Source organism: Gorilla gorilla, chromosome 19 (genome assembly GCF_029281585.2).
Source record: "Gorilla gorilla gorilla isolate KB3781 chromosome 19, NHGRI_mGorGor1-v2.1_pri, whole genome shotgun sequence".
Classification (NCBI taxonomy): Eukaryota; Metazoa; Chordata; class Mammalia; order Primates; family Hominidae; genus Gorilla; species Gorilla gorilla.
Genome location: NC_073243.2, coordinates 47155593 through 47227681, shown reverse-complemented (window position 1 = coordinate 47227681; position 72089 = coordinate 47155593).

The following is a 72089-nucleotide window of genomic DNA, read 5'->3' as shown; positions in this document are numbered from 1 at the left end:
AACTGGAGGCAAATATTTAAATCTGATTTCTCTAACTAATGATGGTCTTTAAACCATTATTCTAAATATTTATCTTACCAATCATGAATACAATTAAGGAAATAGATTAAGGTTTGCATTCAGTAAATCAAGGGAGGAAAAACTATACAATTATCTATATGTTATGTCTTATTGAGCTTGTTATTGTTCTGGTTAGAAATGAAATACAGCTGCTGAGGGAAACCACCTTTGTGTACAGCACTTTTGCCATTGTGGACCTGTAGGAAAAAGAGAGCCCAAACAATTCTAAGCATTTCCGCAATTCTACCCTTAACAAATTAAAAGTACCAATCCCAAAGGAATGGATAGCAGCTACTTAAAGCAGAAAGTGTCTTTGTATGTGGGAGCCAGCATACTTCCTGTGCTCAGCAGGCATGTGGTGCTGGTGTGGGGAACTTGTCAATGAGTGCGTGTCGAGTGCCATCGTGCACTTCACACATGGAGGAAATCTGCTGCCAGGTTCTGTGTGCTGCCAGTAAACAGGTTGCTAAACCTATATTACTCTGAAAATAATCAGAATATGAAAATATGTTTCCTCTCTCCACTTTCTAACAGAATGCCGATAACGTGGTCTCTAATGAGCTATGTGTCAGTCACATCTTCTAAGTTGAGAGAAAGGAAAAAACAGGACATACTATTTTAGAATCTGGTGGTGTTTTGTGTTCCTCAGAAGCCACTTTGGCCAAAGAGAACTTGATGTCAGCGTGGGTGAAATTATTAGATTTCTCCCTGGGGAAAGAGATATTGCTATGGGAAACAGATGGAAGTAATTGCGTGAAGTATAGGCCATCACAGAGGCACTACTGATGAGCATGGACACTAATAATGTGACAGATTCTTTTTTAGCGGTGGGCTCATGGTAAAGGGAGCAACTGAAGAGAGGTTTATTTATAGGAATACCTTGCGTTGTGGAGCACGGAAACTCAGCTTTCCAAATAGTTACTTGGTTTCACTGCGTCTATTAGCTACCTGCAGCCAATATCTTTTATCTGCTAGATGTGACTAAGAATGTGACTCTAATTATGACAAATGACAAACACACTGAAAGCTGGAGTCCAAGGCCAAGTGCTTGAAGTCCTGGTAGTTATTAATGTTATTTGCTGGTTCTCAGATGAATTAATTTAAAGCCTATTTATCCTCTGGCCATTTTTCCTCTTTTAAAAATATTAAGAAAATGACCCCTTTTATTATGGTAATTTTCTCCTGCACTTTATAAATTTTAGACATATTACATGTTTTGATTAGGAAGAATATGACATGAGTCAATGTAGCTTCCATTCCAAGTACTTGCTGCTATTTGGCAACAGTATAGAAAAATAGTTAAAAAATATAATATTTAGAAGAATGCAGACCTGAGCCTGAATGATGGCCAGGGTTAATAACAATGTCTGCCCAAAGATTTTCGTGAAAATTGAATTTTCAGGGACTCTCAGTATTCACTGTCCTTCAGAATCTCTTGGGGAAATGTAAAAAATACGGACATCTAAGTCCTACCCTTAAAAAATCTAAAACAATTGATCTGTAGCAGACCTGGGCAGCTGTATTTTTACAAGCTCTTGATGTTCTAAGGTGCAGCTAGAACTGAGGGCAATTTACTTTAGATCATGCATGTGCAAGCAGTGTGTTAAAAGGGCAATGCCTGCTATAAGTTGTTATTTAGTCAAAGGTAGTGATGATGATGGTGAAGGAAGAGAAGGACTTTCTTTGTTCATCTAGGCAGATAATGGGCACAAGGAACTCTCAGTTAATTTTCACCTCAGAACAAATCACATTCTGATTTCTGAAATCGTAACACTCGGAAAAGAGTTTTGGAAAAATGAGGAAATAGCCTGTGACTTCCCCTTCCCATTCAAGTTTGAAGGGTCATCACCCAGTAAAATTAGCCTAATTAATGATGGGAGTCTCCAGGAAAGTGTCTGTTTAAAAACAACATAACGAAATCACCTTATTCAGGGAGGAGGGTGGAGAAGATTTCCTCTCTCTGTGCATTTCAGTAAAGTCCAAATAAGTTTATCTCTAAGAAGTTCCTTTTTCCAATTTCAAATATGGTGCATTGCTGATACTGCTGCACAAGTCATCAAAATGCTTTTCATCACTTGTAATGGGGAAAGTTAGAAAGTTTGTGCGTGCAAGGTGTTAAAGACACTGAAAAATAAAACAAGCCAACTGAACTGCTGAATCAGGTTTTTTTCCCGCCTCTCTGAGACGGAGTTGCATTCTGTCCCCCAGGCTGGAGTGCAAGTGGTGTGATCTCAGCTCACTGCAACCTCTGCCTCCCGGGTTCAAGCGATTCTCCTACCTCAGCCTCCTGAGTTGCTGGTATTACAGGTGCGTGCCACCATGTCCAGCTGATTCTTATATTTTTAGTAGAGGTAGGGTTTTGCCACATTGGCCAGGTGGTCTTGAACTCCTGACCTCAAGTGATCCACCTGCCTCAGCCTCACAAAGTGCTGGGATTACAGGCATGAGCCACCATGCCTGGCCTGAATCAGGTTCTTAAAGGACAACTTGAGGAAAAAAATACTATACATTATACCTAGAGATTGAATTATATATTAGCTCATCAGATCAAAAAAGTTCATTTTTCTGATATGAAAAAATAAATTGCATTTCAAATCTTGAAAGGTCTAATAATTTAGTTGTACTTTTTTGTATAAAATAATTTTCTTTCTCTTTTGTCTTGCAGATCATTGTGATCTCAACAGGATGTTAAATTTCTCAGAAGTTAGCATAGTATCTGTGAAAGATATCTTATAAAACGAATTTTAATGAACCGTTTGATCTTTTTTTCTGGAGTAATCCCTTTTTACAAGTGTTCTTGTGTTTTGTATATTATACTATTAGAAAGACAGTAGCCTTTGGCCTTTCTCCTTCTGAACTTTATAGACTCACAAAATAAAGATATCTGTTTCTTTAGCAGTAGATAACTAGTTTATGGTTACTTATTCTATCTCTGATAGCACAAAGAAACCAGAGAGATTATGGATGTATTTCTTTATATCCAAAGAATATATATATTAATATATGTATTCTTATATATAATATATACACCCAAATAATATATATTTATACAATATATATAAAATATGTGTGTGTGTGTGTGTGTGTGTGTGTGTGTGTGTGTGTATATGTATGTATATACACACAATTTTTTTAGAGATGGGGTCTTTCTCAGTCACCCAGGCTGGAGTAGAGTGGCACCATCATAGCTCATTACAGGCTTCAACTCTTGGACTCAAGCAAACCTCCCTCCTCAGCCTCCCCACTAGACTATAGGCATGTGCCATCATGCTCACCTAATGTTTTTTTTTCCATTTTTTTAGACACAAGGTCTCACTATGTTGCCCAGGCTGGTTTCAAACTCCTGGACTCCAGTGATCCTCCCTCCACAGCCTACCAAGTAGCTGGGATTACAGATGAGAGCCACTGTGCCTGACTCTTTGGACATACTAAATTTCTAGACATAATCTTATATATTTATTGTTGAGCAATTTTACCCCTACTGCAAATATAAAATCAGAATACCTAATGAACAATGTCAGAGCGCATGCACATTAAATTTTTGCTGACTCCAAAAGTTTTTGCTGACTCCAAAAGTTTTTGCTGACTCTACCATCTCCATGTTTTTACTCTAGGAGAGTATTGAAATATGAGACTTAACTATTTCACTTAAGATTTTCATTATGAGTAGGACAATGATTGAGGAAAGCAAAAAAGAGAAAAGATTGCATCTGTAAATTTTCTGCAAGTTACCTATTGTGAGAGTATCTTTATTTGCTTTGAGGTCTATTTAGAGATAACTGGAGGAGGAACTTGAGCTCAAAGAATGTTTCCTCAGACAGAGTTGTTTAAACTCAGCTTATCAGAGATGAAAACAGTTTCTGACATTATCATCTGCATAGGTATTTGCCTGATTTTCAAACTATAAATAGACATTTCAAATTAGAAAAGAAAGGGTTCTTTATTTTTAAAGAAATTCTAGAAGAACATGGCAATATTTCTGTAAAGGACTGAGTATTTGTTAATTTGTTAATATCTGTTTGTTCAGCAGACAGACCAGTTTGCTCAACAAACCAGTTGCTGCTGATATTCCACAGGATTAAATGTATCAGCAGGAGAAATATCAGCAGCAACTGATTTGTTGAGAAGACTCTGTACTTAGTTGAGTCACAAACATGAAATGCATTCATTTTTAAATCAACTGTATTTTGTGGATCCTCCTTTTCCTATGGCTTGGTAATATTTTGGGCTGGTTTCCAAACTTTGTGGTCATGCTGCAATATGGATGAAACTTGAATTACAGTAAGTGAAAAAGGACAGTTACAAAAAGAAAAATATTTTAGGATTACACTTATATTAGGTACCTAGAGTAATCAAATTTATAGAGACAGAAAGTAAAATTGTGGTTTCCAGGGCAGTGGCGAAGGAGGAATGGGGAATTATTGTTTAATGGGTACAAATTTTCAGTTTTACTAGACGAAAAGAATTCTGGAGACGGATGGTGGTGATGGTTTCACAACAATGTGAATTTACTTAATGCTACTGAACTATACATTCAAAAATGGTTAAAATGATACATTTTATGTTGTGTGTATTTTAGTACAATTAAAAATGGTATTGTAATGTTTTTGTTCTTGGGTTGGATAGTGGCCTCATGGATATTTGTTACATTATCAAGCTTTATTACTAACATCTTACTTACGTATTGCATAGATGAACAAGGTATTGAAAAAGATAATAAGTGAAAGGTCCATTAAAAGGTCCACATCTCCATCTCATGCCCACTTTACTGCTTATCTACTTCTTTCTCTGCCCTCTGGACTAGACTAAGGGACCGGATGTGTAGACGGGCATCATCTGTCCTCTCTCTCCTTCTCTCACCCATCTTCGGGCTCCCTTTTTCTCCTGGAGCGTTGCCTTGCAGAGGAAGATGATGGAAAGAAAAGCATCTCTTACTTAACTGCGGATTTGGTTTATCTTGGCTGTCTTTGTCTCCTGCTAAGACGGATTGGCTGACATTGTGGTATGCAAAGGCTTCTCCATGGGTGGCCTGGGCTCTCCCTTGACACAATCTTCTGAAGGCAGAGACAGCCTCAGACCCCACCTCTTTCTGACTTCCATCAACTACTGCCTCTTGTTCAAGACATCTTCCGAGTTCACTGGCCCCTGAGAGTCTCAAGGTTCCCAGCCCTACCAGGCTCCTACTACTCCCTGCTGGGTCTTCTCTTACCATTTCTTTCCTCATCTTCCTCAGATAGGCAGAAAGAGCACACCAGAAAATGTAACATGTAACTAGGGAATGAGAAAGCAGCCTCCTCTTCTTGCAATATTTTTTGTTAAATGTAACTACTTATTTTTTGGAACAGGTAATGCATTCACATAATTCAAAATGTAAAATATACAAAAGAGTAGAGTGTGAAAAGTCTCCTTCTACCCATCTCCAGCTTCCCACAGGTAACCTGTGTTATTGTGTTCTTATGAATCTTTCTGGAGAGTACAATCAAACATTTATATTCTTTCCTCTCTTGTTGACAAAATGGAAACATACTATACACACTATGCTGTATCTTGTTTTACCACTTAACTTATATTGAGGTTGTTTTGTCTCAGTAGATAAAAAATTGTTTTACTGCATTCTTAACAGTTACAGAATATTCTTTTATGTATTCAACCAATTCCCTATTAGTGACATTTGGTTTGTTTTGAATCTATTGCTATCTGAAATAATATTAAAATATATAACTTTGTATGTAGGTCATTTTGCATAAATGTATATGTAGAATATGTATGTATTTATATGTAGAATGTGTGCATTTATATGTAAAATAGGTTCCTAAAATTGGAATTGTGGGGCAAAAGGGCACGTACATTTGTCATTTTTATAGATGTTGCTGAAACCCATCATAGATCTGTCCACCAACTAGCAAGATGCAAGTGTTCCTGTAACCTCTAACATATAATCTGGATAGCATAAATATTATCAATCATTTTATCATTGCAACTCTAATATGTAAAATATATCAGTAGTTTAAATTTCATTTATCTTATGAAAAAATTTTTATATTGTCTTAAAGAGTTGCTGATATTTTCTTATTGATGGCTAGTGCCTATTATGTAATAATAAAAGCAGGTATGCTTGTGTGTGTGTGTGTGTGTGGGTGTGTGTGCATGTGTTGTGAAATTGCTTTTGATTGTGGATTTTTCCCCCTACCTTTTTGGTAATCATGTATTTTGACTTTTCTGTGGTGGAGTTCGCTATGAACAAATATTTAAAATTTTAGCAGAACTTACAGGTTTTGTGTCATGGTGAAAAAGCCTATACCACTGAAAGATTAGAGAAGATGTCTCCCAGGGCTCTATTCAGTACCTTTACAGTTTTACTTTTTATTTTAAATTTTTGATTTAATTTGAATTTATTATGTTATAAAATTTTAGGTAGTTGTCCAACTTTATTATTTTTCCGGGTGGTTACATTTTCTCCCAATATCATATTTTGAAAGATAAAAATCTAGCATCACCTTACTAATGTAAGATCATTTTTAGTATTTACAGAACTACCACATAGATTTGAGTTTATTTCTACTCTTTTTATTCTCTTCTATTGGTTTGAAATTTTGTTCATGCAAAATCACCACACTGCTTTAGTTATTTTGTCTTAAAGAGGATTTGATATTAATACATAAAGAGAATGTAGAATACCGCTTTTTTTTTTTTTTGATAGAGTCTCGCTCTGTTGCCCAGGCTGGAGTGCCCAGTGGTGCGATCTCAGCTAACTGCAAGCTCCACCTTCCGGGTTCACACCATTCTCCTTCCTCAGCCTCTCGAGTAGCTGGGACTACAGGTGCCTGCCACCATGCCTGGCTAATTTTTTTGTATTTTTAGTAGAGATGGGGTTTCACTGTGTTAGCCAGGATGGTCTCAATCTCCTGACCTTGTGACCTGTCCCCCTCAACCTCCCAAAGTGCTGGGATTATAGGCGCAAGCCACTATGCCCAGCCATCTCTTTTATTACTCTTTTTTTCATAGATTTTTTCTGGTTATTAATGCTTTCTGTTATATATATATATATAAAACAGTTTGTGCAATTAAAAATCCTGTTTTACTGGGATTGTGTTATATTTGTAGTTTAACTTATAGAGATTTAATTTTATGATACTAAATATTCTTATCTAAGAAAATGATATACCTTGAACCCTTTATAGCTTCAAGTTGAATTTTAAACCTTTGTTTACCTATGTGGTTTTCCATAATAGCGGTTTTTAAAAATAGACTTTAGTTTGATAGAAGTTTTGGGTTCACAGTAAAATTGAGTGAAAAATAGAGTTCCCACATATCCCTTCCCTGCCTGTCCCCCACCATCTCCCCCACTCTCAATATCCCATACCAGAGTGGTACATTTGTTACAATTGATAAACATATATTGACACATTATTGTCACCCAAAGTCCATTGCTTGTCTTCTTATTCTCTTGACACTGTCTTTTATAGAGCACAAGTGTTAAATTTTAATGAATTTCAGTGTGTCAGTTATTATTTTCTAGGAACATGCCTTTATGTCATATCTAAAAAGTCATTGCCTTCAAAAAGCCAGAATGTCCTCTTACTTCCAAAGAAGCCCACTAGTACCCCAGAAATAGTTAAATGAATCAGAAATGACTGAAATGACAGATATAGAATTCAGAATCTGGATGACAAGGAAGCTCACGAAGTTTCAGGAGAAAGTTGAAAGCCAATCCAGGCAATTCAAGGAATCCAGCAAAATGATCCAAGAGCTGAAAAATGGAATAGTCAAGAAAGAAGAAAACCAAACATCTAGAGCTAAAATTTCACTACCAGAGTTTCATAATACAGTCAGAAGTATTAACACCCCAATAGACAAAGCTAAGGAAGGAATTTCTGAGCTCAAAGACTGGTCCTTTGAATCAACTTAGTCAGACAAAAATAAAGAAAAAAGAATTTTAAAAATGAACAAAACCTTTGAGAAATATGGAATTATGTAAAGAGACCAAATCTGTGACTCATTGGCATTCCTGAGAGAGAATGAAAGAGAATAAACAACTCCAAAAATATATTTGAGGATATAGTCCATAAAAACTTCCCTAATCTTGCTAGAAAGGTTGAAGGTTTACATGCAAATCCAAAAACCCTGGCTAGATACTATAGAATATGACTTTCCCCAAGGCACATAGTTATTAGATTCACAAAGATCAATGCAAAAGAAAAGTTCTTAAGGGCCACTAGAGAGAAGGGTCAAGTCATATAGAGAAGGAACCCCATCAGGCTATCAGCAGGCCTCTCAGCAGAAACCTTAAAAACCAGAAGACTTGGGGCCTATTTTCAGCATCTTTAAAGAAAAGAAATTCCAACCAAGAATTTCATATCTTGCAAAATTAAGCTTATAAGTGAAGGAGAAATAAGATCCTTCTCAGACAAGCAAACACTGAGGGAATTCATCTCAACTAGGCCAGCCTTACCAGTCCTTTAGGGAATGCTAAACATGAAACCAAAAAATGACACCAGTTACCACAAAAACATGCTTAGTCACACAGCTCATAGGCGCTATAAAGCAATCATATAATCAAGTCTACATAATAACTAGCTAACAACATGATGATAGGATCAAAATCTCACATATCAATACCAATCCTTAATATAAATTGGCTAAATGCCCCACTTAAGAGTCATATAATGGCAAGCTGGATAAAAAGAATACCCAACCATCTGCTGTCTTCAACAGATCCATTTCACAAGTGATGACACCCACAGGCTAAAAGTAAAGTGATAGAGTAAGATCTACCATACAAACACAAAACAAGAAACAACAGGAGTCACTATTCTTATATCAGATAAAATAGATTTTAAACCAGTAAAAATTAAGACGGACAAAGGAGGGCATTACATAATAATAGGGGGTACAACCCAACAAGAAGACTTAACTATCCTAAATTTATACATACCCAACACTGGAGGGCCCAGATAATTAAAACACGTTATTCTTGGCCTATGAAAAGACTTAAAATACCACACAATAATAGTGGGAGACTTCAACACTCCACTGACAGCATTAGACAGATCATCAAGGCAGAATACTAACAAAAAACCTCTGGATTTAAACTCAATGCTTGATCAATTGAACATAACAGACATTCCAGAACACTCCACCCAGCAACCACAGAATATACATTCTTCTCATCTCCACATGAAACATATTCTAAGATTGATCACATCTTGGTTATAAAGCAAATCTCAATAAATTAAAAAAATTAAACCAGACCTTGCACACTCTCAGACCATAGTGCAATAAAAACAGAAATTAATATCAAGAAGATCTCTCAAAACTACACAAATTCATGGAAATTAAACAATTTGCTCCTGAATAACTCCTGGGTGAACACCAAAATTAAAACAGAAATAAAAAATGTTTTTGAAATTAATGAAAATAAGGACACAGCTTACCAAAACCTTTGGGATGCAGCTAAACCAATGTTTAGAGGAAAGGTTATAGCACTAAATGTCTTCATTGAGAAGTTAGAATAATATCAAATTAATAATCTAATTTTGCACCCAAAGGAACTAGAGAAAAACCCAAACCAACCCCAAGGGTGGCAGAAAAAAAATAACAAACCAAAGAAGAATTGAACAAAATTGAGTTGTAAAAATCCATATAAAAGAGCAATGAAACCAAGGATTGGTTTTTTGAAAAAAGTAAACAAGATTGATATGATTCTAGCTAGATTAACAAAGATAAAAGTGAAGATCCAAATAAATACAATCAGAAATGACCAAGATGACATTACAACCAATCCCACAGAAATACGAAAGATTCTCAGAGAGTACTATGAAAATCCTATGTACACAAATTAGAAAATCTAGAGGAAATGGATAAATTCCTGGAAACACACAATGTCCCAGGATTGGATCAGGAAGATACTGAAACCCTGAATAGACCAATATCAAGCACTAATTAGGAATAAAAAACCTACCAACCAAAAAAAGTCTGGGACCAGATGGACTCAGAGCTGAATTCTATCAGATGTGCAAAGAAGAAATAGTACCAATCCTACTGAAACTATTCAAAAATATCAAGGAACCGGGGCTGCTCCCTAACTCATTCTATGATGCCAACATTAGCCTAATGCCAAAATCTGGCAAAGACACAATGAAAACAGAAAACTTCAGGCCAATATCCATGATAAACATAGATGCAAAAATCATTTACAAAATACTAGCAAACCGAATCCAGCAGCACTTTACAAAGTTAATACACCATGATCAAGTAGACTTCATTCCTGGAATGCAAGGCTGGCTTAACAAATGTAAATACATAAATATGATTTACTACATAAAAGAATTAAGAGCAAAAAACCGTATGATCATCTCAATAGACACAGAAAAAGCTTTTAACAAATTACAACATCTTTTCATGATAAAAACCTTCAACAGACTATGAGTCAAATAAACACGTTTTAAAATAATAAAAGCCATCTATGATAAATCCACATCCAACATGATACTGAATGTGCAAAAGTTGGAACCATTCCCCGTTAGAACTGGAATAATACAAGTTTGCCCACTCTTATTACTCCTATCCAACATAGTGCTGGGAGACCTAGCCAGAGCAATCAGGCAAGATAAAGAAATAAAAGCATCCAAATAAGAAAAGAAAAAGTCAAACTCTTTCTTTTCACTGAAAATATGATTCTATACCTAGAAAACCCTAAATACTTTGCCAAAAGGCTCCTAGAATGGATAAACAATTTTAGTAAGGTTAAGGATACAAAATCAATGTACAAAACCAGCAGCATTTCTATACACCAGTAATATCCAGGCTAAGAGTCAAATCAAGAACACAATATATTTACAATAGTCATGAAGAAAATATAATACCTATGAATACAGCTAACCAAGGCAGTGAAAGATATCTACAAGGAAAACTACAAAACAATGATGAAAGAAATCAGAGACAACACAAATAAATGAAAAAAAATTCCATGCTCCTGGATAGGAAGAATCAATATCATTAAAATGGCCAATGAACTGCCCAAAACAATGTACAGATTCAATACTATCTTTATCAAACTACCAATGTCATTCTTCACAGAATTAGAAAAAAAAGAAACTATTTTAAAATTCATGTGGAACCAAAAAAGAGCCTAAATAACAAAGACAATCTTAAGCAAAAAGAATAAAGTCAGAGGAATGACACCACCTGACTTCAAGCTATACTATAAAGTTAAAGTAACCCAAACAGTATAGTACTGGTACAAAAACAGACACATAGACCAGCGGAACAGAATGGAAAACTCAGAAATAAAGCTGCATACTTAGAGCCATCTTCTCTTTAACAAGGCCCACAAAAGCAATCAATGGGGAAAGGACTCTCTATTCAACAAATGGTGCTGGGATAACTGGCTAGCCATGTGTGGAAGAATGAAACTGGACCCTTACCTTTTACCATATATAAAAATTAACTCAAGATGAATTAAAGATTTAAATGTCAGACCTCAAACCTTAAAAATCCTAGAAGAGAACCCAGGATATACCCTCTAAAGCATAAGCCTTGGCAAAGAATTTTTGTCTAAGTCCTCAAAAGTAATTGCAACAAAAATAAAAATTGACAAGTGGAACCTAATTAAGGAGTTCTGCACAGCAAAAGAAACTATTAATAGAGTAAACAGACAACCTGTAGGATGAGAGAAAATATTCACAAACTATGCATCTGACAAAGATGTAATATCTAGAATCTATAAGAAACATAAACAAAGCAACAAGCAAAAACCAAATTACCCCATTAAAAAATGGGCAAAGTGTGTGAAAAGACACTTTTCTGAAGAAGACAAGTGGCCTGCAAACATGAAAAAATACTCATCATCACCAATCATCAGAGAAATGCAAGTCAAAACCCACAATGAGATACTATCTCATACCAGTCAGAATGGCTATTATTAAAAAGTCAAAAAACAACAAATGTTGGTGAAGCTGCAGAGAAAAAGGAACACTTATTCACTTTTGGTGGAAATGCAAATTAGTTCAGCTCTTACGGAGAGCAGTTTGGAGATTTCTTGAAGAACTTAAAACAGAACTACCATTTGACCCAACAATCCCCTTACTGAGTATATAACCTGTTGTTCACATTGAACAACTTCAATGTGAGTTGTTCTCACATTGCTATAAAGAATGACCTGAGACTGAGTAATTTATAAACAAAAGAGGTTTAATCAGCTCATGGTTCTGCAGGCTGTAACAGGAAGCATGGCTGAGGAGGCCTCAGGAAACTTACAATCATGGCAGGAGGCAAAGAGGAAAGAGGTACGTCTTACATGACTGGAGAAGGGGGAAGAGAGCACAGGGTGAGGTGCTACATACTTTAAAAAAATACAGATCTCATGAGAGCTCACTCAGTATCTCACTGTCATGAGAACAACAAGGGGGAAGTTTGCCCCCATGATCCAATCACCTCCCACCAGGCCCCTTTTCCAACATTGAGGATTGCAATTCAACATGAGATTTGGGCAGGGACACAAATTCAAATCACATCATAACCCAAAGAAAAATAGATCATTATACGGAAAAGATACAGGCAATTGTATGTTCATTACCACACTATTCACAATGGCAAAGAAATGAAGTCAACCTAGGTACCCACAAATGATGGATTAGATAAAGAAAGTGTGATATTTATACAGCATGGAATACAACACAGCCATAAAAAGAATGAAATCATGCCCTTTGCAGCAACATGGATGAACCTGGAAGCCATAATCCTAAGTGAATTGATACAGGAACAGAAAATCAAATACCACAGATTCTCACTTATAAGTAGGAGCTAATCATTGAGCACACACATGGACACAAACATGGGAACAACAGACACTGTGGACTACTAGAAGGGGGAGGGTTGGAAACTACCTATTGGGTACACTGTGGACTACTGGTGGGGGAGGGTTTGAAAAACTTCCTAATGGGTACTATGCTTACTACCTGGATGCAATATTTAACAATATGTAACAAACCTGCAAATGTAACCCCTGTATCTGAAATATAAATTGAATTAAAAAAAATAAAAGTCATTGCCATACCCAAGGTTATCTAGATTTTTCTCTTATATTATCTCATGGTAGTTTTGTAGTTTTGCATTTTACATTTAGGTCTGTAATGTATATTGAGTTAATTTTTGTGAAGGGTATAAGGTTTTTGTCTGGCTTGTTTTTCTTGTTTTTTAATATTGATGTTCAGCTGTTCTATCATAGCACCATTTGTTGAAAAGACTATCTTTTCTTCAATTTATTGCCTTTTCTACTTTGTCAAAGGCCAGTTGACTATATTTATATATGTCTAGTTTTGTTTCCTATTCTGTTTCCTTGATCTATTTACCTATTCTCTAACCAATATCGCACTGTTTTGGTTACTGTAGCTTTATGGTAAGTCTATAAGTCAGATTGTGACAGTTCTCTGACTTTGTTCTTTTTCTTCAATCTTGTTTGGTTATTTTGGGTGTTTTGAATCTCAAAAGAAACTTTAGAACTAGTTTGACAATATCTACAAAATAATTTTTTAGAATTTTGATTACGATTGCATTGAATCTATAGATCAAGTTGGGGAGAATGAACATTTTGACAATATTGAGTTTTCTATCCATGAGCATGACATATCTCTCTATTTATTTAGTTCTTTGATTTCTTCCATTAGAGTTTTGTAGTTTTCTTTATACAGATTCTGTACATATTTTGTTATGTTTATGCCTAAGTGTTTCACTTTTGGGGATGCCAATGCAAATAATAGTATGTTTTAAATTTCAAATTCCACTTGTTCATTGCTGATATGTTAGAAAGCAATTAACTTTTGTATGTTAACCTTGCATCCCATAACCTGGCTGTAATTGCTTATTAGTTCCCAGAGATTTTTTTTTTCTGATGAATTCTTTAGGATTTTCTACATATACAATCATGTCACTGGTAAACCGAGACAGTTTTATGTTTTCCTTCCCAATTAGCATAACATTTTTTCCTTTTCTTGTCTTACTGAATTAGCTAGGACTTCCAGTATAATGTTTTAAAGGAGTAGTAAGAGGAAATCTCCCTGTGTTGTTTCTGATCTTTTTGGGAAAACTTCTCCTTTTCCGTATTAAGTATTAATATGGTGTTAGCTGTACATTTTTTGTAGGTGTTCTTTATCCAATTGAAGAATTTCTCTTTATTCCTACTTTGCTGAGGGTTTTTATCATCAATGAGTGTTCAATTTTGTCAAATGCTATTTATATGTTTATTAAAATGATGATGTGATTTTCTCCTTGAGGCTATTGATGTGATAGATTACATTAATTAATTATTGAATGTTGAACTAGCCTTGCATTCCTAGAATAAATTCCACTTGGTTATGGTATATAATTCTTTTCATAAATTGTTGGATTCAATTTGCTATTTACTTTGAGGATCTTTGCATCTTTATGAGGATATTAGTATGTGGTTTTCTTGTGATATCTTTGGTTTTAATATCAGAGTAATGCTGACCTCATAACATGAGTTAGGAATTATTCCCTCTGCTTCTATATTCTGGCAGTTATTGAATTGATATAATTTCTCTTAAATGTTTGTTAGAATTTGCTAACAAATCCATCTGGGCAAGAGACTTTCTGTTTGGGATGGTTACTAGTTATTGATTCAATTTCTTTAATTGATACAGGCCCATTCAGGCTGTCTGTTTTTTCCTGTGAGAATTTTGGCAGATTGTGTATTTTAAGGAATTGGTTCATTTCATCTAGATTATCAATTTTGGGGGACACAGAGTTGTTAAAAATATTCCTTTATTATCTTTTTAGTGTCCATGAGATCTGTGATTAGGTCTCCTTTTTCATTTCCAATCTTAGTTATTTGTGTCTTCTCTTTTTATTCTTAGTCTGGCTGGAGGTTTGTTGATTTTGCTGATCTTTTCAAAGAAACAATATTTGCTTTCATTGATTTTTCTTCATTGATTTTCTGTCTTTAATTTATTAATTTTTGCTGTAATTTTTATTATTTTGTTTCATCTGCTTGCTTTGGAATTGATTTGCCTTGTTTTCTGGTTTCCTATGGTAGAAGCTTAGATTATTGATTTGAAATATTTATTATTTTCTATCATATACATTTTAATGTTAGAAAATTTTCAAAGCACTGATTTGCTACATCCACAAAGTTTGATAATTATATGTTTATTTTCATTTAGTTCAAAATGTTTTGAAGTTTTCCTTGAGATTTATTTTTTGATCCATGATGTCTTAGTCCATTTTGTGTTGCTATAAATAAAGAGGATGGTTAATTTATGAAGAAAAGACATTTATTTAGTTCATGTTTCTTCAGGCTGTACAAGAAGTATAGCGTTCATATCTATTGGATTCTGGTGAGGGTTTCAAGCTGCTTCCCTTCATGATAGGAGGTGAAAGAGAGCCAGTGTGTGTAGAGATTACATGGCAGGAGAGGAAGAAAAGGGTAGGGGGATGTGCCAGGCTCTTTTTTAATGCCAAGCTCTTGTAGGAACTATTAGAGTGAGAACTCACTCACTCTCAATGGATTGTATTAATCTATTCATGAGGGATCTGCCCCCATGACCAAATATCCTCCATTAAGCCCCACCTCTAATGTTGGGAATTTATTAATCTGTTTTCATGCTACTAATAAAGACATACTTGAGACTGGGCAATTTACAACAGAGAGAGGCTTAATAGACTTATAGTTTCATGTGGCTGGGGAAGCCTCAAATTGTGGCAGAAGGCAAGGAGGAACAAGTCACATCTTACATGGTGGCAGAGAAGAGAAGAGCTTATGCAGGAAAACTCCTGTTTTTGAAACCATCATATCTCGTGAGACTCATTCACTATCATGAGAACAGCATAGGAAAGATCCACCCCCATAATTCAATCACCTCCCACTGTTTTCCTCCCATGACATGTGGGAATTGTGGAAGTTAGAATTCAAGATGAGATTTGGGTGTGGACACAGCCAAACCATACCGTTTCATCCCTGGTTCCTCCCAAATCTCATGTCCTCATGTTTCAAAACCAATCATGCATTCCCAACAGCCCCTCAAAGTCTTAACTCACTTCAGCGTTAACTCAAAAATCCACAGTCCAACATCTTATCTGAGACAAGGCAGGTTTCTTCTGCCTATGAGTCTGTAGAATCAAAAGCAAGTTAGTTACTTCCTAGATGCAATGGGGGGTACAGGAATTGGGTAAATACAGCCATCCCAAATGGGAGAAATTGGCCAAAAACAAAGGAGCTACAGTCTGAAATCTGCCAGGGCAGTCAAATCTTAAAGCTCCAAAATGATCTCCTTTGACTCCATGTCTTGCATCCGGGTCACACTGATGCAAGAGGTGGGCTCCCATCATCTTGGGCAGCTCCATCTCTGTGGCTTTGGAGGGTACAGCCTTCCTCCTGGATGCTTTCATGGGTTGACACTGAGTGTCTGCAGCTTTTCCAGGAGCATGGTGCAAGGTGTTGGTGAATCTATAATTCTGGGGTTTGGAGGACAGTGGCCCTCTTGTCACAGCTCCCCTAGGTGGTGCCCCAGTAGGAACTCCGTGTGGGGGCTCCAACCCTACATTTCCCTTCTGCAATACCCTAGTAGAGGTTCTCCATGAGGGCTCTGCCCCTGCAGCAAACCTTTGTTGAGGCATCCAGGCATTTGTATACATCTTCTGAAATCTAGGGGGAGGTTCCCAAATCTCAATTCTTGACTTTTATGTACCTTCAGGCTCAACACCATGTGGAAGCTGCCAGGCTTGGCACTTCCCCCATCTGAAGCAATAGCCCAAGCTGTACCTTGGTCCCTTTTAGTCATGGCTGGAGCAGCTGAGATGCAGGGCACCAAGTCCCTAGACTGCCCACAGCAGAGGGATTCTGAGCCTGGCCAACAAAACCATTTTTTCCTCCTAGGCCTCTGGGTCTGTGATGGGAGGGGCTGATGTGAAGACCTCTGACATGCCCTGGAGACATTTTCCCCATTGTGTGGGGGATTAACATTTGGCTCCTTGTTACTTATGCAAATTTCTGCAGCCAGCTTGAATTTCTCCTCAGAAAATGGGATTTTCTTTTCTATCACATTGTCAGGCTGCAAATTTCTCAAACTTTTTTGCTCTGTTTTCCTTTTAAAACCGAGTGCCTTTAACAGCACTCAAGTCATCTCTTGAATGCTTTGCTGCTTAGAAATTTCTTCCACCAGATACCCTAACTTATCTCTCTCAAGTTCAAAGTTCCACAAATCTCTAAGTCAGGGGCAAAATATCACCAGCCTCTTTTCTAAAACATAACAAGACTCACCTTTGTTTCAGTTCCCAACAAGTTCCTCATTTTCATCTGAGACCACCTTAGCCTGGACCTTATTATCCATGTTGCTATCAGCATTTTTGTCAAAGCCATTCAACAAGTCTCTAGGGAGTTCCAAACTTTCCCACATTTTTCTATCTTCTTCTGAGCCCTCCAAACTGTTCCAACCTTTGCCTGTTAACCAGTTCCAAAGTTGCTTCCACATTTTCAGGTATCTACAGCAGCACCCTACTCCTGGTACCAATTTACTGTATTAGTCTGTTCTCACACTGCTGATAAAGACATATCCGAGACTGGGCAATTTACAAAAGAAAGAGGCTTAATGGACTTACATTTCCACATGGCTGGAAGGCCTCACAATCATGGCGGAAGGCAAGGAGGAACAAATCATGTCTTACATGGCAGCAGACAAGAGAGGACCTTGTGCAGGGAAATTCCCATTTTTAAAACCATCAGATCTCATGAGACTCATTCACTATCATACGAACAGTGCAGGAAAGATCTGCCCCCATATTTCAATCACTTCCCACTGGGTTCCTCCCATGACATGTGGGAATTGTGGGAGTTACAATTCAAGATGAGATTTGGGTGGGGAGACAACCAAACCATATCAGGTATCAAATTTCAACACGAGGTTTAGGGGAGGACAGACATCCAAACTATAGCAAATATGTCATGTAAAAGTGAGTCATTTAATATCCAAAGATTTTGGAAGTTTTTGGCTATCTTTCTCTTATTTATTTCCAGGTTAATTCTATTGTGCTCTGATAACAGATATTGTATAATTTCTATTCTTTTAAATTTGTTAATGTGTGTGCTTTACAGTTCAGAGTTTCCTCTAGCTTTATGAATGTTTCACTTGAGTTTGAGAATAATGTGTAATCTGCTGTTGTTGGATGACGTAGTCTATACATGTTGATTATATCTAGTTGATTTATGGTGCTGTTGAGTTCAACTATTTCCTCACTGATTTTTCTGCCTGCTGGAAGTATCTATTTCTGATAGGGGGCACTGAAGTATCCTACTGTAATAGTGGATTCATATACCTCTCTTTATTATTCAGTCAGTTTTTGCCTCACATATTTTGATGTTTTGTTGTTGAGTTCATAAACATTAAAGATTGTTGTGTTGTCTTGGAGAATTGAACCCTTTTTAGTTATGTAATGTCAATGTTTATTGTTGATAATTCTTGCTCTGAAGTCTGCTCTGTCTGAAATTATTGTCTTCTTTTGTGTTTAGCTGCAGTTTTGTAGGTTTTCTTTTTTCTTTTTGTAGTAACATGTTTATTTTCTCATTTTATTTTGTGTAACACTGTAATTTGAATTTATAGCAGCATAATTTCAGTAACATGCAAAATTTCTGCTTCCCATTTTCCTTTGATTAGTTTTACCAAGATATATGTGTCTTCATCCCTTTACTTTTAAAGTATATGTTTCTTTGTATTTGAAGTACGTTTCTTATAAACAACATATAAATGGGTCTCGCATTTTGATCTGCTCTAGTCCAATCTTGGTCTCTTAAATGGTATATTTAGGCCTGTCACATTTAAAGTGATTATTTATATATTTGGACTCATAAATACTATATTTGTTACTGTTTGCTATTCATTGAGTTTGTAATATATATTTACAACTAATCCAAGTCCACTTTCAAATAACACTATATATCTTCACAGTAGTGCAAGTTCATCATAATATTAACAAAATAATTCTAGTTCCTCCCTTCTCTCTCTTATTGCTGTAATTTATTTCATACATAAGTATATATATATGCTACACATAATCAAATACATTGCTGCTATCATTATTTTGAACAAACTATTGTCTCTTAGATCAATTAAGAATAAGAAAAATAAAAGTTTTCATTTTGCCTTCACTTATTTCTTCTCCAATCTACTTTTTTTCTTTACTTCGATCTAGGTTTTTGGCTTATATTATTTTCCTTCTCTCTGAAGAACTTTTTAAAACATTTGTTGCAAGGCAGGAGAACTACAAAAATTTCCTCTGTTTAAATTTTGTTTGAGGAAGTTTTTATTTTTGATCTCAATGCTTTAAACGTTACACTGCATCCTCTTCTCATTTGCATGCTATCTTAATCTGTTTGAGCTTCTATAACAAACTACCACAGACTGCCTGGTTTACAAACAACAGACATTTATTCCTGACAATTTTGAAGGCTGGAAGGTCCAACATCAAGGCACTGGTGGATATGGAGTTAGGTGAAGGCCTATTTCCCTCTTAGACATCCATCTTCTCACTGTTACTTCATATGGCGGATGAGGTGAGAGATCTCTCTGTTTGTTTGTTTGTTTATTTATTTATTTGTTTGTTTTAAATAAGGGCACTATTCACCTTCACAAGGCTTCTGCCCTTGTGAACTAATCATCTCCCAGAGGCCCCACCTCCTGGTAACATTACTTAACGGGTTACTATGTCAACATGAATTTTGAAGGAACATAAACATTCAACCCATTGCACATGGTATCTGAGAAGTTGAACTGAATTTTTATCTTTGCTTTTACATTATAGGTAAGGTGTTTTTCCCCTCTGGCTTCTTTCAAGATTTTTTCTTTAATTTTCTGCAGTTTGTATATGATATGCCTGGGTTTAGTTTTTTGGCATTTATCTTGGCTGGGTGTTCTTTGAGTTTCCTAGATTGGTGATTTGGTCATGCCATTAATTTGGGGGAAATTTTCGGTTGTTTTTGTCTCAAATATTTCTTTTGTTCCCTTTAATCTTTCTTCTGCTGGTATTCCGTTTACATTTATGTTACACCTTTTGTAGTTGTTTCACAATTCTTGGATATTCTGATCTCTTTTTCCCATTCCTTTTTTTTTCTTTACTTTTCAGTTTTGGAAGCTTTTATTAATATATTTTCAAAGCTCAGAGATTCTTTTTGCAACTATATTCAATCTACAAATGAGCTCATCAAAGACATTCTTCATTTCCATTAGAGTGCCTTAATCTCTAGCATTTCTTTTTGATTCTGTCTTAGAATCTCTATCTCTTTACTTATATTACCCATCTGTTCTTACATGTTATTTACTTTTTCCGTTAGCATATTAATCATAGTTGTTTTAAATTCCTGCTAACCCCAACATCTCTGCCATATGTGAGTCTAGTTCTGGTGCTTGCTCTATCTCTTTAATCTGTGCCTTTTGCCTTTTAGTATGCTTTATAATTTTTGTTGAAAGACAGACAGAATGTATTACATAAATTGTACTCCAGTAAATAGGCCTTCAGTGGCTATGGTAAGGTGTGAAGAAAGGCATTTTATAGTCTTATAATTAGGTCTCACTTTCTTAGTAAGCCTATGCCCCTGTGCTGTCAACTCCATCAGTGCTTCTCAATCCTCCTCTGACACCTTTAAATAAGAAAGGATAACTAGAATGGGCTAGAATTGGGTATTTTTCTTTACCCTGGTCAATTAGGCTTTGATAAAACACAAGAGGTTAGGCTTTAGTAAAATAGTTTCTCTTGAAGGCAGTTCTTGTTACAGACAGAATGCTTTGGTGTCTTTCAAAATACTTTTTATTCCTCTCCTGCCAGGGAAAGCATAAGGGGATTTTTCTCTAATATTTACCATGAGAACCTGATCAAGCTCCTGGAGGGAAACTCACAAAAGTGTGGGCACCTACAATGTCTAGGCCTCCTTGTAGTTTTTAATCTCTCAGATATGTTCATACTAAGCCTCCACCAATTTGTCAGTGACAGTGTAGGTTTTTCTACCATTACTGGTCCCTAGGGGAAGTTTCTGCTTGTGGGTTTCTGCTCCAGTATATTGTAATTCTCCCTGTCTCTCTGTCCAATTTTTGTAAAAGCCATTTGTTCTGTGATCTCACTTGTATGATGAATCTAAGAATAATTATTGATTTTCTGTTTGCTTAGCTTTTCATTTGTTGTCAGAATGGAGCAACAACTTCCAATTTCCTTACATACTGAACTGGAAGCTAGAAGTCTCATATTACCCTTTAATATTAGGTTTAATTCTAGGTATTTCATACTTCAAAATTGCAATTTTAAATTGGATCTTTTCCACCATTTCATATGCCAATTAGTGTTACATAGAAGCTATGTTTTCTTTGTATTAATTTCATTCAGTCATTTTGCTACATTATTTTATTATTGTAAATAATTTTTTAGTGGATTCTCTTGGTTTTCCAGATATACAGTCATGCTGGGTCACCACTGGGTCACTACAGTGTACAACCAGAATACAATGGCGATAGTGGCTTCTGAGTTTTGCAACATGATGGATATATAATAGTATTCCTTATCTAAAATGCTTGGGATCAGATTTGTTTTGAATTTTGGATTTTGGATATTTGCATATACATGATGGGATACCTTGGGGGATAGGACCCAAGTCTAAACATAAGATTCATTTATGTTTTATATATACCTTATACACATAGGCTACAGTTAATTTTGTATACTATTGAAAATAATTTTGTGCATGGAACCAAGTTTGTAAACATTGAACCATGAGAAAGCAAAGGTATCAGGTGTGAAAATTTCCACTTGTGGCATTATGTTGATGCTCAAAAAGTTTTGGATTTTAAGTATTTTGGATTTTGAATGTTCAGATTAAGGATGCTCAACATATATATATTATATATATTATCCATATATTCTGTTAAAGATAGCTTGAATTCTTTCTTCTTGTTAATGTTTTAAAAAATTTAAGTAGAAGTGATTTTTTTTTCTAGCACAGATGATACTTGAGGTTATCAGCGTCATTGTGGTTACAATGAAGAGCAAGTGTATAGATAGAGAAGACAAGAAAAATAGATTAAACATGAGGAAACACCAGAATTTAGAGGGGAGGAGAATAAAGGTCATAGGGATGCAGTAAAAAGAGCATCCAAGGGAAGATATAACTGCCTGATAGTGATTTAAAGTGCTAAAAATGTAAGTTATTTGTGCTTGAGCAGAAGTTCCAGTGACCAGTAGGGGTAACAAAGTCAGGATACCGCTTCTTTGGTTTGGAAGAATAATATGTATTGGCTCTGTAGAATTGCAGTAGAATTTATAAATGATGTATGAAATAAAAAAGTATCTGTTATTTGCTGCAACATTGCATTCAAAAGCAATCGGACAGGTCTACTGAGCTCAAGGCCCAAGATGAAATAAAATGAAATTATTCTCTTCACATTCTGAAACACTGAACCATTTCTTGTTTACCTAATGTTTCACAAAATTGAATCTGTTACTCTCTAGAGATACCTCACATCAGTTCTATGTTACCAACAACACAAAAGTGATTCTCAGTTGTCTAACATTTTCTCAGAAATATTTCTATATAATGCATATTTCAGCAATGCTTTTGAATAGAAATGGTCAGTTTACTCAATTGGAAAGTGAAAGTGCAGATGGAAGTGGCAGAATAATTGCATCACAAATGAGATCTTTCATATTTTGGAACTGCATAAACATGTAAAATAAATTGAGTAAAGAATCCAGAGAGTAGCTTAGTTTCCTTTGAGAAATTTTCTGTTACCTATCTTCCATTTCTCTTGTTAATTCAAATTTAACTACCTGTGGAATTTTTTCATTATTTTAGAGATTTTTTGACATGTAATATAAATTTAGGGCATTATTCTTTGTTATAGGACTATTGGTGGTTCTCCTAGGAGTTGATCTGCAAAAGTCTAGGTTCATAAGCATTTTTTTTTTTTGATGGAGAGGGAAGAGGACAGATGAAGCAGCAAGGCACAAAGGCTGCAGAAAAGAAGAAACATGAATAATGTTGAAGACAGCTGTCTCTATTCATTAGTCAACTCCAAGGATTTCTACCTGAACTATAGGAAGAAAAGTGCTGCTGGAAGCAACTCTTTTTATGAAACATTCTTTGAGATTTGGGAACAGACATCATGGATTTGGTGCCCAGAAGATATTTTTGGTAAAATGCCTTAGCTAGGTGTCTAAGAGAAAGCTCTGGAGACATCTTCCTTGAGTTTAAATTCCAGATCTGCACATTTCTAGCTTTGTGACTATGGATAAATTACTTTCCAAGCTTCAGTTTCCCATCTGTATTAGTTCTTTAGCTGCCATAACAAATCACCACAAACTTGGTGGTTTAAATAACAGAAATTTATGGTTTCATAATTCTGGCCTCCAGAATTCTAATATCAAGATGTCAGCAGGACCATGCTCCCTTTGGAGGCTCTGGGTGGGAATTTGTTTCTTGCCTTTTCTAGCTTTTGGGGTGACTGCTGATTGGAGGTCCTTGGCTTGTGACTGTATCACTCCAATCTTTTCCTTTGTCTCTACATTCTTTGCTCCCTCTCTCTTTCTCTCTGTGAAATTTCCCTCTGCCTCTCTCTTAAAAAAGAGACATCTGTGATTTAATTTAGGACCCACACAAATAATCTAGGATAATCTTCCCATGAAGTTAAGATCCTTGACTTAATCACATGTACACATATTCTTTTTCTTTATGAAATAATATTTACAGGTTTTGAAGCTGACCCAAATAGTCCCATAGATAGTTTTTTTTTTTTGATAAATATTAGAGGTTGACTCTTCTGGTCTTAAAGGTTGAAACTTACATTTGTTTTAACTGAGTTCCTTCCTCAGAAAACCTTCAGGCCTCTCAAAGTGTCAAAGAACTGAAACTCACCAGATCATCACATCCAGACAATGAGATGCCAGACCCCTCATTCATCGTGATTGCTTCTTTTCCCCTCCCTAATTCTTGTTTCTTGTACACTGTTGCATTTCTTTTCTGCTATATAAACCCCTAGTTTTAGTCAGGGAGGTGGATTTGAGACTGAGCTCCTATCTCCTTGACCACAGCACCCAATTAAAGCCTTCTTTCTTGGCAATAATTGTCATCTCAGTGATTGGCTTTCTGTGTGGTGAACCCCAGGACCTAGACTGAATCCCTTGTGTTTTGGTCACAGTTTTTGAAATTAAGACCTGATACCTGATACCTTTGAATGTCTGTTATTCAGCCTACTACAACATCCAATATAATGGTGATAATAACAATGCCTACCTTGTAGCCTTGTGATGATAAAGGAGAAAATGCAGATAAAGTATTTAGCATAATTCCTGGTATACTATAAACATTAATATATGTCAGATGTGCTTCCTTACTAAACTGTAAATGCGTTATGAGCAGTTACCATGACCCTATTTTCAAACCACTGTTGCCCTAGTGGCCAGGACAGTGCCATTAATAATAAATATTTGTGAAAAGAAGTGTGATAAAAAGGAATATTTTCCCCAAATTTGTTTGCTCAAAATGTGGCATGGGTGCACGAGGAATCTTGAGGAAATAGCAACGCTTGTAGAGATAGTGTTTGCAGCATTGAAGCATTAGGAGATAGTGTTTCTGAGTGGAATATAAATGTCGTCAAGTGTGTACCACATGATTGGCAGTGGTGAGGAGGCCATCTCCAAGAGGTCTGGAGCAGATCAAGGCAGACACCATTTGATAGCGGATAGAACTGATTATGAACTCATATGAGATATCATAGAAGTTTTCCCAGAATACCTAAGTAAGTGAGATTTTGCTGAGATCTGGAACTCATGTGTTATGAGCAAGATGCTAAGAAAGGTCTAACCAATTAAATAAGCATGGCTGAGTCTTTGTTAAATGAGTGTATCTGGATTCTAACTTTCATCTTATTTCTATTGTTTTATTTCCCCCAAAATTTATTTATTTGTAAAATTAACATATAAAATTATATGTATTTATCTGTATATGCATGATGTTTTGAAGTATATATACATTATAGAATGGTTAAATCTAGCTAATTAATGAATGTATTACCTCACATAGTTATCATTTTTGTGGGTGAGAACACAACATCCACCTTCTTAACATTTTTGAAAAATACAATATATCATCAGTAATGATAGTCACCATGCTGTGCAATAGATCTCTGGCACTTATTCTTTTTATCTGACTATAAATATGTATTCTTTGACCAACATTTCTGCACCTTCCCCTCCCCCCAGCCAAGCCTAGCTGTTCATAACCAGCATTCTACTCTCTTCTTCTATAGGATCAGCTTTTTTATATTCCACATATGAGTGAGATCATGTGATATTTGTCTTTCTGTATCTGGCTTGTTTCACTTAACATAATGTTCTCTAGATTCATCCATGCTATCACAATTATTATGGTTTCCTTCTTTATTATGGCTGAATGGTATTCCATTATGTATAAATACCACATTTTATCTATTCATTCATTGATGGACACTTAAGTTGACACCATATCTTGGCTATTGTCGATAGTGTTGCAATAAATATGGGAGTACAGATATCTCTTTGATATACTGATTTCATATCATTTGAATATATACCCAGTAGTGGGATTGTTGGATCATATGGTAGTTCTATTTTTAATTTTTTGAAGAATCTCTATACTTTTTTACATAATAGCTGTGCTAATCTACATTCCCACTAGCAGTGTACACGGGCTCTCTTTTCTTGACATCCTTGCCAATGCTTGTTATCTTCTATCATTTTGATAACAGCCATTCTAATAGGTTTTAGGTGATAGATTTTAATTTTAATTTGCATTTCCTGATGATTAGTGAAATTGAGCATTTATGTTGTGATTTCAATTTGCATTTTCATGATGATTAGTGAAATTGAGTGTTTTTAAATATACCTGTTGGCCATTTGTATGTTGCCTTTTGAGAATTTTATATTGAGATATTTTGGCCATTTTAAAATTGGATTATAATAATAGTAATTATTATTATTATTTTTTGCTGTTTATTTGTTTGAACTCCTTTTCTATTCTGGTTGTCAATTTCTTGTCAGATGGATAGATTCCAAATATCTTATCCCATTCTGCATGTTGTTTCTTCATTCTGTTGACTGTTTCCTTGGCTGTGCAAAAGATTTTTACTTTGATGTAATCCCATTTGTCTGTTTTTGCTTTTGTTGCCTGTGTTGTAAGGGTCATATTTTAAAAAATCTTCACCCACACTATATTAGGTTTCTCTAGAGGGACAGCACTAATAGGATAGATGTATATATGAGGGGGAGTTTATTTATTTATTTGTTTATTTTTTAAATTTTATTATTATTATACTTTAAGTTTTAGGGTACATGTGCACAACATGCAGGTTTGTTACATATGTATACATGTGCCATGTTGGTGTGCTGCACCCATTAACTTGTCATTTAGCATTAGGTGTATCTCCTAATGCTATCTCTCCCCCCTACCCCCACCCCACAACAGTCCCCGCTGTGTGATGTTCCCCTTCCTGTGTCCATGTGTTCTCATTGTTCAATTCCCACCTATGAGTGAGAACATGCGGTGTTTGGTTTTTTGTCCTTGTGATTGTTTGCTGAGAATGATGGTTTCCAGTTTTATCCATGTCCCTACAAAGGACACGAACTCATCATTTTTTATGGCTGCATAGTATTCCATGGTGTATATGTGCCACATTTTTATTAAGGAGTACTGACCCACACAATCACAGGGTGAAGTCCCACAGTAGGCTATCTGCAAGCTGAGGATCAGGAAAGTCAGTTTGAGTCCTAACGCCTCAAAATTAGGGAAGCCAACAATGCAGCCTTAAGTCTGTGGCTGAAGGCTGGAGAGCCCCTGGTAAACCACTGGTGTAAGTCCAAGAGTCCAAAGCTGAAGAACTTGGAGTCTGATGTTTGAGGGCAGGAAGCATCCAGCATGGGAAAAAGATAAAGGCCAGAAGTCTCAGCAAGTCTGGTCCTTCCATGATCTTCTGTCTGCTTTATTGTAGTTGTGCTGGCAGCTGATTAGATTGTGCCCACCCAGACTGAAGGTGGGTCTGCCTTTCTAAGTCCACTGACTCAAATGTTAATCTTCTTTGGCAACACCCTCACAGACATACCCAAGAACAATACTTCGCATCCTTCAATCCAATCAAGTCAACGTTCAATATTTAGCATCATACGCACTAATGTCATGGAGCTTTTTGCTTATGTTTTCTTCTACAGTTTTACTGCTTCAGGTCTTATATTTAGGTATTTAATCCATTTTGATTTGATTTTGTATGTGGTATGAGATAAGGGTCTAATTTCATTTTTCTGCATGTGGATATCCAGTTTTCCCAACACCATTTATTGAAAAGCCTGTCTTTTCTACATTGTGTGTACTTGGCATCTTTGTAAAATATCAACTGGCTGTAAATTAATGGATTTATTTCTGGGCTGCCTGTTCTATTCTACTGGTTTAAGTGTCTGTTTTTATGCCAGTGTGTACTTGGCATCTTTGTAAAATATCAACTGGCTGTAAATTAATGGATTTATTTCTGGGCTGCCTGTTCTATTCTACTGGTTTAAGTGTCTGTTTTTATGCCAGTAACATGCTGTTTTGTTTACAATTGCTTTGTAATATATTGCAAAGTAAAGGAGTATGATGCCTCCAGGTTTGTTCTTTTTACATAAGATTGCTTTGGCTATTTTGGGTCTTTTATGGTTTCATATAAATTTTAGGATTTTTTTTACATTTCTGTGAAGAATATCATTGATCTTTTGATGTGAATTGCATTGAATCTATAGATAGCTTTGGATAGTATAGACATTTTGAAAAGATTGATTTCAATCCACGAACACAAGATAGCCTTCCACTTACTGGTGTCTTCTTCAGTTTCTTTCATCAGTGTTTTATAGTTTTCAACATATCCTTGGTTAAATTTATTACCAAATATCTTATTATTTGTAGGTATTTTAAATGAGATTTTCTTGATTTCTTTTTTCAGATTGATTGCTCTTAGTATATAGAAATACTAATGATTTTTGTGTGTTGATTTTGTATTCTCCAACTTTACTTATTCATTTATTAGTTCTAACAGTTTTTCTGGTAGAGTCTTTAGGGTTTTCTGTGTGTAAGATCATGTTATCTACAAACAGGGACAATTTAAGTTCTTCCTTTCCAATTTGAATATCTTTGATTTCTTTCTCCTTCCTAATTACTCTGGGTAGAACTTCCAATACTTTATTGAATAAAAGTGGTGAGAGGGGCATCCTTATCTTACTCTATGTTTTAAAGGAAATGTTTTCAACTATTTCCTGTTCAGTATGATGTTACTTGTGGGTTTGTCATATACGGCCCTTATTGTGTTGAGGCACATTCCTTCTATACTTAATTTGTTGAGAGTTTTATCATAAAGGGATGTTAAATTTTGTCAAATGCCTTTTCTGCATCAGTTGAGATGCTCATATTGTTTTTGTTCTTGACTCTGTTAATGTGATGTATCACATTTATTGATTTGCATATGTTGAAACATCCTTTCATCCTTAGAATAAATCCTACTTGATAATGGTGAATGATCTTTTTAATGTATTGTTGAATTTGATTTGCTAGTATGTTGAAGATTTTTGCATCCATGTTCATCAGGGACGTTGGGTGGTAGTTTTCTTTTTTTGTTGAGTCTTTGTCTGGTTTTGGCATCAGGGTAATGCTGGCCTTGTAAAATGAATTTGGAAGTAATCTCTTTAATTTTTCAAAAAGCTCGAGGATAATTAGTATTATTTCTTTAAATGTTTGGTAGAATTGAACCATTACACCATCAGGTCCTGGGCTTCTCCTTGATGGGGGACTATTTATTACTGATTTAATAAATCTCCTTACTCATTATTGATGTTTTCAGATTTTCTGTTTCTTCAAACTTCAATCTTCTTAGCTTCCATGTGTCCAGGAATTTATCTGTTTCTTCTAGGTTTTACTTTGTATTTGTTGGCATATAATTGTTCATAATAGTTTATTATGGTTCTTTGCATTTCTGTGGTATTAGTTGTAATGCCTCCTTTTTTTTAAGTCTCTGATTTTATTTGAGCCTTCTCTCTTTTTTTTTTTACTTAGTTTAGCTAAAGGTTTGTCAGTTTTATCTTTTTAAAAAATCATCTCTTCATTTCATTAATATTTTATGTTGTTTTTCTAGTCTCTGTTTCATTTATTTCTGTTTTTACCATTATCATTTTCTTCCTTCTACTAATTTTGGGCTTTGTTTTTGTTTGTCTAGTTCCTGCAGGTGTAACATTAGGATGTTTGAGTACTTTCCTTTTTTGATGTAGATATTTAATAGTATAATTATTATAGTAATTATAATAATCCTTTTTTCTTAGAATTGCTTTTGTTGTATCCCTTAGGTTTTGGTATATTTTATTTCCATTTTCATTTGTCTCAAGAAAGTTTTAAATTTCCATTTTAATTTCTTTATTGACCCATTGATTGTTCAAAGCATGTTGTTTAATTTTGATGTATTTATGAATTTTCTGAAGTTCCTCCTGCTATTGATTTCTAGTTTTATATTATTGTGATGAGAAAAGATACTTGATATAATTTTATTCCTTTTATATTTGTTAAGACTTGTCTTGTGACCTAATGTATAATCTATACTGGAGTATATGCCATGTGAAACTGAGAAGCATATTAAACTGAGAAGGATGTATATTCTTCAGCTGTATCTGTCTGCTGGGTCCATTTGATCTAGAGTACAGTTTAAGTCTGATGTTTCCTTGTTGATTTTCTGCCTGGATGATCTGTCTATTGCTGAAAGTGGGGCGTAAAAATTCTCTACCAATATTATATTGTAGTCTATTTCTCACTTCAGATCTATTAAAATTTCCTTATACATTTAGGTGTTCCATGTTGGGTACATATATATTTATAACTGTTATGTCCTCTTGCTGAATTGACCCTTTTGTTTTTACATAGTGGCCTTCTTTGTTGCTTTTTATAGTTTTTAACTTAAGCTTTATCTGACATAAATATAGCTACTTCTGCTCTATTTTGGTATCCATTTGTAATAAATATCTTTTTCCATTCCTTCACTTTCAGTCTATGTGTATTTGTATTAGTCTGTTTTCACACTGCTATAAAGAACTACCTGAGACTGGCTGGGCACAGTGGCTCACGCCTGTAATCCCTGCACTTTGGGATGCTGAGGTGGGAAGATCACTTGAGGCCAGGAGTTCGAGACAAGCCTGGCCAACATGGTGAAACCCTGTCTCTACCAAAAATACAAATGTTAGCTGGGTGTGGTGGCGTATGCCTGTAGTCCCAGCTACTCAGGAGGCTGAGGCAGGAGAATCCCTTGAACTCAGGAGGTGGAGGTTGCCATGAGCCAAGATTACACCACTGCACTCCAGCCTAGGAGACAGAGCAAGACTGTATCAAAAACAAACAAACAAAAAAAACACGTGAGACTGGGTAATTTATAAAGAAAAGAGGTTTAATTGACTTACAGTTCTGCATGGCTAGGGAGGCCCCAGGAAACTTACAATCATGGCAGAAGGTGATGGGGAAGCAAGGCATATCTTACACAGTGGCAGGAGAGTGAGAGCATCGGGGGAAGTGCCACACTTATAAACCATCAGATCTTTTGAGAACTCACTCACTATCAGGAGAACAGCATGGGGGAAATCTGCCTAATCTTGCTGATTATTTTTTAGGTTTTATTTTTGTAGATTCTTTCTTCCTTTCATCCTTTCTTACTGTCTTTCTTTGCAGTTAAGTGATTCTGAGAGGTGACAACATGCTAGCCGCCCTCGCTGGCTCTTGGCGCCCCCTTGGCCTCCGCATCCCCTTGGCCTCCGCGTCCGCTCTGGCCTGCTGGAGGAACCCTTCAGCCTGCAGCTGTGCTGTTGGGGCCCCTCTCTGGGACTGGCAGAGGCCAGAGCCGGCTGCCTCTGCTCACCCGCAGGGGTGGAGGGGGAGGCGTGGGTGCAAGCCAGGGCTGCGTGAGGCTCTTGTAGGCCAGCGTGGCTTCCGGGTGGTGGCGGGCTCCGCAGGCCCCACGCTCCCTGTGGCTGGCTGGTGCCTGCTGGGCTTGATGGGGGGGACGAGCTCCCTCTGGGCTGCTGGAGTGCCCGGGCTAGGTGCTGCAAAGTCCCCTGGTGAGTGCCATTGAGAGGTGAAGCCAGCTGGGCTTCTGGGTCGGGTGGGGACTTGGAGAACTTTTCTGTCTAGCTAAAGGATTGTAAACGCACCAATCAGCACTCTGTGTCTAGCTAGAGGTTTGTAAACACACCAATCAGCACTCTGTGTCTAGCTAAAGGTTTGTAAACACACCAATCAGGGCTCTCTGTCTAGCTAAGCTGGTGGGGACTTGGAGAACTTTTCTGTCTAGCTAAAGGATTATAAATGCACCAATCAGCGCTCTGTGTCTAGCTAAAGTTTGTAAATGCACCAATCAGTGCTCTGTCAAAACGTAGCAATCAGCTCTCTGTAAAAGGGACCAATCAGCTCTCTATAAAATGGACCAATCAGCAGGATGTGGGTGGGGCCAGATAAGGCAATAAAAGCAGGTCACCAGAGCTAGCAGTGGCAACCTGGTGGGGTCCTCTTGCACACTGTGGAAGTTTTGTTCTTTTGCTGTTTGCAATAAATCTTGCTGCTGCTCACTCTTTGAGTACACGCCACCTTCTCCAAGGTTTGCAGGTTTACTCCTGAGGCCAGTGAGACCACGAACCGACTGGGAGGGATGAACAACTCTGGATGGGAGGGATGAACAACTCCAGACACGCCACCTTTATGAACTGTAACACTCACAGTGAAGGTCTATAGCTTCACTCCTGAGGCCAGCGAGACCATGAACCCATCAGAAGGAATGAACAACTCCAGACACACCGCCTTTAAGAGCTGTAACATTCACTGCAAAGGTCTGCAGCTTCACTCCTGAAGTCAGCAAGAGCACGAACCCACCAGAAGGAAGAAACTCCAGACACATCTGAACATCTGAAGGAACAAACTCTGGACACACCATCTTTAAGAACTGTAACACTCACTGTGAGGGTCCGTGGCTTCATTCTTGAAGTCAGCGAGACCAAGAACCCACCAATTCCGGACAAAATTCTTCTCTAATAATATGTTTTGATTCCTTGCTTTCTATTTTTTGTGCACCTATAACAGGTTTTAGTTTTGTAGTTACCATGAAGCTTACCAAAAACATCCTATTTTAAGCTGATAGCAATTTAACTTTGATCGAAAAAAATCCTGTACATTTTACTCCACTATCTCCTATTATGATTTTTTGATGTCACAATTTACTTTTTATACTTCATATTCTTTAACAAATTATTGTAATAATTTAAAAATAGTTGTCTTTCAAACTTGATATTGAAGATATAAGCATTTTACACAATATCTTTACAGTGTTAGAGTATTCTAAATTTGATTCTGTACTTTTACCAATGAGTTTTGTATTTTGAGATAAATATAAAAATAAATAGTGTTACTCATTACTATCCTTTTATTTCAGCTAGAAGAACTCCCTCAGCATTTCCTGTAATATAGGTCTGGTAGTGATGAACTCTTTCAGCTTTTGTCTGTCTGATAATCTTTTATCTCTCCTTCATTTTTGAATGACAGGTTTGCTGGATACAGTATTCTTGGTTGACAGTTTTCTTTTCCTTTTTTTTTTTATTAACACTTTGTATATGTCATCCCACTCCCTCCTGGCCTATAAGATTTCTGGCAAAAATCTTGCTTCTAGATGTATTGGAAGTCCTTTTTGTATTATTTGTTTCTTTTCTTTTGCTACTTTCAGGAACCTGTTTTTGTCTTTAATTTTTGACAGTTTGATGATAATAGGTCTTGGGGATGTCTTATTTGGATTGGATCTGATTAATGTCCTTTGATGTTCCTATATAGGGATATTTATATTTCTCTCCATGCTTGAAAGGTTTTCTGCTCTTGTTCTTTTTTTTTGAGACAGAGTCTCGCTCTGTTGCCCAGGCTGGAGTATAGTGGTGCAATCTTGGCTCACTGCAAACTCCACCTCTCAGGTTCACGCCATTCTCCTGCCTCAGCCTCCCGAGTAGCTGGGACTACAGGCACGTGCCACCACACCTGGTTAATTTTTTGTATTTTTAAATAGAGACAGGGTTTCACTGTGTTAGCCAGGATGGTCTCGATCTCCTGACCTCATGATCTGCCCGCCTTGGCCTCCCAAAGTGTTCTGCTATTATTCTTTAAGTAAGCTTTCTATCTTTCTTTCTCTACTTCCTCTTTAACTCTAATGACTTGAACATTTTCATGTTATCCCATAAATCCTTTCCATGTTATCCCATAGATCCCAGAAGCCTTCTTCATTTTTTCATGCTTTTTACTTTTGGCTTTTCTGATTGAATAATTCCAATGTTGTGTCTTTAAGCTCACTGATGCTTCTTCTTGATCAAATCTGCTGTTGAAGCTTTCTACTGAAATTTTCAGTAGAGTTATTGTGTTATCTCTAGGATTTATAATTTTTATTGTTTCTATTTCTTTGTCAAACTTCCCATTTGTTCATGAATTGATTTCCAAATTTTATTTAATTTTCTATCCATATTTCTTGCAGCTCCCTGAATTTCTTTAAAAGCATTATTTTAAATTCTTTGTCAGTCATTTCATAGATCTTTTCTTATGGGTCCATTATTGACCCTTTTATTTATTTTTATTTTTTTCAGTGGTGTCATATGTCCCTGAATTTTAAATAATCCTTTTGTTCTTACGTTGATAAGTGTGCTTTTAAGGAGATGGCCACCTTTCCTGTCCATTGCATGTGTTCTTTGGTGGTGATAGACCTTTACTATTTAGTCTAGATTGGCATTATGGTTGGACTGGCTGGTTGCAACCCTGGACAGGCAGATCTTAGTTGGGTTTTCTAGTTGGGCTGAGTCACTTCCTGTGCTCTGATATCAAACAGTGTTGCTGGCTGTGCTCTGTGGTCCAGTGAGACCACTGGCTGGGCTTTGTTATTAGGTGAGGCTGCTAGCTGGGCTCTGTAACCATCTCTGATTGGGTAGAGTTGCAGGTTGTCTTCCCTGGCTGGGAAGTACTGTTGTTTTGCCTCTGTGCAGTGTTTTCTATTGATACTGATGGTTAGTTTCTCTGATGTGATACCTCTGTTGGCTGGAACGCAGAGCAACTACCATGATTCATGCACTCGTTGGTATGAACCTCTTTTCTTTGTCTCCAACATACCCCCAGTTGTCTAGCCTGATGGCACTCCTGAACATTTCGCATGGGGTGAGGCAGAAGAAAGCCTCCTACAAGGGGTCCCAGAATAGTGAGAAAGCAGAATTCTTTCCCCAACTCACCTCTCCCACTGCAGAAACCATGAGCCTAAGGTAAACCTTTGTGTATAGCACCATGCTCATATGGGGGTGTGTGTGGGCAGAACAGTCAATAAAAACTATTCTTCTCACTGTCTGATTATGACTTTTCTCAATTCTGTGGTCCAAGGGGGTGTCTCTCAGCCTTACTTCTGAGTTCTGGTGTATTTATAATGGTCTTCTTCCCTGTGGATAATTGCTAGCTAGATTTCTGTGGGTGGGGAGTGAAGATTGTGAACTCCTATTTTACTATCTTGCTGACATCACTTTCTGTTGTTTCTTTTTCTCTACTCATTTTTGTATCTAGAAGTTCTTACTTCTAATTGCAGTAATTTCTATTTCTTTTGTTGTATTAGTAGCCTTCATTTTCTTAGACTATTTTTAAACTAGGGCAATAAATCATAAATGGTCACACTAAGCATTTGAATTGGTTAACTTAATCTGCTATTTATATATGGTTGCAAATTGATATCACACTAACAACTATAGCTGTAAAAATGAAACATGAATGTAGAAGTCCTTAATGGCAACAGCTTGAGGGTGAAAATATAATTAATTGTCCAAACCATGACACTTCCAAGAGTGAAAGGGAGCACTCTTAATAATTAACCTCGGACAGTCTTAGACAAATCAGGTTGAATGGTCACTCTATGTGACTGGCTGGTTGCAACCTCAATAGGCAGACCTTGGTGTTGGGTTCTCTAGTTGGGTTGGGTAACTTCCTGTGCTCTGAGGTTGAATGGTATTGCTGTCTGTGCTCCATGTTCTGATGAATAAAATAAAAAATGGGTAGGTTATCATAATATGGGCTCAAGAAGAAGTGTCAAAGGAGAATAATGTTGTTAAAAAATTAATTGGGCTATTAGGAAAGGCAGAATCTCAATAGATTAAAGACATGGTTAACTCTGTTTTTATTGCCAATTATCACTCATCTGAGTTTCTAATTTCTGCTTTCTGTTCACCTGTTAGGACTTAATAACAGTTTATATTGTTCTCTTACTTGGGAAATGCTATTGCTGATACCATCTGGATGCCAGAGTTAGCTTGCCAAACTAATTGTTTCATCCACATCTTGAACTGGGATTGTTGTCTGAATTACTGTGTAGTCTGATTCTAGGTTCTGGTCTTTCCAGCCGTGGCCACCTGTGTTATGAGATATGAAAGAAAACATTCACACATTCAAGAAGTAGCAACTTGGAACCTTTATATAGCAGCCTCATCTGATGATAGATTTCAGCCTGTGGTCTCACTGGACCATGAAGCATAGTCAGTAATACCATTTAGCCTCAGAGCACAGGAAGTCACCTAGTGCAAGTAGAGAACCAGATAACAAGATCTTCCTGTTGAGGATGCAACCAGCTGGTCACATAGAGTGACCATTCAATCAGACTTGTTATAATATGGGCTCAAGAGGAAATGTCAAAGGGAGAATCATGTTCTTAAAAAATAAAATGCATCATTAGGAAGGACAGAATCTCAATGGATTAAAGACATGGTAAAGGTGGAGCCAACATGACTGGTTACTTGTATTAAAGCATAGCAATAAAAACTGAATGAGAAATGGAGATGTTTTTATGTGAGGCATGTGGAAGCTACGAACAATTTTTTCTATGATGTCATTTTTTCATCCTTCATAACTATGGGCCTCTCTTCATGCCACGAAACAACACCCGTAGGTGTTGCTTTCTCCTTTTACTCTGTTTCTCTTACTTAGAAAAAATGAAAAATGAAAGTTTATTATTTTATTTTATTTATTAGATATCACTTTATGTTTCTTGTTAACTAAAAAAATCAGTAAGTAGAATATTTGTTTCACTTTTTAAGAAAGAAAAAAAGAGCTAAATTGAATTACTTTTAACTTATGTGGCCTTTGATTTTTTTGTTCTGTTCTTGTAGATAATAGTTTCTTTACTGGAGGGAACAAAGTTCTTTTTCTTGATTTAAGTATTTTAATTATACGTAGAACTTGATGTGGTTTATAGTTATTGTTGCTTTTAGCCAGTTACCATCTGGATAAAGGGAGAAATATTAACATCTTAATTTTACTGACAAAAGAATTGGAGAACAGAGAAGATAAGCAATGTGTTCCAGATCAAACTGGGACAGTAAAATTAACATTAAAATTCAGTGATTTGAATTGTTATTCAGATTATTTTTCAAAATGTTTAAAAATATCAAAGTAAAGAAATTGTCTTAACAAATATTCATAAAACTGTCACTCAGTATCTTTTTATTAATATTTTGCAAGTTTGGGTTATATTTTTCTTTTTGTTTGAAAGAATACATATTTCTAATACAGTTGAAGTTCTGCTTGTACTCTTTCATGCTGGCATTCCCCTTCTTCCTTTCCCAGAGGTAATCATTTCTGAATTGGGTTTTAATCATATCAGATATTCTTTTATACTTCTAACTCATATATATTAGCTTACATATAATAAATAGCACTGTTCTTGTATTGAAAAGTCTTATGTAAATTGGACAGTATGTATCATTTTGCAAACTGCTTTTAATCACCTGATCATCTTTTATTAATAAATATTTATGTTGCTGTATGTGCTTCAAGTTAATTGTAAGTGCAATTTCACATTTTATACATTGTATGAATATCCCATGATTTACAAATTCATTTTAGTCTAGTAATGAATATATAGGTTCATCTTTAGATTATATTTCATAGCATGCATTTATAATACTTACATGATTTCACTACAAATTGTTACAGGGGAACATATTCTATTCATGTTAACAGGAGTAAAACATTTCCTTTTTGAAGTTTTGTAACAAATGACCTATCTATAGTGTTTCTTAAGTATTTAAACATAGAGTTTCTGCTTCATTTAGAAACAAAGACTATCTCATGAAATGTATCTACACTGATATGATATTTAGGAAGTAAAACTAAATATATAGATGAGTTTCATTTATATACTACATAGTAAAGTATGAATTCAATGAAGGTAGCTATTCCAGAACACTGTAGTGGAAAATAATAAAACATTTAGATTTTGGGCTATTTACTTTTGTTTTCTTTATTGCCCCAAATAGAAATATTATTGTTTCTGCTCATGACAGAAAATCAGGGAAATTATAGAGAATACTTAAGTAAATTATGCTACATTTATTCACAAGATAGGATATTTTGCAGGCAATAAAATGATGCTTAACAGAAATTTGACACTAAGAACTCATATTAAGGTCAAAATACATAAATAAAAATTACATACAATACTATTTTTAAAAGGTAGAGAACAGCCAAAAAGAAAATACTACGTTATAAAACTTAGTTTCTACATTATTGATATTCCAAATATTCTCAATCCTGACTGTGCATCAAAATTGCTTATAAGAAAATTAATATGGTTATGGCTCAGTCTACATTTATTAAATTAGAATCTGTAGAGGTGGGGCTTCTATCAGTTTTGGCCTTTGAGGAATTCCACAGCAAATTATGATTTACAGGTTTGAGAACTAGTTGGTTAAAATATAAATCACAGGCCAGGCATGGTGACTCATGCCTGTAATCCCAGCACTTTGGGAGGCCAAGGCAGGTATATCACCTGAGGTCAGGAGTTCGAGACCAGCCTGGCCAATGTGGTGAAACCCTGTCTCTACTAATAATACAGAAATTAGCTGGGCGTGGTGGTGCATGCCTATAATCCCAGTTACTTGGGAGGCTGAGGCAGGAGAATTCCTTGAACCCGGGAGGAGGAGGTTGCAGTGAGCCCAGATCATGACATTGCACTCCAGCCTGGGTGATAAGAGTGAAACTCCATCTCCAAAAAAAAAAAAAAAAAATTAAATAAATGAAAATAAATCACAACAAAACAAAACTGTAAAATTTTATTAAACTAAATATAGTATGGGCAGTGTAGGGGCAGAAAGGTGATCCCTTTCCTCTTTATTGTGAAGCATCATGGCTGACACCCCTACAACACAAAACAGGTTAACAAGAGAAAAGCATAACAAATTTATTATGTGGACACATGTGTATGAGAATCATACAAAATATGAACTCAAAGAGGGACCAGATCATTCAGGCTTAAATGCCCTCTTCATAAGGGAGAGAAAAATGGGAGAATGAATAGGCTCAATGCTAAGACAATGATTACTATATGTTTCTCTTTGGGTGCTGGAAGGGACAAGTTACAGGGAAGCGAGAGGAAGAACTGCATGGGAACAAATGGTGTCTTATTATGCAGAAAAAGTTACCTCATGTAATCTCTCTGAGTTCCCTCAGAAGAATAAATGAAAAGCCTATATGGGTGTGATGATGACTCCCAGCTTCTTTTCTGGTGGTGGATCTTTCCTGGTTATTTGATGGGATTCTTGGAGAGGGGATATAAGACAATTGCATTTCTTTTGGAGTAATTTCTTCTTAGTCAAATAAGAGAATTCCAAAGAAAGCACCTTCCTGGACTTGGGGGTGTGGGTGAGGGCCTGACAAGGTTAGAGAGACCTCAATTCTGGGGCAGATTCTAAGACTTCTCAGCATAACAAAGTGCCAGTCTTTGGGGTATCACGTTTGAACCCCTAACAACAGGCTTGTTGTAGGAGGAAGATAAAAAGATATACCATATTCATGGATGGGAAGGTCAATATAACAAAATTCTCATGATTCCCACATTAATTTATATACTGAATGCAATAAAATATCACCTGAAGTTAGTGGAACTTGGCAGAATTATTCTGTAGTTTATATGAAATAATCAAGCCAATGAGACTAGCAAAGAGATAGAAAAAATGACTATAATGTTATAAATTTCAATATTTTATGAAGATCAAACAGAAACTATTTAATTAAGTGATTAGGTTCAACTGAAAATTGGAAGGCAAGAGATTACCAACTGGAACAGATCATTTGGAAGTTAAAAATATTGATGTAAATTACAAACAAGCAAAATACTGTTAAACAGTGAGTTCAGAATCAAATAACTGAACTTGACATCAAGCAGTCATGTGTTTAACACTAATTTTTATCAAATTCCCACTGAAATAATCAAATAAAAAACCAAGGGAAAATACTTCATTAGCATTAGAAAGTAAATGTGTGGGTACCTTTTTATACCTTAAATTTGAAAAACATTGCAAAAAGGGAATCATTAAGAAAAACTTGTTTTGCTAGATATTAAAATATTATAAACCTCTGAACTATATATTAGAGCGTAAATAGACAGATCAAAGGATTAGAATAGAAAGAGGCAGTTATAAGTGTATAAATGCCTAGTATGTCATTTAAGATCAATGGGCAAAGGATGAATTGTTAGATATGTGTGTTGGGAAACATGGCTAAACATTAGTAAGAAGACAGAAGAAATACTTATATTCTACTTTGTATCATATAATAAGTTACATGCTAGGTATATCAAAACTGAGAAAATTCAGAAGGAGATTTTATACCCTTATAACAACATTGCATTAAGCCCTTAACATAGCCTGGCAAATTTTACTGTATTTATCTTACCAGCTTGCTTTACCCTCTGTAGTGACTCAAGTCTTCCTCTAGTCTATCAAAATCTCCAAATATTTCTTTCCATTACTCAAAGGAAGATCTAACTCTCTCTTTTTTTTTTTAACTTTTTTTCAGGTTTAGGGGTACATGTGCAGGTTTGTTATATAGGTAAACTGCGTATCTTGAGAGTTTGGTGTACAGATTATTTTGTTACCCAGGTAATAAGCATAGTACCTGATAGGTAGTTTTTTGAATTTGTCCCTTCTCCCACCCTCCATCCTCATGTAATCCCCAGTGTCTGTTCCTCTCTCTGTGTCTATGTGCTCTCATTGTTTAGCTCCAACTTATAAGTGAGAACATGCTGTATTCGTTTTTCTGTTCCTGCATTAGTTTGCTTAAAATAATGGTTTCCAGCTCCATCCATGTTGCTGTAAAGGACATTATCTCATTCTTTTTTATGGCAGCGTAGTATTGCATGGTGTATATGTACTACATTTTCTTTATGCAATCTACCATTGATGAACATTTAGGTGTATCCCATGTCTTTGCTGTTATGAATAGTGCTGCAATGAACATATGTGTGCATATGTCTTTATGGCAGAATGATTTAAATTCCTTTGGGTATATACCCAGTAATGAGATTGCTGGATCAAATGGTAATTCTGTTTTAAGTTCTTTGAGGAATCACCACACTGATTTCCACAATGGCTGAATTAATTTATATTCCCACCAGCACTGTATAAGTATTCCCTTTTCTCCACGGCCTTGCCAGAATCTCTTATTTTTTGACTTTTTAATAATAGCCATTCTGACTGGTGATAGATGGTATCTCATCATGGTTTTGATTTGCATTTATGTCATGATTAGCAACGTTGGGCATTTTTTCATATGCTTGTTGGTTGTGTGTGTTTTCTTTTGAAAAGTATCTATTCATGTCATTTGCCCACTTTTTAATGGGGTTGTTTGTTTTTTGCTTGCAAATCTGTTCAAGCTTCTTATAAGTTATGTATATTAGACTTTTGTTGGGTGCATAGTTTGCAAATATTTTCTTTGATTCTGTAGTTTGTATGTTTGCTCTATCCATAGTTTCTTTTGCTGTGCAAAAGTTCTTTAGTTTAATTAGATTCAATTTGACAATTTTTTTGTTGTTGCTGCAGTTGCTTTTGGTATCTTCATCATGTCTTTGCCAGTTCCTATGTTCAGAATGGTATTTTCTAGGTTACTTTCCAGGGATTTTATAAATTTAGGTTTGACATTTAAGTATTTAATCTATCTTGCATTGATTTTGTGTATGGTGCAAGGAAGGGGTTCATTTTTAAACTTCTGCATATGACTAGCCAGTTATCCCAGCCTTGTTTATTGAATAGGGAGTTCTGTTGCTATTGCTCATTTTTGTTGACTTTATCAAAGGTCAGATGGTTGTAGGTGTGTGGCTTTATTTCTGGGCTCTCTATTCTGTTCCATTGGTCTACGTGTCTGTTTTTGTACCAGGACCATACTGTTTTGGTTACTGTAGGCTTGTAACATAGTTTGAAGTCAGATAATGTGATGCCTCCAGCTTTGTTCTTTTTTCTTAGAATTGCTTTGGCTATTCGGGCTCTTTTTTGGTTCCATATGAATTTTAAAATTATTTTTTCTAATTCTGTGAAGAATGTCCTTGGTAGTTTGGTAGGAATAGCACTGAATCTGTAAACTGCTTTGAGCAATATGGCTATTTAAATAATATTAATTCTTCCTATCCATGAGCATGAAATGTGTCTACATTCATTTGTGTCATCTCTAATTTATTTGAGCAGTGTTTTGTATTCTCATTGTAGAGATCTTTCTCCTCTCTGCTTAGCTGTATTCCTAAGTATTTTATTATTTTTGTGGTTATTGTGAATAGGGTTGCATTCTTGATTTGGCCCTCAGCTTAGATGTTGTTGGTGTATAGGAATGCTACTTATTTTTGTACATTGATTTTGTATCTTGAAACTTTGCTGAAATTATTTATCAGATCAAGAAGCTTTGGGGATAGAGTCTATAGGGTTTTCTAGGTATGGAATCATTTCATCTGCAAGTAGGGATAGTCTGACTTCCTCTCTTCGTATTTGGATGCCTTTTATTTCTTTCTCTTGCCTGATTACTCTGGTCAGGGCTTCCTCTGTTGGAATAGGAGTGATGAGAGAGGGCATTCGCATCTTATTCCAGTTTTCAAGAGGAATGCCTCCACCTTTTACCCATTCAATGAATATCTAACTCTCATAGAGAAAAGAGAAGCCATCAGTTGGGTACTATTTAAAATATTTGAAATAACAAAACCCAAACTAAAAATGATCCATAGAAATAAAACAAATAAGAAAAACATCAATGTATCAGTATATTCTCCCATGTTGTTTTACCCTGTTCTCCTGCTTCAGCGGAGGTGGTGTCTTTGTTATTACACACTAAATTCTTCATCTATCCTTTGTATCTCATCTCTTCCCATGGTATGAGGTACAGGCATATGTCAGAGATATTGTGGGTTTGGTTCCAGACCACCATTATGTTAAAAAGTCACACAAACTTTTTGGTTTCCCAGTACATATAAAAGTTGTGTTTACGGTATATTGTTGCCTATTAAGTATGCAATAGCATTGGTCTAAAAACAATGTACATATCTCAATTTAAAAATACTTATTGCTAAAAAATGCTAATGATCGTTTGAGCCTTCAGTGAGTTGCAATCATTTTGCTGGTAGAGGGTCTTTTCTTAGTAGTGTTGATGGCTGCTGACTGACAATGTGGTGGTAGAATTGAAGGATAAGGTGGTTATTATAATTTCTGAAAATAAGACAACAATGAAGTTTGCCACATCTATGGACTCTTTCACGAAAAATTTCTCTGTAGCATGAGATGCCAATTCTTTGAAACTTTGAAGGCAGGCATTGACTTCCCCTCTCTAGCTATGAAAGTCCTAGATGACATCTTCTTAAATATAACACAAGGCTGTTTTTTTCTCCATTTGAAATCTGTTATTTAGTGTAGCTACCTTCATCATTGATCTTAGCTAGATCTTCTGGATAACTTGCTGCAGTTTCTTTCTTTCTTTTTTTCTTTTTTTTTTTTTTGAGACAGAGTCTCGCTCGTTGCCCAGGCTGGAGTGCAGTGGCACAATCTCCACTTACTGCAAGCTCTGCCTCCCGGGTTCATGCCATTCTCCTGCCTCAGCCTCCTGAGTAGCTGGGACTACAGGTGCCTGCCACCATGCCTGGCTAATTTTTGTATTATTAGTAGAGACGGGGTTTCACCATGTTGGCCAGGCTGGTCTCAAACTCCTGGCCTCAGGTGATCTGCCTGCCGCAGCTTCCCAAAGTGCTGGGATTACAGGCGTGAGCCACTGCACCTGGCCACTTGCTGCAGTTTCTACATCAGCACTTGCTGCTTCACCTTACACTTTTGTGTTACAAAGATGGCTTCTTTTTCTTAAATCTCATGAACAAAGCTCTGCTAGCTTCGAACTTCTCTTCTGCAGCTCCCTCACCTCTCCCAGATTAATCATTTCTAACTTTTGATTTAAAGTGAGAGATGTGTGACTCTTCCTTTCACTTGAACACGTAAAGGTCATTGTAGGGCTATTAGTTTGCCTAATTTCAAATTGTCGTGTCTCAGGAAATAGGGAGATTCCAGGAAAGGGAGAGAGACAAGAGAATTACTGGTTGTTGGAGCACTCAGAACATGCAAAACATTCATACTGATTAAGTTTGCTATCTTATATGGCATAGTTCATGGTGCCCCCAAATAATTACAATACTAAAATCGAAATCACTGATCACAGGTCACCACAACAGATATGATAATAATGAAAAAGTTTGAAATATTGCAAGAATTATGAAAATGTGACACAGAGACACAAAACAAGCACATATTGTTAGAAAAATGGTTCTCATAGACTTGCTCGATGCAGGGATGCCACAAAACTTCTATTTGTAAAAACAACAACAAGAGAAAAACAAACAAAAATACCCCACAATCTCTGCAAAACACAATAAATTGAAGAGTAACAAAGTGAGGGTTGCCTGTATTTTAATGGTATTCCTCACACCTCTTTCTATTGTATCTTCAATGTCTTTTTCTCTATTAAATTTTTTCTCACTAGCATAACATGCTCTCATCACTTTCTAAGAAAATCATATTTTTATACATTTACTGCCTCAATCCTCTTATTCACAAACTTTTGGGAAAGTGTTTTTTCACTCTTGTCTCTCATTCACTCCTTTGCCCACTCTTGCCTTCATCCTCTCTGACCTAAAACTGCTCTAATAAACTGCTACCCTTGAAGAAAATTTTATTTTTGCTAAATCTAGTGAACACTTTACACTTGCCCTCTCAGCACCTTTTGTTGCAAACATATTTTTAAGTTTACACATATAGCACACATAGTTTAAAAAGCACAGATTTTAAGTGCTTTTTAAGAAGCAGATTTTATATTGCTCAAAAAAGTTTTACAAACTGAATACACCAGCATGGCCACCGCTCAGAAAAATCTATAGAATATTTCCTGTGGCCTGGAAGTCTTCTCCTTGCCTACTACCAGTCATTTTCTAGAGGTAACCACTGTTTTGACTTCTCTTACCACATATCAACTTTGCTTATTTTAAAAAATAGAACCTTAACTGTATGCACTCCTCAGAGTCTAGCTTCTTTGGTTCAACATGTTCAGGGGAGCCATCCATGTTTTTGCAGGGGGCAGTAGTTTTGTTTTCATTTTCATTGTGGAATAGTATTAAATTGTATGAAAATCCCACAATTTATTTTTGCATTGTGGGTGACTTATGTGGGTTGTTTCCAGTTTTTGGCACTGTGAATAAAACTGCTATAATAGAACCGGAACATTTGGATAGCCAAAAGTTAAACCTTGATCTCTAACTCATGCCATACTTGTAATCAGTTCCAGATGGATCATGAAACATTAAACAATAAAGCTTTGAGAAACATGAAAAAATATCTTTATGACTTAGAGCAGGCAAACATCTCTTAGGTAGGACATAAAATGCACTAATCATAAAAGAGACTGATTATTTAGACTTATTAAAATTAAAAAATTTTGTTCCTCAAAGACACCATTGCCATAGTAAAAGGCAAATCACAGACTGGGGAAAATATTTGCAGTAATAGATCTGAAAAAGAACTCATATCTATAATATAAAAATAACTCATGCAAACCTATGAGGAAAAGATTCTTTTACTTTAAGTGCAAATTGGTGCAACTACATTGGAGATGTCTTAGCAATATATATCTACTAGAACTGAAAATACGCATATTCTAAGAACCAGCAATGTCATGCCTAGGTAAATACTCAACAGAAATGAGTACACCAAAAGATATGTCTCAACCTCCTTTGACACAGTTGAGCCCTCAAAAGCCTCTCTTTTCTTGGCCTTTATACTCTTCTTGTTTTCTTCCTATCTACTTGCAGTTCTACCACCAGGAGAAAACCATTATTAATATTTCAGCATATATTCAGTAAGATGCTGGTAAATATTTAACTATGACCTCTTTGAAAAAGGCCCCTAATTTGTCGCCTTTGCTGACTTGCATGGTATAAACATTCCCACTGTGGCCTATTTCAAGCTACCAATTTGATATCAACTAGCTTGTAAGATTCCTGAAAAATTTAAAATCAGCTCTTCTGAATAGATATGAGCTGGCTCTTGTGTATCACAATAAACATAGCCAAAATGTAGTAGTGGTGTAGTTAGGAGATTTTCCAAATTTCTTTATTCCCCAAAGCATTCTGTGCTGCACTAGTTGTTGTACTTGAGGCAGCACTTGCAGCTGCTTTCTGTACAGTTTTGTTAGGTATTATACAACGGAGCTGAAAAATTCTTATTGCCTGGTGACATACCTGTTTTAACACCTTAGTACAACACATTACCTTTTCTATCTTTAGGTGTTTAGATACATAAATACTTACCATTGTGTTACTATTGCTTACAGGTCACAAACTCTTCTGGGACTTTCTTAAAAACTAGTAGCCATTGAACAAAATAGTCAATGTATCTTTTGAGACATAGCTAGTGCAATGACTGCAGACACTGTGAAAAGGGCTGCTCTGATTATCAATATGATTCTAACAGAAGTACTTTTATGGCAACCAGTAAGGAATGAAGTCCAATCACAATTGCCTCAGTTATGAATTTCTGCAGCCTGGAATTTGTTTACAACAGCCCAGTATATATGGATATAAAAGAATACAAAGAATCTGAAGGAATTTTCATTCTGTATGGTGGTCTGTACAAAAAGAAAAATGAGCAAAGAGTAAAAAGCAAGAACCAAGATACTCAATCCAAAATTGACATCCTGTGTAGGACTAACACAATATCAAGCCTGACATCAACAGATTTTAGGCAGAGTCATCTCACCTGACCCAGGTACAGAGAGAAAGACAAGGTAAGATTAAAGCCCCTTTCCCACCCAATACCTACATAAATATTTTAAATTATAATATTCCATTGTTTAGATTCAACATAGATTATTTAATTACCTTATATTTATGGATGTTTATTTTCCATCCATTTTACCATTATAAAAATGACTTAACATTATTGGACACGAACATATTTGCACAATTGTCTTTATGTTTCTTAGGATTAATTCCTGGATATAAGACATTGGATTCATATGCTTTCCAGAATTGTCATGAAAACATACATTTTCACCACTGATATCACTTCTACCCTCACCAACATTTCTTGTCTCGCCTTTCGAAGGGATTGCTTCTGAACTAAACAACCAAAGACAAGTCAGCAATTTGGTGACTTCCCTTTTCAGGAAATTTTACTTGATTTCTGTGATGGTTAATTTTGTGTCATCTTGGCTGGACTATAGTACCCAGTTGTTTGGTCAAACACTAGTTATATGTTGCTGTAAATATATTGTTTAGATATGTTTAACAGTTTCAATGAGTTGACTTTAACTAAAGTAGATTTTCCTTCAGATATGGGTGGGCCTCTCCAATCTGTTGAAGGCCCTAAGAGAAAAGACTGAGGTTTCCCAAAGAAGGAATTCTGCTTCCAGACAGCAACGTGGAAACCATGCCTGGGAAAGCCTTGGGACTCAAAGCTGCAACATGCAGTTCTACTACCTGAATCTCCAGGCTATTGGTTTGCTAGACCCCATAATCACATGAGCCATTTCCTTAACATAAATCTGTTCCCTGCCGTATATACTTCTAACTTATATATATATGTATATGCATACATGTGCACACACAGAGTCCTATACCACATAGTGACATTCCAGTCAATGATGAACTACATATATAATGGTGGTCCCAGAAGATTATAATGGAGCTGAAAAATTCATATCACTGGGTAACATAGCTGTTGTAACATCTTAGTGCAACACATTACCTTTTCTATGTTTAGATATATAAATAATTACCATTGTGTTACAATTGCCTACAGTATTCAGTATGGTAACATGCTGTACAGGTCTGTAACCTAGAAGCAATAGGCTATACCATATAGCCTAGGTGCATAGTAGGCTATATCATCTAGGCTTGTGTAAGTAAATGCTATGATGCTCACACAACAACGAAATCACCTAATGATGCATTTCTCAGAAGGCGTACCTGTTGTTAAGTGATGTATGACGGTGTATGTATTTATCTCTCTCTCTCTATATATAGCTAGCTAGCTAGCTAGATATGTGCATGTGTGTTCTGTTTCTCCAGAGAACCTTAATACAATTTCTAACTTATACATGCACCATGGAAACTTCAATTTTTTTTGGTATTCTACCCCTTCTGGAAAGGAATAAGTAATCTCACTTTTGAGGTTAACTACTCTCTTGGCTTAGAAGCTCCTTTAAAAGTTGAGTCTCTGCCTTCTTCTTTCTGGTTAAATAATCTCTGTTTCCCTCCTTAGAAATCTTATTTTCCACTCCTTTCATTATCTTTGTGACTCTCCTTTGAACACTAAGTTCCCCTTGTCCTGTTTTGGTTGTTAAGTTGAGAAAACATATCAGAGAACTCAAAGACCAAGTTATTGCATCGTATTTGTCATCCTAGGATAATTTACTTGAGAGTTCACTGGATAAGTTGAATCTAATAATCTTGACATGTATAAGATGTCAAGCTAGCTATGACTTCATTTTTGAAGTTAAGACAGCTTTTAAAGCAATTTTTGACAGCAATTTTCACAAGAAGCCAGGGGCTATCCAATTGATACTTAAAACAGCTTAAAACATCATTCCATTGTCAGATTTATTGCCTAAGAATTTATGTGATGGCTAATTCAAATTATTTTGGAGAAAATAGTATGGTTAATTAAATGGAATTGAGTCATATAGATAAGTACAAGGAATGTGCTGAGACATCTTCTTTTGATGAGTAACTAACATAGGTCACTTGTCATTGCTTGGTTCTTTGCATTTTGATAGAAATAATGCATTCTCTTCAAGAATGAATGATTGGAACAGATTCTATTTTGGAGCCTTTATATAATTCTAGTTATGACTAATCACACAACTCTCTCTCTTCCTTCTTCACTTTCTTCATTATCATTTTCCTCATCAAATTTTATAGTAAGGTTACAGTGAGCAGAGAACTGTTATAGTTATTTCAAATGCAAACAAACCAAACCAAGCAAAACCAAAACCAAAAACAAACCAAAGCCAAAATCAAAACCAAAAAACAAATGTAAATGTAAACTATGGTCTTGTTTCTTAAGCAGCATATGATTTCAGTAGAGCATAGAACAGATGGATTTACAAAGAGAACTGTAATACTGGAGTCAATTGAATAAGTTAAATGGTATAAATAATAAATATTACAGGGCTCCAGGAAAGATCAATAAGGCTCAAATAAAAGAAGACTTAATAAAGATGATGGCATCATAAAGCCAGGAAAAGATGAAAAAGAAGATGCTGTGGACTAAAAGGAAAAGGAAAAGCTGAGGAAGGGCTCATGAGGTTGAAGTTGTAAAAGCTGTGTTTCTTGGATTTATGGTAACCTTAGGAATATCAGCCTATAAATTATTTTGATGTTGGCATAATTACCTCTTCCAGGAAGTTTTTTGTGCCAAGTAATAAGAACTGGTACAATACAAGAGGAAAACACAATAGAAAGTATAAATGAAGAGTCTTGGGAGAGAGCCTGGGCAAAAGAACTTTTTTGCATCTAACTCCTCTGTAGAAAGTAGTGATATACATTCTATCTTATTTCAATATCTCTACCTCAGTAGTTTTGCTTTACTTCCTTTAGGAAAATGTAAGATTTCTGTTTTGCAAATTCTTTGCTACCCTGGGCATTGTGGAGCTTCTGGGCAGAAGCATTTGACTTGTAACTTTCTGCCTTTCTCCAATTAATATAGGAATAGCACTTCAGAACTGGCAACATAATGGGGGCCATAGATTTTTTTGTTTTTTTTTTCTGTTTTTCCTTCAGGAGGTATGCTACTTGAGTCTACGGTCACATATTTTTATGCTTTCTTTTCCTTAGAAATCTAGGGAGGTCTTTTCAGAGTAGAAAGTTATTTCTAGAATGTAAAATATTTGTTCTCTATAATATTATTTTTAGCAAAGGAGTGGAATAACCAAGTAAGTTAGTTATTACTCGTTGAAAACTTAACTTGGAACTGGATTTTGTATAATCTCAATAATTTCAATATATTTTTTAGGTTATGCACATTAAAACTATTACTAACATTTTTAAAGTGCTCAAATAGTTTGAAAATCTACTTTCTGAATGTGGATAAAATTAAAATACTTGTTTGCTTTACCAATGTATATATTTACTTAGCTGTTGTGACTTATCATGGTAATAAAAATAACATTTTTTTCTTGAGTTTATTGCTGAGTACTATTGAAAACTATAATGAAGAGACAAATAAATATACCTTTTTCCCCCTGTGCCACTGTTTTCCAATTACTGATTGATATATAGGCCTATATTATTTATTTGGCTTTATTTTTTCAGTCACTAAGCTGAATGACTTCATAAATAAATTTTTAACTCTCATCTCTTAAAATTATAATGACTATGCAAGTGCAGAGAAGTTCAGATGTTTTCAGTGGAAAAAACAACGCTTTCATTAATATTTTTAATTTAGCTTTGGAGGCAAATATCTGTGTATACCAGAGGACTTCTCTAATTCATGCCTCTCTTTCTTCTATTACTCAATTCCCATTAATAAAAAAGGGGTCTGGGTTAGAGTTTTATTTCTGTCCTGGAGAGTTTCATGACAAAGCACAGCTGAATACCATAACACACTTTCCCCAAGCTCCATCAGCCGTTTTCTTTTCATGCATATTTCAGTTTCTACATTCCTAAAAGAAGTACAGTTCCAAAGATATGATGTGTTTTGACTCAATTTTGTATTCCCTAAGGCTGGTTTACAAAATATATATATTTTTTTCTGTTCAGTTACTTGCTTTTCTTTTTCCAAGTTCTTTGTTCTTGCTCCTTTTTTATAGTGTTTTCAACAGGAGTAGAATCCCAATATTAAAAAAAAAAGTTAATCCTATAAATTAAGAACTACTATTGGCTAAGATATGACTCTGGAATTACAATTAAATATTAAAAATAAATTCTTACATGTTCTAGATTGCTTCTGTCTGTCTCTGATATCAGTGTTATAATGAAGTGCTCTGTATTTCTCCAGAAATAAGACTGAATTAAATTCTGCTAAATCTGTTATATATGATATATATTCTTTTTAGCAACACATTTCTAATATTTTGCCCTTGTTCACCTTAATTTTAGGACCTTTGTTATAGATGGGACACAGTTTTATTAAAATAGTTATATATCTTGTTTTCTTATTTTTATAGGAAATTTAATGCAAAAGAAATTAATTTTTTTACCCTTTTCAAGAAGGGGTAAAACCTTGGTGGGTCTGTCTGTGTTCCTTGTCTTAAAGATTTATTAAAAACTTCTGCTTGGCCGGGCGCAGTGGCTCACACCTGTAATCCCAGCACTTTGGGAAGCCGAGGCAGTGGATCATGAGGTCAGGAGTTCGAGACCAGCTTGGCCAATAGGGTGAAACCCCATCTCTACTAAAAAATACACAGATTAGCCGGGCGTGGTGGTGCACCCCTGTAGTCCCAGCTACTTGGGAGCCTGAGGCAGGGGAATTGCTGGAACCCGGGAGGCAGATGTTGCAGTGAGCCAAGATCAGGTGAGTGCACTCCAGCCTGGGCGACAGTGCAAAATTACATCTCAAAAAAACCAAAAAAACAAAAAACAAAAGAAGCTTCTGCTTTACAAAATCAGAAGTTGTCAAGCACTTCAGGATAATCTCACATTTAGAATTTTGGGAGAAATGAAGGGCCTTTGAGAAAGAAGGCAATGTAGCTACTATTTAAGGTTGTGGAGGAGAAGAGAGAGGGAGAGATATGGAGACGGTATCTGAGACTAGGAAGGAGACAAGGGTTTGGAGGGTTTTCATAAGTGGCATAGATCTAGACCCTGTGTGCCACATTGTCCCACTGGGCTGATGGCTGAAGGGCGGCTATAGTCCCCAAGGTGGGCCATTGAAGACTGTGGCAGGTTCTGTGGCTGAGCCTGTTTTCAGTAGAGGAAAGCATGATGGTGGCCTCTGAGGGCATCCAGAGTAGCAGTGTCTGACAGATGGTACAGAGTAGGGGTTGACGGTGGCATCACAGTGGAAAATGACAGTTGTGGCTGTGGGAATCAGAATATGGCTTGTCAAAAATGTCCATGTCCCAATCCCAGAAACTTGTAAATATGTTAGCTTATATGGCATAGGGACTTGGCAGATGTGATTTGATTAAGAATCTTGAGTTGGGGAGATTAACTCAGATTATCTGGGTGGGCCTAATGTAATCATAACAATCCTAGTAAAAGAAAGAGGGAGGCAGAAGGGTCAGAGGAGAAGATATGAGGATGGAAGCAAAGGTTGGAGTGATACGGCTGCTGGCTTTGAAGATAGAAGAAGGCCACGAGCCAAGGAATGTGAGAAATCTCTAGATTCTGTGAAAGACAAGGAAATGGATTCTTCCCTGGAGTCTCCAGAAGGAATATAGACTTGCCAATACCTTGATTTTAGCCCCATGCAATCCACTGCAGACCTCTGGCTCCAGAAATGTGAGATAATAAATTTGTGTTGTTATAAGTCACTATGTTTGTAGCAGTAGGAAATTAATACAATTGCCACAATGGACTAATAGTCAGACTCTTCCCTCATTTTTCAGGTTCCCAGAGGTTAAGTTTACATTTGCCCTAGGGGAAAGAGGAGTTCCCATCCCCACCAAAAGCCCAAACCCAAACCCCAAAACCCTCCAAAATACTATCATCAGAGATATTATCATCAGAGATCTTATCATTCTAATGACAGGCACTTAGAGCCAGATATAATTTTATTAAAGGAAATAAAGTGATGTTTTGTGCAACATGATATTATGACTCATATATACATCATATATGCATGCTTACTTGCTTACTTTGATTCACTGTGATTCAAAACAAGTATCATATGATATACCTAAAGACTGAATTCTTATTTCCTTGAAAACTTGTCTATATAAAAAGTGTAACCCATATGTACTGGTAAGGAACATCTGATTAATTACAATGTTGATACTTCTAACAGGTGAAGCCATAACCTTAGAGGCAGAAAGTCCTCTTGTACAATTGCTACAAGGTATTTGAAATGGGAAAACAGTAAGGGCAAAACGGAGAGGGAAGTCTTTTCAAAGCACATCTGGAGGCTAATTGAAGAACATACAATAGCTGAAAAAAAATAGTTATTTCTCTTACCAGGGAGGGAGAATTATTATTTTCCCCTTCCAGGAGTAATAAATTGTAGTAAGGGTGGGAAGGTTTAGAGGCAGGAAGAGGCAGAGGGAAAAAGTGACAGAGAGGCACCTGTAACAAAAGTGGCAGTAGCACACGTTTGGCAGTTTGGCAAGAGCCCTTTGAATTGAATAACTTCAGTTCAAAAGAAGCCCGGGCTATGAAACAAGTGCTGAGGTGCATACTGTTTCTGAAGAAAATAGCTCAGAGAAAAAGTTTTAGGAGATAATGGGTTAGCAAAAATTAGGATCATGCACAGGAAGACAAAGAAGTAACAGTAAGACTTAGGCACAGTGTTTGTACCTGTGATAACCACCAAGTGAAAAAACAGACCTGTAGGAACAAAATCCTGAAAGTTATAATTCAGCAAGAATATTTTGTTAAGCTCTGATATTACAGATGATGGTTTTCTCTCTTTTTCAAATGTTCTGAAAGTGGTCATATAGTTTTTAAAATTAAAAAAGTTGATTGGGAAAAATGCCTTTCAGAAGACAGCTGCTCTTTTTTCTATTTCTCTGCCTTCTTCCCTCCATCAATGAAGTCTTTACAGCCAGTTACCAAGCTGCTGAATCTGCGTTTAACTTGTCAGATGGAGTCTTTTCTGGAGAGAAGCTCATTTCAGCAGACTCAGACTGTGCAGCATGAGACCCACAGAATCCTCTGTGTGGACATTATCAGATGCTTATTGGTGTGTTTTGCCAAATCGGCCTAGGCATTTGCAAATATCCAAGCTGTGCTTCCCACTCTCAAATGTCTGGTGGAATGACAGGATGTAGGAAAGTGATGCAGAAGTTTAACAGCAATTAGCACAAATCTCTGTGGGCTGTTGTTACCCAGCAGGATGCAGAGCAAGAGCAGCTGGGACATTTTAATTCATTTTAAAAGCTGGACTCTTTCCCAAATGGATAATGTTGGGGTCATAGCTGATCTCTAGAGAGACAGTGTAGTAGGGCAGGTAAACTTCAAGAGACTATGAGGAGGGGAACCTCACACTGCCTTTATATCCCTTTCCTTCCTGAATGCTTCCCCACTTGCTCATTCCCTGGAACTCTGGGGGTAGCGAGAACCCAAGGCCTTAAAGGAATTCCTAGGGATGCTCTAACACTCACTTCAGGCTTTTCAAGTGAGCAAATGAGTAAGACTTGGTTGGCAATGTGTATATATCCATGACTTTATCTGTTTATTTGGATTAAGTGACTAAATAAAATCTCACTTACAATTTTGTCCCTACAGATCTAGTTTGATGATTGGCCTGAGCCATCTCTTACCTTAAGGAGCCATTGTGCTATGTCCCGCTATATTATGATATATAGCGTCCCATCCAAGGGTGCCATAACTCATTGATGTGCTGTTGGAGAAAAATGCTTTTTATTTCCCTCATCCCATTTGATCCTCCATGTTCTTACTCACGTTGGGGATGGGAATCATTCAGTGTAATAACATATCAATGTTGTGCAAGATGAGGCAATCTATTAAGCAAGAGAGAGGTTTGCATTTTTAGTAGATGCCACTTTCAGAAAATCCAAGGGTAGAGCCATAGAGCCAGGAGTGCAAGTATTACGACAGAGGCAGCGTGAGGACAAAGGCTCTGGGACCAAAAACTTGGTGAGAGGGATATCCAGGCTGACCTGGCATTGGTTTTGTATCAACTAATATGCAACTTGAGAAAAGTGGAGTTATGTATTTAACTTTAACCTTATTACTTACATCTTGTGTCTGATAGCTGCTAGTAAGATTTTGACCTTTTTGATACGAAGCTGGACCCATAGCCTCTTCTGTATGTTTGTTGCTCTGGTTAAAATGTGTAATGTCGAGAAACAGTAGCTTCCCCTAGATGGATTCAGAGGACAGAGTTATAGGGAGATGTGATAGGGAGTTATAGGGAAGAGCTCTTTCTTGCTGCTTTGCTGAAGAGCTTATGAAGCTGATTCACAAGTCATGATATGGTTTGGCTCTGTCCCTGCCCAGATCTCATCTCAAATTGTAATCCCCACATGTTAAGGGAGGGACATGGTAAGGGGTGATTGGATCATGGGGGCAGTTTTCCCCATTCTGTTCTCATTATTATGAGTGAGTGACATCTGATGGTTTGAAAGTGTGGCACTTCCCTGCTCACTCTCTGTTATGCTACCACTTAAGATGTACCTTGCTTCTCCACCCCCTTCCATCATGATTGTAAGTTTCCTGAGGCCTCCCCATCCATGTGGAATTGTGAGTCAATTAAACCTCTTGCCTTCATAAATTACCCAGTCTCTGGTAGTGCATTATAGCGGTGAGAAAATGGACTGATACAGAAAATTGGTACTGAGAGAAGTGGGGCACTACTATAAGATACCTGAAAATGTGGAAGCAACTTTGGAACTAGGTAATAGGTAGAGGTTGGAACAGTTTGGAGGGCTCAGAAGAAGTTGGGAAAAGGTGGGAAAATTTTGAACTTCGTAGAGACTTGTTTAATGGTTTTGACCAACATGCTTCACAGCAGCCCCTCCCATCACAGGCCTGGAGGCCTAGGAGGGAAAAATGGTTTCATGGGCTAGCTCAGGGCCCAGCTGCTCTGTGCATCCTCAGGACATGGTGCCCTGCGTCACAGCCACTCCAGCTTCAGCCAGGGCTAAAAGTGGCCAAGGTACAGCTCAAGCCATTGCTTCAGAGGGTGCAAGCCCCAGGCCTTGACTGCTTCCATGTTTTTCACTGGCAATTGTGCAGAAGACAAGAGTTGAACTTTGGGAGCCTTTCAGAGGGTGTATGGAAATGTCTGGATGTCCAGGCAGAAGTCTACTGCAGGAGTGGAGCCCTCATGGAGAACCTCCACTAGGGCAATGCAGAGGGAAAATGTGGGGTTGCAGCTCCCACACAGAGTCCCCACTGGGGCACTGCCTAATGGAGCTGTGAGAAGAGGGCCGCTGTCCTCCAGACTCCAGAATGATAGATCCATTGAGACCTTGCACCATGCACTTGGAGTGTGGTGCAAGCTCTCAGTGGATCTACCATTCTGGCACTAAATGCCAGCCCATGAAAGCAGCCACAGGGTCTGTACCCAGCACAGCCACAGGGGCAGAGCTTCCCAAGGCCTGAGGAGCCTACCCCTTGCATTAGTATGCCCTGGATATGAGACATGGAGTCAAAGGAGATCATTTTGAAGCTTTAAGATTTAATTACTGCCCTGCTGGGTCTTGAACTTGCATAGTGCCTGTAGCCCCTTTGTTTTGGCCAATTTCTCCTACTTGGAACTAGAACACTTACCTAATGCCTGTACCCCCATTTTTTCTTCAAAGTAACTAACATGTTTTTGATTTTACAGGCTCATAAGTGGAAGGAACTTGCTTTTGTCTCTGATGAGACTTTGGACTTGGACTTTTGGGTTAATGCTGAAATGAGTTAAGACTTTCAGGGACTGTTGGGAAGGCGTGATTGTGTTTGGAAATTTGAGAAAGACATGAGATTTGAAAGAGGCCAAGAGCAGAATGATATGGTTTGACTCTGTGTCCCCACCCAAATCTCATCCCAAATTGTAATCCCCACATGTTGAGGGAGGGACCTGGTGGGAGGTGATTGGATCACGGGGGCAGCTTCCCCCAGGCTGCTCTTGTGATAATGAGTGAGTTCTCATGAGATATGATGGTTTAAAACTGTGGCATTTCTCCCCTCTCTCACTCTCTCTCCTGCCACCATGTAAGACGTGCATTGCTTCCACTTTGCTTTCTGCTATGATTGTAAGTTTCCTGAGGCCTCCCCAGCCATGCAGAACTGTGAGTCAATGAAACCTCTTTCCTGTGTAAATTACCCAGTCTTAGGTATAATAGTTCTTTATAGCCATGTGAAAATTGACAAATACAAGCCCCTTCCCAATTTGGTTGCCTTTCCCAAGGCAGCCCTCAGGGTAGTCACTGGGAACTGGGCTGGGAATACTTTGGGAACAAAATGTATGAGAATGATAGTGGCAGTTTGATAAATTCCTGGGATGTCCAGCAGAAACGTACACTGTCCTTCCTACTATTATCTTAAAATATGAGTATTTGACTTTGATTAAAACACACCCTTTTTCAACCACTAGATTATTTGTTCTTTCGTCAAGACAGATGAATCATTTAGAAGATATTATGATGGTGGTGCAGTACAAATTATAATGGATCTGAAACAATTTCAAGACAGAGAGTTCTGAAGTAGCTGGTATATTGTTGCTCATAATTCAGGAGCATTGGTGGAAGTGCTGAAAACAGATTTTTCTTAACCTTCTTACTTGCATCATCCTTAACAAATGTCCTCCTTTTTTTCTCTTTAAGAAGGAATGTTCCTTTTCACATTTATCTGTAAAATATTTGTCAAGAACTTCTACTACAATTTTTACTAGTCACTTATCTGATAAACTTAAGATAATTTTGAGGGCAGATTTTATTCCCAAGTTAACCAGTTCCAGTTTGCCTGGGGGAAACTGAAGACTGCATAGAAGGAGCAAAGGATGTGAAAGAAATGAGCAGAGTCCTTGCCCTCAGTATCCAGTTATGAATCCTACCTCAAGTTGCTCATAATGACCTGTGCATCCTGCTATTTCAGTTATTCATATTTGCAAATAGGGCAAGTAATGCCTACCTTACATAGCTTTATGGAAAGTGAAGCATCTAGTTATTGTCTTTCATAGATGAGGCAGCAACACAAACCCAGTGGATTCCCAAGGTTCATCTAGTCAATGTCTGAAAGAACAGAAACTGGAGTTCTAGAATTTTCCTGTCAAAACAGGCAAATTGTTCAAAATCACCGGTGTACATTTATTTTTCAGTGGAGTGGCTAGGAGCCAATCCAAAATTCTAGCAGAACTGCAGTTAAATGGGCTGTCTTTGATTTTCAATTATATGAGGGACCCATTATCTGAAGAATATATCCTGTCAAAGAATATAAAAAAAGTTTGTTAAAATACATTTGTAAAGGCAGAGCTGTCAATAAAATAAAGGAAGTTATAATAGGCCAGAAACAATGAGAAAGCATGGATACAGATGGATGAATGAGTGTTGGAGCTGGCCTTTGCCTGGAGGCATCTGTCATGGTGGGTGACACTTTAATAGGTCACACTTATGTGAGGATAAAGCCTTGTTCTGAGCATCATAGAGTTAGATAAAAGATCCTTGAATAAAGCTGGTTCACCTCCTGTTGTGTACCAGAAAAAAGTCTACCCCACAGAGATACTACCTGTTTGTGCCTTGGCTCTGGGTGGAGTAGGGAAACACATCCCTCCAGAAAATTCCTAACTCCAATCCTCCAGTCACATGAATTTGGGGGTGGAAATCACATTTCCTGTGGCACCTGAAAAAAAACAGACCTGAGTAGAAAATTTGTAGTGTCCCTGGGTCTGCTGTACCTCCAGATACTTGGCAGAAGGAAACATGAATCTCTCTGGAGGGAAACATTTTAAAACAAGATTTCAAAGAATTCCTACTCTGTTTTTGAAGAATATGAATGCACAATTTAAAAACAATTATAAAACATATGAAAAACAAGCCATCATAAACAAAACCAGCAGGAAAAATAAACTACAGAATTAAACTTTCAAAAGTTTCAAAACTTTTAAAAAATGCAGATTTTGGAATGTTCAGACATCAAATATAAAGAATCATGTTATAAAATGCTCTAATGAAATAAAAGGAGACAAAAAGTGTAATGAAGGAACATATTTTTATTGACAATAGTTGGAGATATTTGAAAAGGAACAAAAATTAAATTTTTAGAAATAAAAAAACAACTAAAATTAGAAACTCTATACAAGTTAAGCAGCAGATTAGACATACTTGAAGAAAGAAAACCACTTAGTACACTGGTATCTCTTAAGAAATTGCTCAGAATGTAGCATAGGAAAACAAAAGGATGGAAAATATTACAGAGAAATTTAACACACATTGGAATTTCAGTAATAATGTCTAATTTGTTAGATTAAGAATAAAGAGGGCCGGGCATGGTGGCTCACGCCTATAATCCCAGCACTTTGGGAGGTCGAGGCGGGCGGATCACAAGGTCAGGAGATTGAGACCATCCTGGCTAACATGGTGAAACCCCATCTCTACTAAAAATACAAAAAATGTGTTGGGAGTGGTGGCAGGTGCCTGTAGTTCCAGCTACTTAGGAGGCTGAGGCAGGAGAATGGCGTGAACTCGGGAGGCGGAGCTTGCAGTGAGCCGTGATGATGCCACTGCACTCCAGCCTGGGTGACAGAGTGAGACTCCGTGTCAAAAAAAAAAAAAAAAAAAAAAAGATAGAACTAATTTCACTGGACAACGATTTAGTCAGGAAGGAGTGTGATGAGGGAAAACCATCCTAAGATCCTTGTGTTTTTGAGAAGATTGTAAAAATATTGGCTTATTTTAGACTTTAGTAAATTAAATATGCATATTAAAATTTTCCAGGTAATCACCAAAGAATGGAAATAGAGTTTATGTCTTCTAACCTAGGATTGGTAAAATAAAATAAAGAAAAAAATAAGAAACAAATATTAATTAATTCTAAATAACTAAAGAAGAAAAATAAGAAAGAACAAAGGAAAAATTGGAGCAAAGAGGAAGCACAAGATAAGATAGTAGACAATAATCCATTTATATTAGTAATTATATAAATGTCAATGTGGTAAATTCTCTAGTTAAAATGCAAATCTTTTCAGAGTGGATTTTTAAAATTTCCACAATTTTCACTTTAGAAAAGATAGTGTCTTGGGCTGTTTATAGGGATCCAGAAAAATTCAAAGTAGAACGATGAAAAAGATAAAACAGGAAGTATAAAACAATGAAGAAAATTAATGTAGGTATATTAACTGGAAAGAGTGGACTTTAATGTAGAAAGCATTACCAGAAATAAAAGAGTTTATTGTATGTTAATTAAAGATTTGGGTTTTCAGGAAGATATTGACAATAATTTCTAATGTAAATGTACTTAATAACAGCTTCAAAATATATACAGCAAAAGTTGAACTGAAATATAAGCAGAAATTGCCAAATCAACAACATAATGGGAGAATTTAATTTACCTCTCTCAGTAACTGATAAATCAAGCAGACAAAAATCAATAATGATATAAAAGATTTGAAGGCTACAATCAACCATCTTGATCCAGTGACTATCTTTTGAACAATGACTGCTCCCAATAACTTGAGTAAAAAAATGTATAAATTTTTTTTCCTAGGTCATGGAATACTTACAAAAGATGAACTTATCGTAGGCCATAAAACATGTGTGCACAAATTCCAAAAACAGTTTCTCATAGGCCACATTCTCTGACCTCATTTTAGACGGACTTAGAAGCTCATGTAATGGTAATACAAAGGAGCCAAGCTTTTTATATAGTTGTCCCAATTTCTTAATACCTGGTTTTATTTAGTAGAGAAGGCATAGTCCAGTTTCTCTTTGAAGACAGTGAAATGTTAGATTAAAAGGAATAATTATTTGTGAGAAGGTGAGAAAAACAATGGTGCTAGACTCCTTTCTGAGATCCAGGCACACCATCAACTCCCGAAGTTTCTGATGCTAGAGAGGTATTTGGAAATTTCACAGCCTTTGGGCTGTGCAAAACCAAACATGCTAATATTTTCAGTTTTTGTTGTTGTTGTTGTTTACATACTTTTCGGTGCCATCCATTGTAAGGAGCTGAAAAGAGTGAAGTAACTGGAATGAGACAACCAAATATTATCTGAACCCTGCAAAATGGTCTTTGAATTTCTCTTATAAGCCATCAATTATTATTTTGATTGTGCTGACACACTTTTCTCATTTTAGCCTTTTCTCATGGCCTGCTTAAAAAGAATTACTTTGCTTAAATAGGTTTTAGTATAATTCTTCAAATGAAGGATTCATTCAATTTTTAAAAAAATTCTGCATATAACATTTTGCCTTTGTATTGATTGTTCTGCTGATTTGATGTAAAGTCGCTTGAATCTCACAGTCTTTAGAATAGCATTTGTTTTAAGCATGACATATTTAATGAATGCAATATATATACTTGTTAAATTCTTGTGTTATGTGGGAATTTCTAATATTCAAAAAAATTTCAAAAATCTTAAATATATAGATGCTAAAAACCCAAATTAGGTTATTTTTAAGTCAATTAATCCTCAGTTCTTCAGCTTCAAATAAAATTTTTTTTTTGGTATAAATTATCCCACTAATATGGCATATTTAAAATTTTTTTCATTGTAAAAATCTAAAACATAAATGAATTATTGTTACAGCAGAAATCAGTTAACAGCAAGTGATAAAATCACCTAGCAGAATCATAGATTTAAAGTAACTTGAAAAAGACTGCAAATAGGGAGAGAAAGTATTCAAAATATAAAGATGAGGATAACAGCATGAGTATAATATGTTCAGTATGGCACAGAAATTTTCTTCAAATTCACTCACCGTTGGAGAGCGTCTGATCAAAGTCATCTCCTTTAAAAGGCAAGTTACTTCCAAATATATCCAAATTATATGAAAGATCAATTAATTTGATATGTGGTATGTGAGGGGAGCCATCATAGTTGCAAGGGTATCATAAGGATTTTTATGTCAGCCCTTCCCCTTTTCTTTTTTAGAGTGGGACACCAAGGTTGAAAACTTCTCCTTAATCTGGTAGTGTTTGAAAAGTTGTTGTATTTATTAGAGACTCCTTGACAAATAAAATGGTGGCTGCTGCTGGATTTTTCTGCCAACATGCTTTTGGAGATGTAACTGGAGGGAAATTCAAAAACCAAAGAAAAGCCTTGATGTATGAAATGTCAACCTATTGATCAGCAAGCACTGCTGATCCTGTTAAGGGTCTACTTTTCATCTGAACAAGAGCTGACTCATCAATGGAGACAGGCTTCTGTTTTGAGAACCAACACAGAACAAAAATAACCATGTGCTTCTATGCTGTGCTGAGTCCGCTGGCAAAGGGCTTCCCAATTCAGGTCTCTACCTGGGTTGTCTCTTTGCCACAGTGATTTCTAAACATTCTGGGAAAAGTATTGAAAATGTATTAGTAGCCTGGAATATAACCACGTTTTGTAAACACTCCCCATTCAAAAGTAATGTATATGCTCTGCAGGTACAAAATTTAGTATATAGCTATTAATTTTACATTGCATTAATTTCTCTGTCAAAAACTGAGAGAAGTATATATAATTTTCTACTATAATTGTGGTTATATGAATTTATAATTTATTATTGTTTTTCTAATAATTTGGTTTTACATATGTCCTATTTTATACAGCCTTCTGATTTTTAAAAATGCTTCCTTTTTATTTTCCTATTGTTTAGGTTTTCTTTACAATTTGTTACTTTTACCTGACATTTTTGTTCTTCTAGTGGTTATTTTACCTCAAAAATCTCCTTTCTATGTTAAAAATATGGCATTTATAGCAGCTTGAGTCACTACTCTGTTCCAGTTAGATCTTTATATATATTATTTAATATTTGCAATAGTGCTGTATAGATTATTATCCTAATTTACTCATGAGAAAATAGGTTCCATGGAGTTAATTGCTTATTTTATAGCACGAAGCTAGTTAATTGGCAAGGCCAGAATTTGAACCCAGGCCTCTGTGGCTTCTTTTATTCACTGAACCCTATCATCTTCCTAGTTTAAAATACTTTTCTGTCTGTCTTCTCCACCATCACCTTTTATTTCAACTAACATTGAATCTAGAATTTCATTATTATTTTCTTTTTTAGGTATGAATTTATCTTTTCAGAGTTATTTGTATTTGTATTAAATTTCACAGTAATCTTGGTACAACTTTTTAAGGAGAACCTATCATTTCACTGATTATATTCCCTTTTTTCTTTGGAGTGAACCTATTTTGCTGTCCTTAAGGGACCTATCTTTTTAAAATTTAAAGCTTTTATCAGGATCTATACAGTTGTGACTTCTGAAATTTTTTTTAAATAGTTAAATTTATAAGGCTACTAAATAGACCTTTTCTATCTAAAAGCCTTATTTCCTTTTCTTTTTGCTTTCAAATCATTTCCCCATTATTTATTTGGTGATTGCTTTTCCTCTGGTCCTTCTCACCTCTTAAAGTACTTCATACTGGGATATTATGGATAATTCCCATGTTGCCAGTGTTTTGTTCAGTGTATTTGTCTTTCTTTGAAAATTTCCAGTGAATTCTGGGAGAGTTTGTTAAACATGTCTTCTAATGCATTTGTTTGTTTTTGATGTTTTCTAATTAATGTAACTTTACTGCCTGGGTAAAATCCATCTCTCTTGATTTTCATCTGAAAACCATCTTTCCTAACTCATATTGATCCTTTTTCATACATGCAAATACAATTGAGATTATGAATACTTTACAAATTTTACAGAATTTGTCATAGTACATTTTAGGTATTTGTTATGATTCCCCAAATTGTTCACTTTTTAAAAACCCACTAAAATGTTTCTATTGTCTAGTAATTTTTGTCATCCTTACAGGTGGGTACTTTTTATGTGTCTAGGATTTGAAGTTGAACTGTGTGTGGTCTGTCAGAGACTATTTCTTTAGCCCCTTTAGTTTCAGATAAAGGGGAAAGCAGAGGTTTGCATTTTTCCAGTGGTTACATTTTGTCCATTTCAGAGTGAGGGACAGAGTACTTATGTGTCTGGAAACTTCATCATTGTAGCAAAAAATTCATCTACTCAACAAATATGAAGGCCACCTCTGAGTCAGATGTGGCTGGGCACTGGAGATATAATGATGAATATGACAGTCTCGATTCCTGCTCTTACGCAGTTTACAAACTCTTAAAGAATTCATATATCAAATAATTACACAAAAGTCTACCTAATTATCAGTAGTGGTAAAGGTTATAAAAACTTGCTGGGCTCCTGGCGAATTGGAGGGATGACAAGAAAGCATCATTCAGAGTGCAGTGGGCACAGGAAGAAAAGTCGAGGGAGGTGGGAGTGGCCAGATGGGGCGGGGCCCTGCAAGCCGCAGTAAGGATACTGAGAATAATCCAAAAGCAATGGGAAGCCATTGACAAATAGGAAGTGAGCAAATGGAATATTTAAATTTTTTAAAGGCCCACTCTAGGTTTAATTATTAGGACAGGTTTAGAGGGCCAAGTGGATATGGAGAGATCACTGTAGAATGCTCTTGAGGCCATTCATACAAGAAGGACGTGACTGTGGCTTGGACCAGGCTGTTGTAATGGATATGGAATGAAGGGGACATATTAATATTTCAGAAATATTTAGGTTGGTCAGTATTATGAGGAGAAATGGATGACTGATTCACTGTGGGAATGAGAAAGAAGGATTTCACTTCTTTATATGTTGCAATAGCCTAGAGTTATCTGGCTGCCCCTTCTGTATCTGCTACATTGCTCACTGAGCACACCATCTACTCCAGGTGAGACTAAGAATGGACCCCTCTCTTCATGCTGGCATTTTAGTTAGTGAAGGTAATGGATGGTAGACGTTAAGTGTGCCAATGAATCATCCCACTGCCTATTTCTGCTCCCAGGACTTATGAGGTAATATGGGATTGAGAGTGCAGATTCTAGAGTCAGACTGGATTTGGGCTTTGGTCCTGCCACTTACTGTCAGAGTATTTTGGGGTGAATTGCTTAGTCATTCTTGCCCCAATTTTCCCATCTGTAAAATGGGGATAATTCTAGTATCTACTTTATTTGGATGTTGTGGGGCTTAAGTGAGTTCCTATTTATAAAGCACTTTGAACAGCGCCTAGCACATTATAAGTGCTCCAATATTAGTTACATTTATTATTACTCTTTTTTTTTTTTTTTTTTTTTTTTTTTGGTGGTGGCTGAGGATCTTGTCTACTCACTGTCCTGACAGTCAATTCCATTATTACAGTGAATCTTTTCTCTGGTACAGTTCTACCTACACCATAGGTTGCATAAATTTTAAAAAAATTCTAATTTATGAGCAGTACCCAATGCTTTTCCTCTTAAAAAATTTCTTTGCTCACTTAGTTGGGAAATTGGGCTATTATTGCTCCCTTAAACAGAAATTCTCTATTAACTCTTAATGGTTACCAGTTCTGCCTTTCTGGCATATTCATGTATTAGATGGTAGAGGATTGATGTGGAATATCTAAGAAACTGGCCTGTGGGAATTAGCAGAAGGCATAACTATATGATATAATGAAAAGTTATAAAAGGAAAATGTTACCAGTCAGGGTTCAACCAGAGAAACAGAGCCAGTAGGAGATATATATTAAGAGATTTATAGCTGGGCGTGGTGGCTCACTCCTGTAATCCCAGCCCTTTGGGAGGCTGAGGTGGGTGGATCACTGGAGGTCAGGTGTTCAAGACCAGCCTGACCAACATGGTGAAACCTCGTCTCTACTAAATACAAAAAATTAGCCAGACGTGGTGTTGCGTGCTTGTAATCTCAGCTACTTGGGAGGCTGAGGCAGGAGAATCACTTGAACCCAGGAGTCAGAGGTTACAGTGAGCTGATATTATGCCATTACACTCCAGCCTGGGCAACAAGAGCAAAACTCTGTCTTGAAAAAAAAAAAGTTATTTATCATAATAAATTGGTTTGTGTGATTGTGAGGGTGTCGAGACAAGTCTAATGTCCACAGGGCAAGCTGTCGGAAGGTCACTGAAGCTGAAACTCTTGGGCCAAGCTGATGTTGTGGTCTATATGCAGAATATCTTCTTCAGGGAAGCATCAGTTCTGCTAAGGCCTATCAGCTGACTGAATCAAGATCATGTAGGTTATCTAAAATAATCTCCATCCTTAAAGTGAACTCATTTTTACTTTAATTGCATCAACAAAATATCTTCAGCAACACCTAGACTAGTGTTTGATAGAGTAACTGGGGACTGTAACCTAGTCAAGTTGACACAAAACTGACTATCACAGAAAGCAATTCTCAAAGCTCTTAGAAATAAGTTTTGTTTGTTTTAGGAGGGTTATATGATGTAGAAATACAATTTTTGAGAAAGTAATTTCATGTGGCTAGACATTTTTTTATGAACACTTCACTTTTATTATTTGATTTTTTTAAAAAATTTTATTTAATGAGACGGAGTCTCGCTCTGTCGCCCAGGCTGGAGGGCAGTGGCACGATCTCGGCTCACTGCAAGGTCGCCTCCCAGGTTCATGCCATTCTCCTGCCTCAGCCTCCTGAGTAGCTGGGACTACAGGCACCCGCCACCACACCTGGCTATTTTTTTTGTATTTTTAGTAGAGATGGGGTTTCACCTTGTTAGCCAGGATGGTCTCGATCTCCTGCCCTCATGATCCGCCCACCTCAGCCTCCCAAAGTGTATTATTTGAATTTTAAAAATAACTGGTGAGTTTTACTATGTGAAATGTATTTATTCTGTATTAATTCACTATCCTTCTTTCTCCCAGTGTCCCCTCTCCCAAAACAATTTACTTTATTCTGAATCAGGTGACAGAGGCATCCATTAATTTTTGGTTGTACAAGCTTCTAACTAGCTGTGTTTTCCCACACATTTTAAAAAAATCATATTCCCACCCGCCTCTGTTCTTTTGTTAACTTCTCTTCTTTATGATAACAGCAGCTACAATGTCTTCCTGTTTTTTGCAACTTTAGTTTCCCGGATAGGCTTCTACGTAGTTGCCATCCAACCGCATCCATTGCTGCTTTGTATGAAGAGCTGGAATTTTCTTCCTTCAGGTTTTCTCAGGCCAGCAGCAGAGCCAGCCAAGTAAATAATCCTTTCATGCCATGTGGGTGGACTTTGTTGACCCTACAAGAGTAAGACTGGGCATATTCTGAGCTGAGACTATCTTGTCTGTGTTGCTTCAGTTGTCCAATTTTAATTTAGAATGTTCACTTTTAGTTCGCTTGATCTCCAGTGAGTTGAAATCAGTTGGGGTGAAATCAAAAGAATGCAAAGAATCCTGGGGAATCAGCAGCTTTCTGATGCCAGTCTGAGCAGCATGCTCTGTGGAAAAGAGGAACTCCAAGAATCCAGGAAAAAGAAGGCTAAAACAAGTGTCAGTCAATTGAAAGACAATGGTGTAAGAGAAAGAGAAACCCTAGGGAAATGGCAAACACCATCAAAGCTAAACGAATGGGGAACAGACTATAAAATAGATGATGCAATGTCTGGAAAATATGGCAAAAGGACTTTGAGAAAGGACCATTTATTTTCTTCAACTGTCATATTTTGAGTTAATTAGCATTACATGTGGTCAAAGTCTCCTAGTATTATTTCTTCAGAAGTAGTTTTTCTTTTTTAACTTGCTACTAATTTATTAACCCTCCATTCACTCAAATAAGTATTTTTCTATTGGTTTATTTTATTTTTAGACATAGTTTAGACCAGTGGTTCTTAATGCTGCATCAGTATTATCTGGAAACTTGTTGGAAATGCAAATTCCTCGGTTGTATCCCAGACCTATTGCATTAGGAACTCTGGTAATAGGGTCCAGCAATTTGTGTTTTATCAAGTCCTCCAGAAAACTGTGATGCAAGCTCAAGTTTAAGAATTACTGGTTGAAAATATAAAAACTGGGCCGGGCATGGTGGCACACGCCTGTAATCCCAATACTTTGGGAGGCTGAGGTGGGTGGGTCACCTGAGGTCAGGAATTTGAGACCAGCCTGGCCAACATGGTGAAACCCCGTCTCTACTAAAAATACAAAAAATAGCCGGGCATGATGGTGCACTCCTATAATCCCAGTACTTGGGAGGCTGAGGCAGGAAAATCGCTTGAACCTGGGAGGCAGAGGTTGCAGTGAACTGAGATTGCACCACTGTACCCCAGCCTGGGTGACAGAACAGGACTCTGTCTCCAAAATATATATATATATATATGTGTGTGTGTGTGTGTGTGTGTGTGTGTGTGTATAATTCTATAACAAAATATTATATATATATGTGTATATATATATATATATATATACAGTGTTTGAGGACACCTACTTTCAGTGTTCCATATCACATTTCTTGAGGCCTTATTAGAGGCCCTATTAGAGGATGCTAAGCATAGTACTTAGTCCATAACTTCTTGTAGGTCTGCTTCTTTCACAATGTCATCTATACTCACTTCAAATACATGAATCTATAATTTTTATCCTTGTCTGCTAAGATAAAGTATAAAAAGTTTTCCTAGCATTTCTGGTCCTTTACATCTTTGTGATGTCTTCAAAATAAATTCAATTTCTCTGCTCATCTGAAGCACACATAAAATTCTTATTTTTAGGGATTTGATATATGGCAAATGTCCCTTGGGTTCATTTCAGCTGAATTTATAATCAGGCTCCCTAATACACTCTTGCTAGGAAGCAACTCTCAACCTTTTGAAGTGATTCACAACAAATTTTCCTTGAAGAGATCCTCTTATAGAACCTATGTATATTTGATAATTCTTGGTCATCCTACTCTGTAATTTTGATGAAACATAAAATGGACTAACCAATAGTATCTACTTCCCTTCAATGTTCCCTTCCCTTCTTCCATATAACTGCATTTATTAAGCCTGATTTTGCCTCTTTTTCCATTATCCTATTTGTAACTGACATGAGATACACTCTCCATGTGCCATACAGACTCTTTTCTACATTCCAGAATGAGATGAGGATGAAGTAGGAGGATTCATTTGTTAGTTAAAAGTTGATGGCTTTGTTTCTTCTGTGGAATAGGAGGTGAGGTCATCTGTTGAGATTGGGGAAGTGGGTGAATTGGATGCATGGAGAAGTCTAGTCATAGTGGTAGTCAAAATATTGAAATACTACTAAGCCATACTATGAGTTCCCATATACCCTTATTTCTGTGCCCCCTCCCCTTGCCCAGGACCCCTGTAGCCTCCTATGATCCAGCATCTAGAGTCTAGAACTGTTGAACAGCAAAGGTACATGGAGTTCCTGTTCTGATCAATGGGTACCCGTACCTTTCTTGGAGCTAAGTGTTTTGAAGGTTATTGTGATCAGAGATTTTATGAGACATGAAAATGTTTCACATTGTTGTTGTATAGAACAGGACAGTGAAATCAGCACAGAAATGCCCTAGGATCCCTGAAGGCTGTATGGAGGGTTCAATTGGTGGTAGTCATTATGAATTTATGGTCTTCATTATTATGAGATTTCTTCAGTTATAGACAAGGGGAAAGTTGATATTTGGGCCTGTGAGGGGCTGGGGTTTTTCCAGAAGAGTTCAATAAAAAGACAAATAACCAGAGAATAATTATCTACTTCTCAGGAAAATCTGTGAAATAGGAATGAAATGGGCAAAAAGATTTCCCCTGGGGTGTCTTTTCAATGGAAACGTAGAAGATATCTAGAGTACGGTAAGTTCTCACTCAACATTTTCAAAGAGGTTCTTGCAAACTGTGAATCTGAGTGAAATGATGTATCATGAAACCAATTTTGCCACAGGCTAATCGATATAAATAAGAGTAAAGCTCCTATGGCATATTTCTGGTCATGAAAACATCACCAATCTTCTAAATAAAGACCCCAAACATTTCTAATATTAAACATTAAAATAAATGTGAGCTGTACATACATTGAAAAAATATTAATAAAAACAAGTAAACTAATGATTTACCCAGTTTGTGGTGAATCAGTAAGTGATGGCAGACATAGCGGTGGTGGGTTAAATAAACATGTTTGCCAAATGAAAACTGTCCTGCCACTACACAGTTCAAACAAAATCACAAATTTGACAGGCTTGCTGAACACTTTTAGATCACATCATTTAGTGTTGTGCACTTATATAATTGTCTTCTATCTTATGAATTTTTGTTTGACAGTAATTTGTATTCATTCATCTTCCAATGTTGCTTATTCCAGTTTAAGGTCATGGGTGGCCAGAGCCTCTCCTGGCAACTCAGGAGCAAGGCAGGAACTAGCCCTGGACAGGACGTCATCCCATTGCAGGGCCACTCACACATACACCCACACTCACTCAGACTAGGGCCATTTAGACATGCCAATGAACCTGACATGCACATCTTTAGGATGTGGAAAGAAACTGGGATAACCAGAGAAAAGCCATGCAGACATGGATTGAATATGCAAACTCTATGCAGACAGTGGCCCCAGCCAGGAATTAATTTTTTTCTCATTAACGTTATGAAAAAACAACGTTGGATGAAACAACATTATTTGAGGACCTGCTGTATTCTTCCTGGGATCATCTCAATCCATGACGTCTGCATCTTTCATGGTCTTTGAGCTACTTTATAACGTTGTGAGGTGTAGAAAATGGACAGTAATGCAAATGATTCTTGTTCATAAAGATGTAAATAAATTTTGTCCAGTGGAGATGTAATTGATACTTGTCATGTGGATATTGATCAGTTTTGGATCTATTAGTAAATTTATTTTAGCATTCTTGATTGCCTATATATATGTCTGTTCTTTAGATTCTCCTTTGAACTAATGTTATATATCTTATTGGATTCCTATTGCTTAATGAGTTAAATAAAATCTTTGACCTATGTTCAAAGTATGTTTGTATGATAGTCAGGACTTCATTGTGAAAATATCCTTTGAGCATTACATTACTCATGACGTTGCACTGGTACTATGGTGATTTCAGCACATGGCTCTGTCTCTCTTACTAGGTTGTTATCTTCTAGAGATAACATAAGCTCCTTGGAAAGGATTTAGTGTAAGGGTTAAAAACATAAATTCGAGTCCCATTTCTAGCACTTGTTAGTTTTTTTAAATAATAGATAAGTAACTTATACTCTCCAAGCCACAGTTTTTTCCTTCTGTAAAATCAAGAAAATAGTAGCACTTATCTTAGAGGTGGATGCTGAAGATAATTCATGCAAATACTTAGAGCATTATCTGTTAAATACTCAATGAATGCTGGAGGCTGTATCACATGGTGTTTGATAGCATCAGTCCTGGAGCCTGACTGCTTGACTTGTGTAGTCCAGATTCTATTACTTTCTAGAAAAATTGTCTGGGATTTAGTGTCTTCACCTTCAAATTAGACATGACATAATTTCTTCCTTTGTAAGGTAGTTATGTAGATTAAGTGAATTAATGCATTAATAAATGTTATGTGTATTGCTACTAATATCAATATTACATTGAGTACCCACACGTTTCTACTGTGCTTTCTCCTCTTTTTCAATCTACCTATCTATTGGTTGTTCTTGGGCCTGAAACCTGTGTAGCTGCATAGGACCTTGTGCCCAGAAGGGCTCTACACTTGGTTTAACGCTCTACTATCTCTATCTTCAACTTCCTAATAATTTTATTTCCTGATTACTTCCCTTTTACTTCTCTGTATTCACTCATTCAACAAATAACTATAGAACACTTACTATGTATTGGGTTCTGAGTTTGGTTTAACATCTTTACAACAGCTCATGCCCTGACCTCTGAACCTCACACACCGTGCTGACAGCTTAGGTTTTATAAAAGGAGCCTGATGGGACAAGGAAGCATGTTGGTGAGCAGAGGAGACACATGTGAAATGTGTGTCTGTAGGTGGTGGTTGCTCCATATACACATAATGACATGATGGGTACAGAATTCCTGAAGAACTATGATGCATCCAAGTTCAGTGAGACTCAAGGAAAGTACAAAGTAAGCATATTCCATCTATAACAGGAATAAATGGGGATGCTGATAGCCCCAGGAAGCCATGCTTTCCATTTGAGCCCTAACTTTCTTAGAAGGCAGAAAGAAGACAGTGTTATCCTAAGAAACATGAACAACCAAAGAACCATATCATATATTTTCTTATTTATGTTATTTTGCTGTCTTAATCAAACACATCCTTCGAAGTGAGAAGGAAAATGAAAGATAGGGAAACCATAGTTTCTTTTCTTTTCAGTTTTTCCTTATTTATCAGTAAGCTGAAGGTAAAGAGGGTTTGTAGAATGGGCACATATCAAGAAGTGAAAAAAAAAGAACAAATTGTTGGTTTTGTGCAATGTTTCCACTGGTCTAGTGCGGGTGAAATATATATGTCTGTATGATTATGTACGATGATTCTACATACTAGTTAAATGCTCCTGTACTTGCATTTAAAACTGGCATTCTCAAATATAAAGATGAGTGGCAAAAGTCATGCTGAAAATGTAAAATTTTAAGTTTTACTTACTTAGAATGACATTAAGTAGCAAATAAAAACCACCATAACAAGTTGAGAATGAGGGAGACTGTAGAAAAAGAAAAAACTTTTTATTTTAGTACCCTAAATAGAAAACTTTATAGTTTAGTATCCTTTAAAGGTACTTAACAGTACCCTTAAAAGTCCACCTTTTCTCTTGCTTTTTTGAGCAAAAGGCTCTGCATTTTCATTTTGCACTGAGTCCCACAAATTATGTAACTGCCTCAATTGGATGGGTCAATTCCCTCATTTAACAGATATTTCTAAGAGATGCTGTCATGTTGAAGGGTCTGACTTTTGTTCAAAATATTTTATAACAAAGAGTTCAAGCCTGCCTGCCTTCCTGCCTTCCCACCTTCCCTCCCTCCCTCCCTCCCTCCCTGCCTGCTTTCTTTCTTTCCTTCTTTCTTTCTTTCTTTCCTTTCTCTTTCTTTCTTTCTTTCTTTCTTTCTTTCTTTCTTTCTTTC